This window comes from Ranitomeya imitator, chromosome 6 (genome assembly GCF_032444005.1).
Source record: "Ranitomeya imitator isolate aRanImi1 chromosome 6, aRanImi1.pri, whole genome shotgun sequence".
Taxonomy (NCBI): Eukaryota; Metazoa; Chordata; class Amphibia; order Anura; family Dendrobatidae; genus Ranitomeya; species Ranitomeya imitator.
Window position 1 is genome coordinate 294174580 of NC_091287.1, and position 72089 is coordinate 294246668.

At 44.6% G+C, this 72089-nt stretch overlaps 1 protein-coding gene and 1 long non-coding RNA gene across 3 annotated transcripts in view; both read right to left on the reverse strand.

The window, feature by feature from the left end:
- LOC138642485 (N-acetyllactosaminide beta-1,6-N-acetylglucosaminyl-transferase-like) overlaps positions 1 to 15347 on the reverse strand; it is a 145635-nt gene extending 130288 nt beyond the window's left edge. For both annotated transcript variants that reach the window (XR_011314048.1, XM_069730669.1), the window contains exon 1: positions 14246 to 15347. Coding sequence is in view for 1 of the 2 variants with exons in the window: in XM_069730669.1 (XP_069586770.1) it covers positions 14246 to 15161 (916 nt within the window). In the remaining variant the exon portion in view is untranslated. The remainder of the gene's footprint in view (positions 1 to 14245) is intronic.
- An 8621-nt stretch (positions 15348 to 23968) lies between these two features.
- LOC138641376 (uncharacterized) lies at positions 23969 to 27483 on the reverse strand. The gene is made up of 4 exons (XR_011313801.1): positions 26604 to 27483; positions 25207 to 25257; positions 24120 to 24227; positions 23969 to 24039 (listed from the first exon to the last, which is right to left on the reverse strand). It is a non-coding gene; the product is annotated as an uncharacterized lncRNA (long non-coding RNA).
- Between the last annotated feature and the right edge of the window lie 44606 nt (positions 27484 to 72089).

Genomic DNA, 72089 nt, shown 5'->3' on the forward strand with positions numbered 1-72089 from the left:
TATGTCGGCTAAAACACACAGACATATGAACCCATATGGCCCTTAGACTGTAATAAGAACGAGTTCTACCCACAAAAAGAAAAATAGAGCTCTCCTGATGTCTGAATAACCCTTTAGTGTATGGTATGGTGTTTTGGACAGTTATGGTCCCTCCAAAATCTTGTGCCTTGGGGTCGATATCTATTGCAGCCATTTAACATTTCAGCCACTAATCAGAGAATTTCTTTATCAGCTCATTTTAACCCCTTCGCGCTGCAGCCCATTTTCATTTTTGCGTTTCTGTATTTTGCTCCCCTTCATCCCAGAGCCATAACTTTTTTTATTTTTCTGTCAATACAGCCTTTTGAGGGCTTGTTTTTTGTGGGACAAGTTGTACTTTTGAAAGACAAAACTGGTTTTACCATATCATGTACTCAAAAATGGGAAACAAATCCAAGTGTGGTGAAATTGCAAAAAAGAGCAATTCCACAACGATTTTGGGGATTTTTCTTTACAATTTTCACCAAATGCTAAAACTGACTGGCCATTATGATTCTCCATGTCATTACGAGTTCATAGATACCAAACATGTCTAGGTTCTTTTTTATTTAAGTGGTGATAAAAATCCAAAGTTTGTTAAAAAAACCAAATTGTGCCATTTTCCAAGACTCATAGCGTCTCCATTTTTGGTGATCTCGGTTGGATGAGGGCTTACTTTTGCATGCTGAGCTGACGTTTTTATTTATACCATTTTGGTGCAGATACAATCTTTTGATCACCCGTTATTGCATTTTAATGCAAATGTGGTCACCAAAAAACATAATTCTGGCGTTTTCAGTCTTTTCTTGCTACGTTGTTTAGCAATCAGGTTAATCCTTTTTTTTATTGTTAGATTGGGCAATTCTCAACCCAGCAGCAATATGTGTATGCTTGGTTTTTATTTAAATAAATAGGGCAGCACACTGCAGCGCCAAAACATGCAAACTTGAAAAAACGAAATTTGAACTGCATTACTGCACTAGAAATATGAAAAATGAGAGCTTTTAGCGCACAAAAATGGCCAATTTTATGTGTACCTCGTAGCCACGTTAAGGCATCTCTCTTATACGAGGTCCTACGTTTGACCTACCTCACTGAGAATAAACGTCTCCATCTGAATGGGTACATGTAAAAACCTCTTCTTGGACTCAAATTCTCTCTCTATGTGGAGGGGTATTGGACCTACTATAATTAAAACACCTGAAGCTAGGAGGCGGGGAGTGCACGATCAGAAGGCTAGGGAATACATTTCAAAAACCTGACCTGCACATCCAAACATAGACTGAGTGTGAACAGGTGCTGAACCCAGAGTCGCCAACTCGTATATAGTTAAATAAATAGGGCAGCACACTGCAGCGCCAAAACATGCAAACTTGAAAAAACGAAATTTGAACTGCATTACTGCACTAGAAATATGAAAAATGAGAGCTTTTAGCGCACAAAAATGGCCAATTTTATGTGTACCTCGTAGCCACGTTAAGGCATCTCTCTTATACGAGGTCCTACGTTTGACCTACCTCACTGAGAATAAACGTCTCCATCTGAATGGGTACATGTAAAAACCTCTTCTTGGACTCAAATTCTCTCTCTATGTGGAGGGGTATTGGACCTACTATAATTAAAACACCTGAAGCTAGGAGGCGGGGAGTGCACGATCAGAAGGCTAGAGAATACATTTCAAAAACCTGACCTGCACATCCAAACATAGACTGAGTGTGAACAGGTGCTGAACCCAGAGTCGCCAACTCGTATATAGTTAAATAAATAGGGCAGCACACTGCAGCGCCAAAACATGCAAACTTGAAAAAACGAAATTTGAACTGCATTACTGCACTAGAAATATGAAAAATGAGAGCTTTTAGCGCACAAAAATGGCCAATTTTATGTGTACCTCGTAGCCACGTTAAGGCATCTCTCTTATACGAGGTCCTACGTTTGACCTCGAGAATTTGAGTCCAAGAAGAGGTTTTTACATGTACCCATTCAGATGGAGACGTTTATTCTCAGTGAGGTAGGTCAAACGTAGGACCTCGTATAAGAGAGATGCCTTAACATGGCTACGAGGTACACATAAAATTGGCCATTTTTGTGCGCTAAAAGCTCTCATTTTTCATATTTCTAGTGCAGTAATGCAGTTCAAATTTCGTTTTTTCAAGTTTGCATGTTTTGGCGCTGCAGTGTGCTGCCCTATTTATTTAACTATATACGAGTTGGCGACTCTGGGTTCAGCACCTGTTCACACTCAGTCTATGTTTGGATGTGCAGGTCAGGTTTTTGAAATGTATTCTCTAGCCTTCTGATCGTGCACTCCCCGCCTCCTAGCTTCAGGTGTTTTAATTATAGTAGGTCCAATACCCCTCCACAGAGAGAGAATTTGAGTCCAAGAAGAGGTTTTTACATGTACCCATTCAGATGGAGACGTTTATTCTCAGTGAGGTAGGTCAAACGTAGGACCTCGTATAAGAGAGATGCCTTAACGGGGCTACGAGGTACACATAAAATTGGCCATTTTTGTGCGCTAAAAGCTCTCATTTTTCATATTTCTAGTGCAGTAATGCAGTTCAAATTTCGTTTTTTCAAGTTTGCATGTTTTGGCGCTGCAGTGTGCTGCCCTATTTATTTAACTGTATACGAGTTGGCGACTCTGGGTTCAGCACCTGTTCACACTCAGTCTATGTTTGGATGTGCAGGTCAGGTTTTTGAAATGTATTCTCTAGCCTTCTGATCGTGCACTCCCCGCCTCCTAGCTTCAGGTGTTTTAATTATAGTAGGTCCAATACCCCTCCACATAGAGAGAGAATTTGAGTCCAAGAAGAGGTTTTTACATGTACCCATTCAGATGGAGACGTTTATTCTCAGTGAGGTAGGTCAAACGTAGGACCTCGTATAAGAGAGATGCCTTAACGTGGCTACGAGGTACACATAAAATTGGCCATTTTTGTGCGCTAAAAGCTCTCATTTTTCATATTTCTAGTGCAGTAATGCAGTTCAAATTTCGTTTTTTCAAGTTTGCATGTTTTGGCGCTGCAGTGTGCTGCCCTATTTATTTAACTATATACGAGTTGGCGACTCTGGGTTCAGCACCTGTTCACACTCAGTTTATGTTTGGATGTGCAGGTCAGGTTTTTGAAATGTATTCTCTAGCCTTCTGATCGTGCACTCCCCGCCTCCTAGCTTCAGGTGTTTTAATTATAGTAGGTCCAATACCCCTCCACATAGAGAGAGAATTTGAGTCCAAGAAGAGGTTTTTACATGTACCCATTCAGATGGAGACGTTTATTCTCAGTGAGGTAGGTCAAACGTAGGACCTCGTATAAGAGAGATGCCTTAACGTGGCTACGAGGTACACATAAAATTGGCCATTTTTGTGCGCTAAAAGCTCTCATTTTTCATATTTCTAGTGCAGTAATGCAGTTCAAATTTCGTTTTTTCAAGTTTGCATGTTTTGGCGCTGCAGTGTGCTGCCCTATTTATTTAACTATATACGAGTTGGCGACTCTGGGTTCAGCACCTGTTCACACTCAGTCTATGTTTGGATGTGCAGGTCAGGTTTTTGAAATGTATTCTCTAGCCTTCTGATCGTGCACTCCCCGCCTCCTAGCTTCAGGTGTTTTAATTATAGTAGGTCCAATACCCCTCCACATAGAGAGAGAATTTGAGTCCAAGAAGAGGTTTTTACATGTACCCATTCAGATGGAGACGTTTATTCTCAGTGAGGTAGGTCAAACGTAGGACCTCGTATAAGAGAGATGCCTTAACGTGGCTACGAGGTACACATAAAATTGGCCATTTTTGTGCGCTAAAAGCTCTCATTTTTCATATTTCTAGTGCAGTAATGCAGTTCAAATTTCGTTTTTTCAAGTTTGCATGTTTTGGCGCTGCAGTGTGCTGCCCTATTTATTTAACTATATACGAGTTGGCGACTCTGGGTTCAGCACCTGTTCACACTCAGTCTATGTTTGGATGTGCAGGTCAGGTTTTTGAAATGCTTGGTTTTTATTGTTTTATTTTGAATGGGGCAAAGGGGGGGGGGTGATTTAAACTTTTATTTATTTATTTTTTTTATACTTTTTAAATATTTTTAAAAACATTTCTTTTTTTTTTACTTTTGGCATGCTGCAATAGTCTCCATAAGATCGGCTCTGCTACATACAGGCAATGATGAGATCACCTGTATGTAGCAGAATACCTCACTTGCTATGAGCGCCGACCACCGGGTGGCGCTCACAACAAGCCGCAGTGACAACCATAGAGGTCTCCAGGAGATCTCTTGTTGTTATGTTAACCAACTGGTAACCCGCGATCACGATGGCTAGAAGCGTGCGTTAAATGCCACTGTCAGAGTTTGACAGCGGCATTTAACACTAGAAGTCCCAGAAATTGCAAGCTCCCCCCTGAAGTCCAGAATGAGGGTCAAATGACCCTTATTCAAAACTGACAACTCTGATGGCTCCAATTAGCATCCTTTCATTTGTAAATGTGGCCATTGCCTGAGGAATCTGCAGGGGGCAATTGTGTTGATCCACTTCAACAAAGGTCTTGTAAGGGAATGTAAACAAAAGAATGTAAGCTGCTCCTGAGTGTGTCTGCCCACCCCCCAGCTGCATTGTTGTGTTTGCTAACAAATTTGCATGCAGCCTTTTGTGCTGTGGGGGATAAATAGGTGACACAAGAAACAAAATGCAGAGAAGGCACAGCATTCAACAGGCATTGGAACTGATCCTGAGCAACACCAAGCCTTCTGACTCAGATGGAGAAGACATAGTCCTTCAACCAGATTCGGACTCTGAGCTGTCTTCTGGTTAGATTTTTCAAATTACCTATTTTTATTTCCTGACTATCTTTTTGCTAGGTTCACATTTGAGAGAATTTCAGTTCCCTGCGAATCCAGCAGGGAACTTAGAAATTTTCTCAGCCTCCACATGTTCCCCGCATGCGGGAGAGCGGGGAACACGGTCCCTAGCAACCCACTGTGTTTACTGCTTACCAGCTACATAGCGGGCTGCGGGGAGTGCGATTCGCTCCCCCGCATCCCCCCTCCCCAGGCAACGCATCTTGAGGAGTTCTCTGTGTGGGGGGGGGGGGGAAGTGGGGGTGCGAATCGCACTCCCCGCAGCCCGCTGTGTAGCTGGTAACCAGTAAACACAGCGGGTTGCTAGGGACTGCGTTCCCCGCTCTCCTGCATGCGGGGAACATGCGGAGGCTGAGAAAATTTATAAGTTCCCTGCTGGATTCGCAGGGAACTGAAATTCTCTCAAATGTGAACCTAGCCTTATTTAGAACCAAAACAAAATGTTAATTTGAAATGATTTATCTTGCAGATGAGCAGACTCCTCCTCTACCGAAAAAGAGAGCTCGGTTGGCGAGTGAGCCAACAGAGACCGCAAAAGATGGCACAGTGTGGCGTGAAGTACAAGTGGGGAAATGTCTCCATTTCACCCCAATGGAACCGTACCCTACAGATGGAGAGCCAAGTGCTAAGGCCAGACGAAGTGTCCGGAGTCGCCTTCAGAGCTTCCTGTTTTATCACTCTTGACATGCTTCGTAGCATTCAAGAATGGACTACTCAACATGCACGTCACATGGAGCAGGTGGATTGGTTCATGGGTCTCCCGGAACTAATGGCATTTATTTCAGTCATTATCTTGCAGGGGGTGACCAAAGTTCCATCACTACGTGACAGCTGGTCAGCAAGCCTGGCAAACCCAAGGATCATTGCAACTATGACCCGAAACTGCTTCCAAGACATCATGCAACACCTACACTTTGATGACATGTTCACACGCAGTGAGCGAGTGGAGACCGATAAGTTTGCTGCAATCTCCAATGTGTGGAGATCGTTTGTCGCCAACTGCATCGCATCTTACAACCCTGATCGACACATCACTATTGATGAACAGCTTTTCATGTCAAAGACTGGCTGCTGTTTTCTGCAATACATTGCAACAAAACCAGACAAGTTTGGCATCAAGTTTTGGGTGGCTTGCGACTTGAAATCAAAGAACATCTGTAATGTCCTCCCATATCTTGGCAAGGACCCCAGTCGTCCCAGCGGGGAGAGACTGTCCGAAACTGTAGTGATGAGGCTGATGGAACCATTCATGGACAAGGGCTGAACTGTAACCACGGACAATTTCTTTACATCATTGTCACTTCCACAACGACTGCTTAGCCGGAAAACCACTATCCTCGGCACAGTCAACAAGAGTCGCCGGGAAATTCCTCAATCCGCTAGACAGATGGACCGCACTGAATTCACCACTCAGGTGTTTTCAACCACTGGTGCCACACTGACAGTGTGTGCACCCAAATGAAAGAAGGCCGTATACATTCTCAGCAGCATGCACAATGTGGTTGAGACTGAGGATACCAACAAAAGGAAGCCAAACACGGTCACACAATATAACCACACAAAGTGCAGTGTGGATGTAATGGACCAAATGGTGCGGGAGTACAGCATACATGCAAGAACACAGAGATGGCCAGTCGCCGTGTTCTACAACATGATTGACATGGCAGCATTGAATGCTAATGTTCTTTATCAGGCATGCACTGGGGAGCAGGAGAGACGGGTGGACTTCCTGGTTGAGCTTGCAAAAGAGTTAGGTGGCTCTCATGTGACTGAAAAGAAGGCACGCAAGGAGAAACTCTTTCAGCAACAACCTTCCACACCCAGCCCTGGCAAAAGGGTGAAGTGTCAGGTCAACCATCGATGCACGAACAATTGTGCAACTGAGAGATGTGTTGACTGCTACAAATACACGTGTGGCAAATGTACCAGGCACATACCTAGGCAGTGCCAGGTATGTTCCGACAGTGCAGACAGACTGCTGAGTGAGTGCTGAAATGCTAGTCACACAAGAAGGACATGCCACTCACACACACACACACACACACAGCCCCCCACTGCAGCCTATTGTAAATATGTGTGGAATTGTTTTATTCCTTGTATTTTTTTAATTATTTTTATAACAAAAATAAAACACATGGAAACAAATAACAGTTGTTCTTTTGTATATTTTTCACACTGAAATTTCAGTCCTCTTGTGCGATTTTCGCACAATTTTTTTTCACTAGTATGCTTGAGGCCTTAGACACAAATGCTTCTGGTCATTACTCACCGCTGTACCTTGCTCTAAAATTTCTAATTCTCTATTTAAAATATATAAAAAATGATTCATTGTTTCAGTGCTTTTTGCTCAAATAAAACTAAACTAAATACAATATGTATAGTCTTTATATTATCAAATACAATAAAGTGAATAGAAATAAATAGAAACTAAATGGCTAAACTCAATGAAAAACAACAACCTCCTGTGGTGCGACAGTAATGGCCTTAATTACAGAACAAAAGACAGTGATTAGAGGATGTAAGGGTACCGTCACACAGTGGCATTTTGATCACTACGACGGCACGATCCGTGACGCTCCAGCATCGTAACAATATCGCTCCAGCGTCGTAGACTGCTGTCACACTTTGCAATGTACGACGCTGGAGCGATAATTTCATGACGTATGTGCGATGTAGAAGCCGTTGGTTACTATGCGCACATCGTATACAATATCGTGCACACCTTTGTTACACCATGCGATCATGCCGCCACAGCGGGACACTAGACGACGAAAGAAAGTTTCAAACGATCTGCTACGACGTACGATTCTCAGCGGGGTCCCTGATCGCAGGAGCGTGTCAGACACTGCGAGATCGTAACTATATCGCTGGAACGTCACGAATCGTGCCGTCGTAGCGATCAAAATGCCACTGTGTGACGGTACCCTTAGCTAAAATCCTTCAGGTCATTCCACCCTTCTCTGGGTTCCAAAGGTAGAAATGTTAAATGACCCCTCTCTGGGACTTCTAGTGTTAATGGCTTAACAGCCATGGGTGGATCGCGATTCCACCCACGGCTGTTCCAGGCACATGTCACCTGTTCAAAACAGCTGACATATGCCAGAAAAGATGTGGGCTCACCACCGGAGCCCACGTCAAAAGGAGAGAAGCGACATGCGCCGCACTAGTACGGCGCATGTTGCAAAGTGGTTAATAGTTATCAAATACCCCAATTGCTTCGCCAAAACACCAAGGGCCCAATTTATAAAGACTAACATATAAAACTTAACTGGTGTAATGAAGGCACCACAGGAGTAAGATGTGCCTAATTCATGAAGAAGCGCAAGCGCCAGCAATGTCAAGGACTGGAGTGCATTTCTGGAATTATTATGCCACCAAAGTGATCTACGTTTTGATACATTTTCTGTACAGACTTCATAATACACTGTCCCACCCAAGGTTTTGTCCACTTTGGTGATGCTAGGACTTTTATGGTCAGGGGGATTGATGTTTTACATCTTGGCATCAGGGGGGCAATAATAAGAAGATCCTGGCGCAAATGGAGACCAAATTGATTGTAACCTTGAACACTATGAACCCTAGGGGTCTTAATGAGATGTAGACATTTTCCCCCTTTTTTGTGATGAGATGTCTCATATTTCTTGTTATTGGTGTACATTTTCTGCTGGACTATCATATTTTGTTGGTCACGTGTTTTTGCTTATCTGTGTTTTTAATTGTCCTTTTTTGTTATGTCTTTTTTAGCATGTGTAAAATTTTGACACCTTGTATTCAATGGACCTTTATATTGCATTTGAAGTAACAGACCCTTCTTTACATCTAACCCTGAATGGACCTCACAATCAGACCACAGATAACTCACAAACATACTATGTGTCGTTTTCTGTGATTTTGAATATATTTTTGAATTATGATCTATGGCTTTTATGTGTGTGTACGACTTTAAATATTGGTGATTTGTGGCTGTGCGCATCCACGGGTGTGGCTCGTGGTATTCGGTGTACTGCTGGGCGTCCTCTTGCCTCCTTTGCTCTCCTATTTTTGAGCAATTGTTTGGAGTTGGGACCGGTCAAATTGGGGGTGGATCACCATTGGGTGATATCCCCCATTTTTTGCATTTAAGATGCAACTGAGGTTTTTGTTTATAACTTTGGTGGAGGTGCTCGTGACTGGTGAACAAAAATGGTGAAAGCTGTATCTGTACAGAGCTAGATGTTAATCAAAGTGTTAGTACATGTCTCCAGTCACCGTTCACTGTGTACTGAGTGGTGACTGTATCCGTTCTGGGCACTCACTGTATACTGAGTGGTGATGACTATCCTTTCCAGGTGCACTCTGTGTACTGAGTGGGGACTTTATCCATTCCAGGTGCTCACTGTGTACTGAGTGGTGACTGTATCCATTCTGGGTGCTCACTGTATACTGAGTGGTGACTATTTGTTCCAGGTGCTCACTGTGTAGTGAGCGGTGACTGTATCCATTCTGGGCGCTCACTGTATACTGAGTGGTGACTGTATCCATTCCGGCGCTCACTGTGTACTGAGTGGGGACTTTATACGTTCCGGCGCTCGCTGTGTACTGAGTGGGGATTTTATCCGTTCCGGCGCTTGCATGGAACTGAATGAGGACTTTATCCGTTCTGGGTGCTCACTGTGTACTGAGCGGTGACTGCATACATTCCGGGCGCTCACTGTGTACTGAGTGGTGACTATCAGTGATGAGCGAGTGTAATCGTTGCTCGGGTTTTCCTGAGCACGCTCGGGTGATCTCCGAGTATTTGTTAGTGTTCAGAGATTAAGTTTTCATCGCCGCAGCTGAATGATTTACAGCTACTAGATAGCTTGATTTCATGGGAGGATTCCCTAGCAACCAGGCAACCCCCACATGTACTCAGGCTGGGTAGTAGCTGTAAAACATTCAGCTGAGGCGATGAAAACTTAATCTCCGAACACTAACAAATACTTGGAGATCACCTAAGCGTGCTCGGGAAAACCCGAGCAACGAGTACACTCGCTCATCATTGGTGACTATCCTTTACGGTTGCTAACTGTGTACTGAGTGGTAGCTATCCTTTCCGGGTGCGCTCTGTGTACTAAGTGGTGACCGTATCAGTTCTGGGCGCTCACTGTGTACTGAAGTATTTAGGAAAACACAGCACTTCTGGAATTCTGGTGGTGCACAAGTAGGATAACCAAATCCATTAACTGCGATGTAGAAATACTTGGCACTCATATAGGTGTATTCAAGAACTTATTTATTGAGTGAAGAACTCAAGTGCGGACTCTCAATTAGCAATTGGGGACATGACAATTTCCCTTTAAATGTGTCTAAAATAAAATGTAAGAATAAAGAAATGACATCTAGTAAGGATTTAGGCTGACTTCACATGTCTATAATTTTTAACAGACAGTACAAGGATGGCATCCGTGTACTGTCCATTGCATCACACACTCGCTTATTGGCATGCTTGAGCAGGAATGGACAGAGAAGAGGACAAAATAAGCAGTCCAATAGCTAATCAGGAAGCACAATTCCACCTGCATTGGAGGTGAAAGGAGGCCCCTTTATCTCTTGGGCCCCTGTACGGCTGCGCAGGTTGCAACAATGATATGTCAGGAACACATACATGTCAATCAGGCTAGCGAATGGGACCTAAGATTACCATTGCTTCTTTTTCAGTGCTTTTGTTCAATAAAGCAAATGATTGACACCGTATATGAATTATGCTTTTACAGCCTGCTAGGAGCTCATGCACATGGCCATTACCCTTTTTCCAAGATCTCTCTAATCTGTCATTAGCTCACTTGTATGGCAGCCCAGAAGGATGAAGGGTTTGAGGGATGCCTCATAAGACTAAATCTACCCTATCATTTCATTCTTGCTTTAAATAGAACCTGTCACCTGTCATTTGGTGGTCTTATCTCATATCGGTCAGACTTGGTGTCAGGTTCGCTTTAACTCTCAATAACATAATTTTGGTGGCCCAACTTTTTTTTATCTGTAAATCTTTGATGGTTTTTTTTTCTAACAGAAATATTTTGCTTAGTCACCGTTGTTTGAAAGTTGAGTGTATAGACCCAGCTGTTCATACTGTAGTAAAACATGTTGTGTTACCTACCGTAAATGTTGAGCTCCAGCCTTTTGCAAAAACTTATGTAGCCACTACTTTCATAGAACAAAAAAATCTAGGAGCAGAAAACTTACGAGTGCAAAGATCTGGGCATTGAATCTTTTTGTACACTTCTTTCACTGTTTTTTCTTTAAAACATTTTTTAAAAATATTAGGCATCCTTTAAAGTGGAGTCATTTCCCTTGTCCTCTCCCTTTGCCCTCTCCATAGAACTTTATAAGCACCAACTGCCAACTCCTATTTCAGTAGTTGGAAAATCTGTCTTCACCGAAGACAGATTTTACCCTTAAATTGACAGTGAAATATCAGTTCAGGAGGTGAAAGAAGCAGATTTTGCTGATAAGATATATTACAAAGTTTCTTATTTTCACATGTACTATTGATTTATGAAATAAAATGAAATTGACAGTTACTCTTTAAAAGGAGTGTGCCAGTACAAAATGACAGTTCAAACCAAGCGCATTCGCTCAACTCACTCTTGGCATAACCAAGCAGTTTAGTCAACTCTCCCAGCTCCTTGTTTTCCAAATGGTGGTAGTAGTGGTACGACGAAGCAGCGGGGGAGTTGGCAGGTATTTCTTTTATTTTTTTCTCCTCTATTTAGACTTAAAATGGGTAGTTTTTTAGGTATTTTGACTGTATAGACTGCTGTTTTGGGCTCTAGTATTGATGAGAGAGACATGTGCGAGTTTCTGGCATCACACAAGTGTGACCCCGGCCTAAGGCTATTTAGTGGACCATGAAGTGATGTTGCAGCCTATAGTCAATGCTCCATGAATCTGAGCAATTCTATAATATTCAAAACAGCTATTGTTTTAGTGAAGTGGATGTGACAGAGACCCATGAATGGACTGTTCAGAGTCCAAGACTTTAAAGTTATATATTTACTATCACTGTGATAAGGAAGTTAATGAAGCAAAACTGGAGAGATGAAAAGAGCAAATAAGGTCTGGTAACAAAGTGGTGTAAAATATTATAGGGACGCTCACCTGATAGGGTCGTGAAAGTCACAACTCCTATAGAAGCATGTAAGGGCTGCTGCAGGACCACCAATGGGATGCAGTGCAATAGATCAGGAATACGGTGGTCCAGAATCCGCGCTGCCCGAGGTACAATCCACACAAAGATGAAGCATGAATGCGATTTATGGTGCCAATGCGTTTCAGCTTTTCAAACCTCTTCATCATCATGGTTTGGTCCTAATCAGGAGGTTTGTAAACCTTGAAACGCGCTGACACAATAAACCACATTCATGCTTCATCTTTGTGTGTGATTATACCTCGGGCAGCCCAGATTCTGGACCATCTTATTCCTCATTTATTGCATAGGGAAACTAAAGTCAGAGTGAATAAAAACGGGTATAGGAGGCAAATGATCTCCTACTATCACAACTCATGAAGTCATATCTATAGACATAACAGTGTTATGGCCCCCTTAGACAGGCCAGTCCAGGCCATTAAACGACCACCTACCAGCTGTACACAAGCTGATTGGCCATAAATTACTGTCCTGTTTAAACAAGTAGACGAACATTGTATATGCAAATAAAGAATGTTAAAGGGGTTTTCATATTATACAATGTCAAGTAAAAGCAAGAAACTTTGCAATTTACTTGTTATTAAAATCCTCTGCTGTCAAGACCAGAGGTGTCTTAAATTTACCAGTTTACTGTTTGTTGCCTTGGTTACCGACCACCCCTGTAGTCTAGCAAGCAAATACTACAGCTTTTGAAAGCTCTCTGCTATCCAGCTTGTATATACTGCGCTAAAGTTAATTAGATTGCTTGATGCTGCCAGCTTCAATGCCATAATGCTTCTCCAATGCTGCAGAGGCAAAGCGGCTTCTGCTTATAGTATCAGGGTATGTCCACATGGTCAGTAATCGGCAGCGCTTCGGATGCAGCACATGTCCGCTGCGTCCAAAGCGCTGCCGGCTTTTTGAACGCAGGTGAATCCGCATGTGTTCCTTGAACCGGAATCACTACGCCCAATACATTGTTCGGGTGATAGTTATCTTACAGAGACTCGTGTCTCTGCAAGATAAATAGACATGCTGCAGTCTGGAAAGACGCACCGCATGTCCGTCTCCGCAGGGAAGCTGCGGGTGCCATTGCACCCATAGTGTACATGGGATTTCTTGAAATCCCATCCACTATGCTGTAACATTTGGCCACTGCAGTTTGGCCACTGCAGATGTACGCAGCGTCCAACCCGCAGCGTTTACTCACGGTAGGAACATACCCTCAAAGAGCACATAGTTTCAGAGAGTGAATCTTCCTTACTACTGGTCTAAACTGCCAATCAATGAACAGGAAGCAAGGAATCAGGTGAGCGGCGCGTTCTAGACCTTTGTTCTTGAGATAACCCCTTTAATACGATAATTCCTTGTGCATAGGATTTAATGTTATCGGCAGCACATTACCTGTTTGCATGGGATGATATGCTGCTGATAACAATGATTTTTAAGGCGGAATACAAACGTATAATATAAATTTTGCTCTTTTGACAGGTAAATGTCTGTTTAAAGAGCCTGTCGAAAATGTCTGTTTAGTTCCTATGAATATCAATGCTCGTTCAATTATTATTGGCTTGTCTAAATGTGCCATAAGTATCTAGTTATATACTGGTGTACACTGTTCAACAGGAACATTTTGTATAAGAATGCTTTTGGATTTACTCCTGTAGTCCAAAACAAAGCAATGGCATCTAATCAAGTTTCCATATGATAGTACATACCTGGGATTCTACAAAGCAATGGCATCTAATCGAGTTTCCATATGATAGTACATACCTGGGATTCTACAAAGCAATGGCATCTAATCGAGTTTCCATATGATAGTACATACCTGGGATTCTACAAAGCAATGGCATCTAATCGAGTTTCCATATGATAGTACATACCTGGGATTCTACAAAGCAATGGCATCTAATCAAGTTTCCATATGATAGTACATACCTGGGATTCTACAAAGCAATGGCATCTAATCGAGATTCCATATGATAGTACATACCTGGGATTCTACAAAGCAATGGCATCTAATCAAGTTTCCATATGATAGTACATACCTGGGATTCTACAAAGCAATGGCATCTAATCAAGTTTCCATATGATAGTACATACCTGGGATTCTACAAAGCAATGGCATCTAATCGAGATTCCATATGATAGTACATACCTGGGATTCTACAAAGCAATGGCATCTAATCGAGTTTCCATATGATAAATTTCCATATGATAGTACATACCTGGGATTCTATTCAGCGTCACCCAGTAATGCTCATCTGGGCTGTAAGTGTCCTTAGACCATTTCAGTAGATCCAAGGCTCTCTGATCTTCTAGAATAAATTTTGTAAATTCCCTTGTCAGGGCGACATATGCAGACCCAAAGTATATGGTGATATTGTGAGGAGGAGGAGGCTTTACGATGTTGGTCCTCAGCACATGTGAATGTACTATATCCTCACGATGAACATATTTGGTCCGGGGGACGGCATGATCTGGGGGCAGGACCCCGGGAGTGATATTTTTCCCATTAAATTTTTTTAAATGTCGCACAATCTCCTTGTTTGTCTTCAATGGGAAATCCTGGCCACAGGTATTGATCACATACTTCCACTGCACCTCTGATTTCAGCAGATCTCTCATGCAGTTCAGATCCGCCTGTAGTCTGGATATTCCAGCATAAACCACAGGCTCCATTTTCGAGGCGAGAAAAGCATTAGGAAAGCAATTTATAAAATCATCTACTGCCTGCAGGTAATCGGCACTGGACTTCTCATCCACATGGATGCAGTATATATTTTGGGGCATATAGATAGCCCTAAACAATCTCTCGAATGTATCGAATTCCTTGTGCACAGTCATCATGTACGCTAGAGGGAAATCTGCCTCCTCAGCTGACAGGGGAGCCGTCATGTAATGATTTTGCTTTCTATATTCTTGACAGTTAGACCTTTCATAGGATTTAGGCACTGTAGGTTCGAATTCAGATTTGCGTCCATTGAAGAGAGCATCACAGGCTTCCAGTAATAGGATTCTTTCTTCAGTTGCGTTGAACCAGTGGAAAACTTTCCAATTTATGAGGCTATTGTTATAATATAACAGCAGAAGAGTCACACTGAGTATAGGAACAGGAAACATGTATCGCATCCAAGGAGTCATTATTAAACAGGAAAATAAATCTTATACCTTCACGTAAATGTGCCTTTCATCTACACAGCGGATTGCAGAATGGGGCATTGTCTCCTCTTCGTGGAGGCCTCCTTTGTGGCCACACATTGGTCATCTCTGGCCAGTGTCTAGCAGCACCGGTCGGTGTTCTCTCCCTTGCTTCCTATGATTTTGTGCAGTCTGCATGAGGCTGTGATGACCTTCTGTTCACTTTAAACATTTGCATATGAAACATTGGGCGCGCTCATTGGTTGAGCCTCTGGCACCCAGCAGCATGTCACTGACTGCTTTAATCTGTCCTTTCCCTTTTTCCTCGCATGTGTTTCACCAGCAAACCCCTCTGCTGGATCTGTTCTGTATTTACAAATTTCAGATTAACAACTAATTACATTTACAGACACATTTTAGCAATTGTTCTCCGCTGCACAGGAAATTAGTTCTGCCGGTAGAAAAATCTTTTTCTTTCTTTGGTGAAAATTAATATTATATATGTCTTTACATTTTCTCTTTTCAGGGCTCGCTCACACCAATGGAAATATCGGACTATTTATCTGATTTTTTGTCGGATAGCTCTCGGACTAAAGTTATTCAATGGGGCAGTGCTGACACCGATTATTCTCACTGACGGAAGCGGTCTATGAAAATAATCACAGCATCGGAAGGGTGAGAGAAAAATATCAGTATGGCACCCGATTTTTACATATACATTATAGTTCTGCAAAATAGGAAAATGTAAATGTATATGATTAACCCCTTTACACCTCAAGGTAATTTGCACGTTAATGACCAGACCAATTTTTACAATTCTGAACAGTGTCACTTTATAAGGTTATAGCTCTGGAACGCTTCAACGGATCTTGGTGATTCTGAGAATGTTTCTTTGTGACTTCATGATAGTGGTAAAATATATTTGATATGACACAAAAATTTGGCAAAAATTTTGAAAATTGTGCAATTTTCAAACTTTGAATTCTTATGCCCTCCACCCCTTTCCAACATCGGGCATAATAGTATGCCGATGTCAGTCTCCCTCCCTTTGATGTGGGCTCCGGTGGTGAGCCCGCATCTTTCCCAGGACATGTAATCTGTTTTGAACGGCTGACATGTGCCCACAATAGCTACATCCACCCGCGGTTATTAACTAGTTTAAATGGTGCTTCGGCAATTGCGCCGGAAATACGCACACTGGTGACCCGCGTCACGTGATCGCAGGTCACTGGTGAGTCAGCATGACAACCCGAGGTCTCCTGGAGATCTCTATGGTTGTCACTGCCAGATTGCTGTGAGCGCCACCCAGTGGTTGGCGCTTATAGTAAGTCAGCAATTCTACTACATAGAGGCGATCTGACCATCACCTCTATGTAGCAGAGCCGATCGAGTAGTGTCAGCTTCTAGTCTCCTATGCAGACTATTGAAGCATGCCAAAAGTAAAAAAAAATTGTGTTCAAAAATATAAATTAAACTAAAAATATATAAAAGTTCAAATCACGGGGTTTCAAAATAAAACAGTAAAAATAAAATCAAACCTACACATATTTGGTATCGCCGTGTTCAGAATCGCCTGAGCTATCAATAAAACAAAGAATTAACCTGATCACTAAGCGGCGTAATGAGAAAAAATGTCAAAACCCCAGAATTCCGTTTTTTTTGGTCGCCGCTACACTGCATTAAAATGCAATAATGGGCAATCAAAAGAACGTATCTGCACCAAAATGGTATCATTAAAAATGTCAGCTCGGCAAGCAAAAAATAAGCCCTCACCCGACCCGAGACCACAAAAAATGGAGACGGGTATCGGAAAATGGTGGATTTATTTCTCTTTTTAGCAAAGTTTGGAATTTTTTTCCCCACTTAGGTAAAAAATAATCTAGACAAGAATAATGTCTATGAACTCGTGATAACCTGGAGAATCATAATGGCAGGTCAGTTTTAGCATTTAATGAACTGAGCAAAAAAGCCAAACAAAAATCAAGTGTGGGATTGCACCTTTTTTGCAATTTCACAGCACTTGGAATTTTTTTCCTGTTTCCTGGTACATAACATGGTAAAACCAATGGTGTTGTTCAAAAGTACAACTCGTCTCGCAAAAAGTAAGCCCTCACATGGCCATATTGACAGAAAAATAGAATAGTTATGGCTCTGCAAAGGAGGGAAGCGAAAAACGAAAACGCAAAACCAAAAAAAGCTTTGGTCATGAAGGGGTTAAATCAGAGAGTCATATCACATTAAATAGTTATTAAACAACATTTCCCACATGTCTATTTTACATCAGCACAATTTTTGAATCAAAGTTTTTTTCATTAGGAAGTTATAACAGTTAAAAGTTGACCAGCGTTTTCTCATTTTTCCAGCAAAATTTGCAAAACCTTTTTTTAGGGACCACATCACGTTTGAAGTGACTTTGAGAGGCCTATATGATAGAAGATACGCACAGTGACACCATTCTAAAAACTACACCCCTCAAGGTGCTCAAAACCACATTCAAGAAGTTTATTAACCCTTCATGTGATTAACAGGAATTTTTGGAATGTGGGAAAAAAATGAGCTTTTCACTTTTTCCCACAAAAATTTTACTTTATTCCTAAATTTATTTTATTTTTGCAAGGTTAACAGGAAGAATTGGACCCCAAAATGTGTTGTGCAATTTCTTCGGAGCATACCGATACCCCATATATGGGGGGGAAAACCGCTGTTTGGTCACACTGCAGAGCTCAGAAACGAAGGAGCACCATTTGACTTTTTAAAATGCAAAATTTTCTGGAACAATTAGTGAACACCATGTCATGTTTGGAGAGCCCCTGGTGTGCCCAAACAGTGAAAATTCTGCACAAGTGACACCATTTTAGAAACTAGACCTCTCAGGGAACTTACCTAGATGTGCGGTTAGAACATTGAACCCCCAGATGCTTCACAGAAGTTTATAAGGTTGAGCCATGAAAATAAAAACATAGTTTTTCCCACAAAAATGTTTTTTTAGTGCCAAATTTTTCATTTCTCATAAGGATAATGGAGCGCCTGCTAGGACCTTGAGGTACTTGGGCCGGTTCCTGTGGTGATTAGAGAGGTAGTCACAGTGGCGGTGACCTGGTCCGTTGCCCTGTGCATCCAAGTTGAAGGGAAAGTCTTTAAAGGGGATGTTTGGTGAGAAATAAAGAATGTTTGTGACGCCACCTGTGGTATTCGGTCAGGGATGACCAACGCTGCTTAGAAGAGGGGTCCGCTGGGGGCTGATGGAATTGCAGCAGAGTTGGAATGGCTTCCCACAGGTGAAGCTTAGTCCCCAGGGCTCTTGGTGTTTTTTGATAAAGGATGATGGGTGTTAGGGTGCAGAAAGGAATTGCAAGACACAGGTTTTGCAGTCTCTTTACTGTTTACTGATACATTCACTGTCCAAGACACAGGTTATCTTGGGATCTGGGCAGCCTGGAAGCGATTTGGAGTCCCCTTATCCAGGTGGGGTTGGAAGCCTTCCTTACTGCGCTGAAGTGTGAGTCCCTTGCTGCCCGAGGCTTCTCACAAGGTCTTCTCTCTCTCTGTCCTAAAAGTAGGACAGTAACAGCATGGCAGGCAATGTGAGCCTTTTTACAGTGTCCCTACTTGCAGCGACTCTGTGCTCTATATGCTGCTGTGCTTTCGGGTGTAGTTGTGGACATGAAACTTGAAATCTCCTGCTCTCCTTTTTTTTGCTGTGGGGCACACAGTCCCACACAGCCTCGGACTCCCGGTGTCTGGCTCCTGCGCTTCAGCATGGAGGGAGCTCAGTCGCAGCTCCCCTCTAGCTCCTTACGTCTCTGTTGCTCCTTCTCCCCTGACAATCTTTACAGACTACTGACTGACTGACTAACTCCTCCCCCAGCCAGAATATATATAGGGAAGCTCCGCTGAAACTGGGTCTATCGCTCCCCCTTCTGGCCTGGGGTCAGAAACTGTTGAATTTACATGTTACCTGTTAAAGGGATCCTCCTCACTTCCAGGCATGGCATCACCCTCCCCTGGAGGCAGGCAATACCACTGTGGTATCCGGCCTCCTGGGGTGCCACAATAACAGGAGAAATTGCACCATACAATTTGTTGTGCAACTTAGACTGGGAGGGGTTAGAACACATAAAAAGGGGAAGGACTTCCTAGGGGGAGTTAGTTAGGTGCAGGCAGTTAGTCTCAGAGTGTTAGTAGGGATCAAGGTCAGGTTTAAGTACAAGCTGTGATGGGCCCTAACAGTTTTTAGTCTCCAACCAGCATGAGGTCACATCTGAAGTTCCCAGGGTGGTCTGGGGCCAATAGCCAGGAATGTGCATAGGAATCCATGTCACGTTCTCTCCTAAGTGGAATAGGTCAGTCGGAGAAGAGCAAGAGGAAAAGATGGTGGGCCTCAGAGAAGCTATATTGCGGAGAGGAAGTTCCTGGTGCCAACAGAAGATGTTGAGGAAGAGGTAGTTCAGGCAGGATGGAAGCCAGAACTTGTAGGGAACTGTGCGTTGGGAGCAACAACTGAAAGGGATTATTTCCCATTCTGTATGCCACAACCAAATGTATCCATACTATACACTAAAACTGAATCAGTAAAATCAAACCAACAGTTTACTGATGTGTGTGTTACTAATCCCGGTCCCAAGGACACATATGTAACAGAGCCTTCCAGCTGACATGTAAGTGCAGAACGAGCACAACAACACAACAAACATGGGAAAAATATCTGTTTGAACAGGGGTTTCAGGGTGAATAGAAGTCAGTACCGGCCCTGGGCCCCCATCAGATTCACACAGTCATGTGTTACTATCCAAGAGAAACAGACCTATTTTACTCTCAGGTGTCATCCTAGTTGCATCAGGTTTTTTTTCTCTTCCCTTATTTTTCCATTCCATTTTCTAGACTGTCTGAACTTTTTTTTTACCAATTGACTCTTAACAATGGGTTAAGAATAGATAAAACTAGGATGCAATACTGAAATTAAAAGTATGTCTTCCTAGTTTCATCCGTGTTACAGATCACTATATATTTTAATGACTGAGTCTGATCCACAAACAGATGAGAACATGACTTGCTTTAAGTCCAATGGACTGTAGACACAAACCCTTTTTTAAGGTCTTGAGCAGATAAACGTATAAATTAGATGTGTGCTGTCCAATTTTTCATTGGATAGAACACCAACGGACTCATGTTCATTTTGAGGATCTGAGGTTGTGGGTTGTAATAATCACTTAGGCAGGTTAGCATTGCAACTAATTTTTATTCCTTACATACATGCTCTTACAGCAACTCCTTTTAGATTGCCAAAATGTAATGCCCCCAGTCCACAAAATCCCATCCCAGGGCCAATAGTTCTACTACCCCTGTACCAAGCAATACCCATTATCTCCCAACTTTTAGTTGACCCACAGATTTTGTATTTGCCACCGGTATTGTCTGCAGCCACAGCCCATGCTCCTCCCGATGACAGATACCACTACTGTAGCGTGTATATCCAGCTCCAGCCGGCAACAACATACAGTACAGTCCCTCCAAGTACACAAGATGGTGCAAATGACAGAGTCTCACCCTTCTGCTGGCTTGTCAAGGATCAGGACCTCTGTGACTTTGAGGCATCCATGGCTAACTACCCCAACCAGTGGTGACCCACGTTTAGTGGGCACCCACAGAGAGGAGATAGCAGCAAGCTTAGGAGGCTGACCGAGCACAGTGAGGTATGTGGCCAGGTGACCTGATTGTCCCAACCTGGGTTCTCCAAACGTCTTTGTGGGTTCAGTGATGGGCAATGGAAAAGATCTGTATTCCACCAGATGGAGCCATAGAGTCGCTCCGAAGAGGCAGACAGACCCCTTTTACACAGCTCTCATTCTGGGTATTTTCCCACAGGATTGGCGAAAGATATGGGGAGGTAATTAAACATTGCTCGATTGTTCAATTAATCTGCATATTTGTCCTAAGGTGTGTAGGCTAGTAAACCGCAGGGGGCTGATACAATACATAATCAGCAGACTTACCACATATTTACATACCAGAGTCAACGTACAGGCTCATATGAAACAATTTCTCATGTCCCTGGACTTACTAAACGAACAATACGTCTGGCATGATTAAGAATAATTCACCCCTAATCAGTGGCCAAAATGACGCTTTGTTGTCACATTCTTCAATTGGGCTTTTCAGATGATTGATTTTTCTCTCGGACCGACTGTCCGTAAGAAAAACATTGCAGCATTCACTATTCTCCTCCACGACTTGGATGAGACTTGTGTTATGACCTGGTGGTTAGGAGCACCCGGAATGACCTGATAGTTAAACCTCATACAGGATGAGCTCTGGGATGTGGGAGCTCTGCTGACCGCAAGCCCTAATCCTATCACACACACTAAAAATAGCCGTGGAGCGCTCCTGACGCTCCCTAGGCGCCTCGTCACAGCCTAAGATCTAGCTAGCCCTAGAGATAGAAAATAAAGCCTACCTTGCTTCAGAGAAATTCCCCAAAGGTAAAGGAAGCCCCCCATATATATTGACTGTGAGTAAAGATGGAAGTCACAAACGCAGAGATGAAACAGGTTTCAGCAAAGGGAGGCCAGACTTACTAAATAGACAGAGGATAGGAAAGGTAACTTTGTGATCAGCACAAAAACCTACAAAAGACCACGCAGAGTGTGCAAAAAAGACCTCCGCACCGACTCACGGTGCGGAGGGGCCACTCTGCATCCCAGAGCTTCCAGCTAGCAAGGCAAAATCATGATAACCAGCTGGACAAGAAAACAATGAACAAATAATGACTATCAGGAACTTAGCTTCTGCAGGAGAAGGCAGGTCACCAGAGAGATCCAGGAGCGAACTGAACCAATGCAAAAACATTGACAGCTGGCATGGAGTAACGATCAGAGAGGAGTTAAATAGAGCAGCCACCCAAAGGATAACCCACGTCACCTGTGTAAGGAACCTCAGAAGCAGCAGCTTCACTCATAGCCACCAGAGGGAGCCCATAGACAGAACTCGCCAAAGTACCATTCACGACCACAGGAGGGAGTTTGACAACAGAATTCACAACAGTACCCCCCCCTTGAGGAGGGGTCACCGAACCCTCACCAGAGCCCCCAGACCGATCAGGATGAGCCAAATGAAAGGCACGAGCAAGATCGGCAGCATGAACATCAGAGGCAAAAACCCAGGAATTATCTTCCTGACCAGAACCCTTCCACTTGACCAGGTACTGGAGTTTCCGTCTCGAAACACGAGAATCCAAAATCTTCTCCACCACATACTCCAACTCCCCCTCGACCAACACCGGGGCAGGAGGATCAACGGAGGGAACCATAGACGCCACGTATCTCCGCAACAACGACCTATGGAACACATTATGGATGGCAAAAGAAGCTGGAAGGTCCAAACGAAATGACACAGGATTAAGAACTTCAGAAATCTTATATGGCCCAATGAAACGAGGCTTAAACTTGGGAGAGGAAACCTTCATAGGAACATGACGAGATGACAACCAAACCAAATCCCCAACACGAAGTCGGGGACCAACACAACGCCGGCGGTTAGCGAAACGTTGAGCCTTCTCCTGGGACAATGTCAAATTGTCCACCACATGAGTCCTAATCTGCTGCAACCTGTCCACCACCGCATCCACACCATGACAGTCCGAAGGCTCAACCTGCCCTGAAGAGAAACGAGGATGGAAACCAGAATTACAGAAAAAAGGAGAAACTAAAGTAGCCGAGCTGGCCCGATTATTAAGGGCGAACTCAGCCAAAGGCAAGGACACCCAATCATCCTGATCAGCAGAAACAAAGCATCTCAGATATGTCTACAAAGTCTGATTAGTTTGTTCGGTTTGGCCATTAGTCTGAGGATAGAAAGCCGAAGAAAAAGACAAATCAATGCCCATCTTAGCGCAAAAGGACCGCCAAAACCTCAAAACATAAAGTCAAAGTAATCACTGAACTCGTATATTATCAAATTGCAAAAAGTTTATTAAATTTGAATTCGTGAAAAAGAGGTACTTGGCGAATTGACGTTTCGGCCAACCCTTGGCCTTGTTCACAAAATCGCTGTAACAAGCAAAGGACAGGACAATATTATAAACAGACAAATATCTACAAATATACATATTTACATTACATAAAAGGTCATGGTCAGACATACTCAAGAAGAAAAGACTATCTACTGCATCCTGAAGATAACATAGCGGAGAGAAGTTCAAAGGACAAGGTCATGTTGAATGCTAGAAATGGACATGGAAAGAAGACATACCCCGTTATAACTCTGTTGTTAGTACAGAAAGGACCCTATTTGACCGGTGAGTCAGGTAAAGGAATAAAGTTGCATAACCTGGAAAAAGTAATACAGCGTGAGGTTGTAATTTTGAGACTGAATATCTACACGCACCTGTACATATACACACCCCCCCATCTATATATACCCCATATAAGTGATCTAGACCGTACTCCTAGGATTATATAACCACGCCCTTCGGGGTGGATTGTAGGGTAGAGGGTAATCCAGATCTACTGGAATGGAAGCACCACATCCATGACGTCAGATGAATCGACTGGTGATCCCCATATATGTGTCCCATTATGTGAGCATATGTCTCTATTGTCACAAAAGTGAAAGCATGCCATAGACGTACTAACCATACTGAAATCATAAAGAACGCTTGCCAGTGCACTGTAGCCGCAATTCCGGCTGGAAAGACACCTATAGCTGAAATACATGTTGACATATATGTGAGGATCAGGGGGGGAATATATAGACTAGCCAGACTGTAAAAATATATACATAGTCAATGGAATACCTGCCCTGTGTGTAATGTCAGAGATACAGCTTGGGCTGTGTTCTTCCTGCGTTAACTGGAAAGCCCCAGAGGGAATGAGACCATATAATGCTGTGGGCAAAAAAGTAATATGGCTAAGACTCATAGGGGAAATGGACAATGCATACATATTCACTAGATCATAAGGGTACCTGTATCGCTTATGCATTCAGAGGCATAGATGTATTCAGGGGTATAGTAGCGGAAGTGGACTCCCTGTATGGTGTGGTATATTAAAGGCAGAGCTGGGGATGATATCCCTGTAAAAGGAGGAAGGTACAGGCTAAGCGATAGCTATCGTGGGTGGTGATACACTTATCTTTATGTTGTGCCGGAGTCTCACGTCTCTGTATCCCTTGACAGCAGAGGGCAAGCGTTGGTGGCGTAGTGGAGGAAGCCGACACAATCCTGTGTCACGGCGGTGGATCAGCTTAATGTGGGCCATGGCGTCTGGTGTATAAGAAGATCCCCGGCCGGTCATGTGACCGGAAGTGCAGGGGAACGCTGGCGCCTGCGCACAAGTGTATCCCTGGTACTAGTGTGCCAAAGTCCCCGCGCCTGCGCACTAGGAGTCGCCCTGAGCGCCAATGTGATGACACTTAAGTCTGGCGCTTGCGTCCTAACTAGCATATTGATACGTTGTTAGCGCCTGCGCTCTGTGTTCGGGCTCCAAAGGAGCCTTATAATATGTAATCATGCCCGGGTCATACCAGAAGGGGGAGGGGGGAAAAAGGGGGAAAGGCCTGGCTGTCTGCAGGCATGCTGTATGTGTACAATGATACAGGCACTGAACCTAGATGTAGACTGTCTATGGGGTGACATACAAGACAGATCACAGTAAATAAAACAAATCACACCATATCACAAGAACATATTAAATGGTAGGAGTCCAAACTAAATATAAAATAAAGAAAGAAGATGAAAAGAAAAGGAATACTGAAATGAAACTAAGGCAAATGAACAGAAAACGGATAAATAATAAAAAGAATGAAATGAATGTAAAAAAACCGAATGAAAAAAATGAATAAAAAATAGGAATAAAGAAAATGAAAAAATGTATGAATGAACAAAAATGAATGAAACAAAAGAATGACAAAATAATGAATAAAATATAATAATATAAATGAAAAAATGAAAAATAAAATGTAAAAAATAAAAAATAAAAAATAAACCGGAACAAAAGGGGGAAAGGCTAAAAAATGAAACTTATAAAAAAGACTAGTGGGGTATGCGTCTTACCAAGTCGAGCGCGTATCTCACAGAGGTTGTTAGTGCAAGTGGTCACTGGTTCTATATAGGAAATAAAATTAAGTTAGCCAGTCTATCTCGCGGTTCAAGCCACGCGGATGCAGTGTATCAAGCGTATATATCCAGAAGGTCTCTCGCTGTTTCAAAAGTTTCACATGATCACCTCCTCTCCTGGGGCGGGAGACCTTTTCTATAATCTGGAACCTTAGTTGTGCTACATTGTGGTTGGCTTCTTTAAAGTGTAGGGGGAGAGGAAGCCATAGCTTCCCACAACGAATTGTGGACTTATGGTTAGATATCCGATCTCTAACCGCTTGAGTTGTCTCCCCTACATATAATAGCCCACACGGGCATTTTATAATGTAGACAACGAAATTTGTTTCACAAGTGTAGTAGTCCTTGATTTTGTAGGACTTGCCTGTTCGTGGGTGCACTATTTCGCTTCCCTTAATCACGTTCGAGCAGCTCATACAGCCCAAACATGGAAAGGTCCCTGTTCGTTTGTGCCCTGAGAGTGTTCTAGTAGCTAATGTTTTCTGCGTGCCTAAATCGCTTTGACGACCCTATCTCACCCGTGGTCACCCGTGTGTAGGGTGTGAGTATTTTCTCCAAAAATTTTGAGAGGGGGTTGAGTACCGAGTCAGTCGAGGCTACAATGGGACGACCGGGGGGATTCTGGACATTTTTGTGTATTTTAGGGAGAATATACAATACTGGAGTAACTGGATGATGGTTAATGAGGAAGGTTTTAGTTTTGCTGTCCATGGTTCCTAAACTCATGTATTTGTCTATCACAGTATTGATTTTCCGCTGTATGGAATATGTGGGGTCCCCTTGAAGTTTTCTGTAGGTACCGGTATCAGATAATTGTCTCCTCACCTCGGTAACGTAATGATGTTTGTTCATGATAACGATGGCTCCCCCCTTATCTGCTGGTTTGATTACGATGTTCCTATTCTCACTCAACGTGTCTAATGCTTGTTTCTCTGGAGGGTTGAGGTTATGGCGGACTGGGAGGAGACCAAGGCGCTGTTCATGTATAGTCCCCTTAATGTCTCTATCAAGGAGATTGATGAAAGTTTCTACCGCGTGGTTGGACTTGGGCGGGACAAAAGTACTCGGGTTTCTCAGACCTAGTGATCCTAGGGTGATTTTAGCCTCTTCTCTCTGACTAGATGTTGTGCCTAATCTATTGACTGCTGAAATGGGAGGTTCTTCAAAGTGTACCTTTAACCTAATGTTCCTATAAAAGCGTTGGAGATCTCTTTCTAGTTGGAACGAGTCCCATTTGGGAGTAGGGCAAAAAGATAGGCCCATTTTCAAGACTTTAAGCTCTAGAGGAGAAAGGGTGTAGTCAGAGATGTTTACTACAGAGTTTGGACTCCTACCTGTGATCGCAATGTCATGTGGCGGTCCACGTTTCTTCTTCCTTCCCCTCCTTGTGGGCGCGTGGCTTGTCCTAAAAACGCGGTCCTGTTGCTCCACCAGTCTCGCTGCCGGATCCTGCAGACGAGCCCCCGGCCGGCGAGGAGCCCCCTGAGGGGTAATTCCCTCCTGGTGTGCGTCGATATCTTGGTCTTGTTCGGCGGGGGGCTGAATCCTCCCATCGGTACACTTTGTTAGATAAATAGTCCTCAGTGTCCCTTTGGAATTTAGTCCGTTTCCTTTCTTCAAGGGACCGTTGGTAAGTAGCAAGGCTTGAATCTATTTTACTTTTGAGCGTAGAAAGTTCAGTAGTATTCAGAGTAGCTGTCAATTGAGTCTCGATACTCTCTATTTTTTCTTCGGTATTTTTTATAGCTTCTTGCAGGTGTTCAATAGTCAATAGTATTATGTCAAAAGAGCACTTGTTCAGAATTTTTTGAAATGTTGCACAGTACTTCGCATTGTCCGAGAATAGTGTTGGACGTAAGTTGCAGCGTAAACCTCGAGGTATTCTGGCCTGTCGATGGTACTCTCCCAAAGTTGCACAATGCAGATCGTAGCTGATGAGCTTCTTCCTCTCCTTCTCCCAATCTCTCAATTTTACATCCTTGCTTGGTAGATGAAGAAAGTCAGTTCTAGTCTTTATCTTGGACAAGATGGTGGAGCCTGTGGTTTCATCATAGACGTATGTCTCGGCTGACATGGATTCGATTGGTGCTTATAACTTACGAAGCTAATAACTGTAGAAAGAATTGAAAGCTAGCACTCAATCAACTAAAGTTCATGGTGCCAGTGAACGGGATACTCGATCCCACAAGTCATAAAGTCAAAGTAATCACTGCACTCGTATATTATCAAATTGCAAAAAGTTTATTAAATTTGAATTCGTGAAAAAGAGGTACTTGGCGAATTGACGTTTCGGCCAACCCTTGGCCTTGTTCACAAAATCGCTGTAACAAGCAAAGGACAGGACAATATTATAAACAGACAAATATCTACAAATATACATATTTACATTACATAAAAGAATACATGTCAAAAGAGTTTAGCTGCCATGGTCAGACATACTCAAGAAGAAAAGACTATCTACTGCATCCTGAAGATAACATAGCGGAGAGAAGTTCAAAGGACAAGGTCATGTTGAATGCTAGAAATGGACATGGAAAGAAGACATACCCCGTTATAACTCTGTTGTTTGTACAGAAAGGATCCTATTTGACCGGTGAGTCAGGTAAAGGAATAAAGTTGCATAACCTGGAAAAAGTAATACAGCGTGAGGTTGTAATTTTGAGACTGAATATCTACACGCACCCGTACATATACACACCCCCCATCTATATATACCCCATATAAGTGATCTAGACCGTACTCCTAGGATTATATAACCACGTGCTTCGGGGTGGATTGTAGGGTAGAGGGTAATCCAGATCTACTGGAATGGAAGCACCACATCCATGACGTCAGATGAATCGACTGGTGATCCCCATATATGTGTCCTATTATGTGAGCATATGTGTTGTGAATTCTGTGGCTGAATTCACTCCTGTGGACACAAGTGGTACTGCAGCTTCTGAGCTTCCTCCCTCAGGTGTTCTGGTGAGCTCGTTAACTGCTTCATTACTTAACTCCGCCTGATGCTGCTATCCTTGCTCCTTGTCAATGTTTCAGTGTTGGATCTGAGCTTCTCCTGATTGTTCCTGTGACCTGCTGCTCTGTATAGCTAAGTGCTTTTTGCTTTTTTGTTGCTTTTTTTCTGTCCAGCTTGTCTTTTGTTTTGCTGGAAGCTCTGAGACGCAAAGGGTGTACCGCCGTGCCGTTAGTTCGGCACGGTGGGTTTTTTTTGCCCCCTTTGCGTGGTTTTGCTTTAGGGTTTTTTGTAGACTGCAAAGTTCGCTTTACTGTCCTCGCTCTGTCCTAGAATATCGGGCCCCACTTTGCTGAATCTATTTCATCCCTACGTTTTGTCTTTTCATCTTACTCACAGTCATTATATGTGGGGGGCTGCCTTTTCCTTTGGGGAATTTCTCTGGGGCAAGTCAGGCCTATTTTTCTATCTTCAGGCTAGCTAGTTTCTTAGGCTGTGCCGAGTTGCCTAGGTAGTTGTTAGGCGCAATCCACAGCCGCTTTTAGTTGTGTTTAGGATAGGATCAGGTGTGCAGTCTACAGAGTTTCCACGTCTCAGAGCTCGTTCTTGTATTTTTGGGTATTTGTCAGATCACTGTGTGCGCTCTGATCGCTAAGCACACTGTGTTTCTGGATTGCCTTCATAACACCTGTCATTAGCAAACATAACAGTACAAGGAGCCTAACTAATGATTCTCAATAGAGGGAAAGAAAAAGTTCTGACATCATTTTTTTTTTTTTTTTTTTTCTGCTCTGTGTTCACTTTTTTTTTCTTTCCCCTAGACATTTGGGTGATTCTGGACACAGGTGTGGACATGGATATTCAGGGTCTGTGCTCTTCAATAGATAATCTCGTTATAAATGTACAAAAAATTCAAGATACTATTGATCAGAAATCTATGTTAGAACCAAGAATTCCTATTCCTGATTTGTTTTTTGGAGATAGAACTAAGTTTCTAAGTTTCAAAAATAATTGTAAGCTATTTCTGGCCTTGAAACCTCATTCTTCTGGTAATCCTATTCAACAGGTTTTGATTATTATTTCTTTTTTGCGCGGCGACCCTCAAGACTGGGCATTTTCTCTTGCGCCAGGAGACCCTGCATTGAGTAGTGTCGATGCGTTTTTCCTGGCGCTCGGATTGCTGTACGATGAGCCTAATTCAGTGGATCAGGTTGAGAAAAATTTGCTGGCTTTGTGCCAGGGTCAGGATGATATAGAAGTATATTGTCAGAAATTTAGGAAATGGTCAGTACTCACTCAGTGGAATGAATCTGCGCTGGCAGCTTTGTTCAGAAAGGGTCTCTCTGAGGCTCTTAAGGATGTCATGGTGGGATTTCCTATGCCTGCTGGTTTGAATGAGTCTTTGTCTTTGGCCATTCAGATCGGTCGACGCTTGCGCGAGCGTAAATCTGTGCACCATTTGGCGGTACTGCCTGAGGTTAAACCTGAGCCTATGCAGTGCGATAGGACTATGACTAGAGTTGAACGGCAGGAATACAGACGTCTGAATGGTCTGTGTTTCTACTGTGGTGATTCCACTCATGCTATTTCTGATTGTCCTAAGCGCACTAGGCGGTCCGCTAGGTCTGCCGTCATTGGTACTGTACAGTCCAAATTCCTTCTGTCCATTACCTTGATATGCTCTTTGTCGTCGTTTTCTGTCATGGCGTTTGTGGATTCGGGCGCTGCCCTGAATCTGATGGATTTGGATTATGCTAAACGTTGTGGGTTTTTCTTGGAGCCTTTGCGGTGTCCTATTCCATTGAGAGGAATTGATGCTACACCTTTGGCCAAGAATAAACCTCAATACTGGGCCCAGCTGACCATGTGCATGGCTCCTGCACATCAGGAAGTTATTCGCTTTCTGGTGTTGCATAATCTGCATGATGTGGTCGTGTTGGGGTTGCCATGGCTACAAACCCATAATCCAGTATTGGATTGGAATTCCATGTCGGTATCCAGCTGGGGTTGTCAGGGGGTACATGGTGATGTTCCATTTTTGTCGATTTCGTCATCCACCCCTTCTGAGGTCCCAGAGTTCTTGTCTGATTATCAGGATGTATTTGAAGAGCCCAAGTCCGATGCTCTACCTCCGCATAGGGATTGTGATTGTGCTATCAATTTGATTCCTGGTAGTAAATTCCCTAAAGGTCGATTATTTAATTTATCCGTGCCCGAACACGCCGCTATGCGCAGTTATGTGAAGGAATCCCTGGAGAAGGGACATATTCACCCATCGTCATCACCACTGGGAGCAGGGTTCTTCTTTGTAGCCAAGAAGGATGGTTCGCTGAGACCGTGTATTGATTACCGCCTTCTTAATAAAATCACTGTTAAATTTCAGTATCCCTTGCCATTGTTATCTGACTTGTTTGCTCGGATTAAGGGGGCTAGTTGGTTCACTAAGATAGATCTTCGTGGTGCGTATAATCTGGTGAGAATCAGGCAAGGAGATGAATGGAAAACTGCATTCAATACGCCCGAGGGTCATTTTGAGTATCTAGTGATGCCGTTCGGACTTGCCAATGCTCCATCTGTGTTTCAGTCTTTTATGCATGACATCTTCCGTGAGTATCTGGATAAATTCCTGATTGTTTACTTGGATGACATTTTGATCTTCTCAGATGATTGGGAGTCTCATGTGAAGCAGGTCAGAATGGTTTTTCAGGTCCTGCGTGCTAACTCTTTGTTTGTGAAGGGATCAAAGTGTCTCTTCGGTGTGCAGAAAGTTTCATTTTTGGGGTTCATCTTTACCCCTTCTACTATCGAGATGGATCCAGTTAAGGTCCAAGCCATCCAGGATTGGATTCAGCCGACATCTCTGAAAAGTCTGCAAAAGTTCCTGGGCTTTGCTAATTTTTATCGTCGCTTCATCTGTAATTTTTCTAGCATTGCCAAACCATTGACCGATTTGACCAAGAAGGGTGCTGATTTGGTTAATTGGTCTTCTGCTGCTGTGGAAGCTTTTCAGGAGTTGAAGCGTCGTTTTTGTTCTGCCCCTGTGTTGTGTCAGCCAGATGTTTCTCTTCCGTTCCAGGTCGAGGTTGATGCTTCTGAGATTGGAGCAGGGGCGGTTTTGTCACAGAGAGGTTCTGATTGCTCAGTGATGAAACCATGTGCTTTCTTTTCCAGGAAGTTTTTGCCCGCTGAGCGTAATTATGATGTGGGCAATCGAGAGTTGCTGGCCATGAAGTGGGCATTCGAGGAGTGGCGTCATTGGCTTGAAGGAGCTAAGCATCGCGTGGTGGTATTGACTGATCATAAGAACTTGACTTATCTCGAGTCTGCCAAGCGCTTGAATCCTAGACAGGCCCGTTGGTCGTTATTTTTTGCCCGCTTCGACTTTGTGATTTCGTACCTTCCGGGCTCTAAAAATGTGAAGGCGGATGCTCTGTCTAGGAGTTTTGTGCCCGACTCTCCGGGTTTATCTGAGCCAGCGGGTATCCTCAAGGAAGGAGTCATTGTGTCTGCCATCTCCCCTGATTTGCGACGGGTGCTGCAAAAATTTCAGGCGAATAAACCTGATCGTTGTCCAGCAGAGAAACTGTTCGTCCCTGATAGGTGGACTAATAAACTTATCTCTGAACTTCATTGTTCGGTGTTGGCTGGTCATCCTGGAATCTTTGGTACCAGAGAGTTAGTGGCTAGATCCTTCTGGTGGCCATCTCTGTCACGGGATGTACGTACTTTTGTGCAGTCCTGTGGGATTTGTGCTAGGGCTAAGCCCTGCTGTTCTCGTGCCAGTGGGTTGCTTTTGCCCTTGCCGGTCCCAAAGAGGCCTTGGACACATATTTCGATGGATTTCATTTCTGACCTTCCCGTTTCTCAAAAGATGTCAGTCATTTGGGTGGTCTGTGATCGCTTTTCTAAAATGGTCCATCTGGTGCCCTTGGCTAAATTGCCTTCCTCCTCTGATTTGGTACCTTTGTTCTTTCAGCATGTGGTTCGGTTGCATGGCATTCCTGAGAATATTGTTTCTGACAGAGGTTCCCAGTTTGTTTCAAGGTTTTGGCGAGCCTTTTGTGGTAGGATGGGCATTGACCTATCCTTTTCCTCGGCTTTCCATCCTCAGACTAATGGCCAGACCGAACGAACCAATCAGACCTTGGAAACATATCTGAGATGTTTTGTTTCTGCAGACCAGGATGATTGGGTGTCCTTTTTGCCGTTGGCTGAGTTCGCCCTTAATAATCGGGCCAGCTCGGCTACCTTGGTTTCTCCATTTTTTTGCAATTCTGGGTTCCATCCTCGTTTCTCTTCAGGACAGGTTGAGTCTTCGGACTGTCCTGGTGTGGATTCTGTGGTGGATAGGTTGCAGCAGATCTGGACTCAGGTAGTGGACAATTTGATCTTGTCCCAGGAGAAAGCTCAACTTTTCGCTAATCGCAGACGCCGTGTGGGTCCCCGACTTCGTGTTGGGGATCTGGTTTGGTTATCTTCTCGTCATATTCCTATGAAGGTTTCCTCTCCTAAATTTAAACCTCGTTTTATTGGTCCGTATAGGATTTCTGAGGTTCTCAATCCTGTGTCTTTTCGTTTGACCCTCCCAGACTCCTTTTCCATACATAATGTATTCCATAGGTCGTTGTTGCGGAGATACGTGGCACCTATGGTTCCATCTGTTGAGCCTCCTGCCCCGGTTTTGGTGGAGGGGGAATTGGAGTATATTGTGGAGAAGATTTTGGATTCTCGTGTTTCTAGACGGAAACTCCAGTATCTGGTTAAATGGAAGGGTTATGCTCAGGAAGATAATTCCTGGGTTTTTGCCTCTGATGTTCATGCTTCCGATCTTGTTCGTGCCTTTCATGCGGCTCATCCTGGTCGGCCTGGGGGCTCTGGTGAGGGTTCGGTGACCCCTCCTCAAGGGGGGGTACTGTTGTGAATTCTGTGGCTGAATTCACTCCTGTGGTCACAAGTGGTACTGCAGCTTCTGAGCTTCCTCCCTCAGGTGTTCTGGTGAGCTCGTTAACTGCTTCATTACTTAACTCCGCCTGATGCTGCTATCCTTGCTCCTTGTCAATGTTTCAGTGTTGGATCTGAGCTTCTCCTGATTGTTCCTGTGACCTGCTGCTCTGTATAGCTAAGTGCTTTTTGCTTTTTTGTTGCCTTTTTTCTGTCCAGCTTGTCTTTTGTTTTGCTGGAAGCTCTGAGACGCAAAGGGTGTACCGCCGTGCCGTTAGTTCGGCACGGTGGGTTTTTTTTGCCCCCTTTGCGTGGTTTTGCTTTAGGGTTTTTTGTAGACTGCAAAGTTCGCTTTACTGTCCTCGCTCTGTCCTAGAATATCGGGCCCCACTTTGCTGAATCTATCTCATCCCTACGTATTGTCTTTTCATCTTACTCACAGTCATTATATGTGGGGGGCTGCCTTTTCCTTTGGGGAATTTCTCTGGGGCAAGTCAGGCCTATTTTTCTATCTTCAGGCTAGCTAGTTTCTTAGGCTGTGCCGAGTTGCCTAGGTAGTTGTTAGGCGCAATCCACAGCCGCTTTTAGTTGTGTTTAGGATAGGATCAGGTGTGCAGTCTACAGAGTTTCCACGTCTCAGAGCTCGTTCTTGTATTTTTGGGTATTTGTCAGATCACTGTGTGCGCTCTGATCGCTAAGCACACTGTGTTTCTGGATTGCCTTCATAACACCTGTCATTAGCAAACATAACACATACTGTATGTCTCTATTGTCACAAAAGTGAAAGCATGCCATAGACGTACTAACCATACTGAAATCATAAAGAACGCTTGCCAGTGCACTGTAGCCGCAATTCCGGCTGGAAAGACACCTATAGCTGAAATACATGTTGACATATATGTGAGGATCAGGGGGGAATATATAGACTAAAAAAAACCAAAAAAAACAGGATTCATAAAAAATAACCTTTATTAATATATACTACTAAAACACTCTAATCATTAAAACACAATAACAGAAATGTGCCTATATGGTCCTAGAGCGACACTATGCTTTGTCCTACCTGGCAGCGGGGGTTGGCACCCTAAATTACGCTTGGCGCCCCCACTCCACGGCGGCTCGCCCTCAGAATCCCTAGAGATCCCTACGATACAGGAAACCTGGAGCAACCTAATAAATGCCTAACGGACAAACCCTACCTGACAGTGGAGGTTGGCACCCTACTTTGAAACGGTTGGCGCCCCCACTCAGCGTCGACTTACCCTAGGATCCCTCAAAAAATCCCTACAATGGAGATAAAGATCAGAAAAATGTCCCAATACACCCTGATAACCACAAAAATAAATAAAAAATGTGAAACAAAAACATAAAGAAAATAACCTAACCAGATAATGTAGTGTAATAGAGAGATCAGTATATCACAGATTGGGCTTCAGTCTACAAAATCGGATATGCCCAGCTAGCAAAAGGTATATCAGGATGCAGTAAATAAATCTCACATCATCAAAAAAATAAAAAAGATGATAACATATCCAATAGGGGGACACATTTATATCATAAAGTCAATCAGTATATGATTATGTTAGCGAGACACAATCGTCTCTAGCCGAACAGGCAATATACAAATGTTTAAAGAATTTGCCCAAAAAGCCCCCTCATATGGACAAAAAAAGGCTATTATATCAATCTCCGATAATGCAAGTACCCACGGCAATAATAAAGTGCGAAGTGCCAAATTTGAAAAAGGGGCAAAGGACCGATAATTATAACAGTGTTATCGTCACAAGAAGCCCCGTAATGACTCAGACTTATCCCTTAATAATAAAGGGTGCAGAAACAATAGTCACAGCAGCATAGTAATTCAATGATTGGCACAGTAAGATTAAATATACTCATCTGTGAGCTGCGGCACGAGAACCCGAAATCCGGGTGATGCCATAGGAGATGATGATACAGAGATGACAAAAGCAGCACTCGATCAAAATCTTATCCCCAAAACAATGCCCGACGCGTTTCCCCCCCCATTGTTGCAAGGGGGTTCATCAGGGGTCAGCAGCACGAGTAATCCAAGCTTGGATTTCGGGTTCTCGTGCCGCAGCTCACAGATGAGTATCTTTAATCTTACTGTGCCAATCATTGAATTACTATGCTGCTGTGACTATTGTTTCTGCACCCTTTATTATTAAGGGATAAGTCTGAGTCATTACGGGGCTTCTTGTGACGATAACACTGTTATAATTATCGGTCCTTTGCCCCTTTTTCAAATTTGGCACTTCGCACTTTATTATTGCCGTGGGTACTTGCATTATCGGAGATTGATATAATAGCCTTTTTTTGTCCATATGAGGGGGCTTTTTGGGCAAATTCTTTAAACATTTGTATATTGCCTGTTCGGCTAGAGACGATTGTGTCTCGCTAACATAATCATATACTGTTTGACTTTATGATATAAATGTGTCCCCCTATTGGATATGTTATCATCTTTTTTATTTTTTTGATGATGTGAGATTTATTTACTGCATCCTGATATACCTTTTGCTAGCTGGGCATATCCGATTTTGTAGACTGAAGCCCAATCTGTGATATACTGATCTCTCTATTACACTACATTATCTGGTTAGGTTATTTTCTTTATGTTTTTGTTTCACATTTTTTATTTATTTTTGTGGTTATCAGGGTGTATTGGGACATTTTTCTGATCTTTATCTCCATTGTAGGGATTTTTTGAGGGATCCTAGGGTAAGTCGACGCTGAGTGGGGGCGCCAACCGTTTCAAAGTAGGGTGCCAACCTCCACTGTCAGGTAGGGTTTGTCCGTTAGGCATTTATTAGGTTGCTCCAGGTTTCCTGTATCGTAGGGATCTCTAGGGATTCTGAGGGCGAGCCGCCGTGGAGTGGGGGCGCCAAGCGTAATTTAGGGTACCAACCCCCGCTGCCAGGTAGGACAAAGCATAGTGTCGCTCTAGGACCATATAGGCACATTTCTGTTATTGTGTTTTAATGATTAGAGTGTTTTAGTAGTATATATTAATAAAGGTTATTTTTTATGAATCCTGTTTTTTTTGGTTTTTTTGAGCTTGAAAGGGTTCTAGAATATATTTTTGTTGGTTTTTTCTCTGGGAATATATAGACTAGCCAGACTGTAAAAATATATACATAGTCAATGGAATACCTGCCCTGTGTGTAATGTCAGAGATACAGCTTGGGCTGTGTTCTTCCTGCGTTAACTGGAAAGCCCCAGAGGGAATGAGACCATATAATGCTGTGGGCAAAAAAGTAATATGGCTAAGACTCATAGGGGAAATGGACAATGCATACATATTCACTGGATCATAAGGGTACCTGTATCGCTTATGCATTCAGAGGCATAGATGTATTCAGGGGTATAGTAGCGGAAGTGGACTCCCTGTATGGTGTGGTATATTAAAGGCAGAGCTGGGGATGATATCCCTGTAAAAGGAGGAAGGTACAGGCTAAGCGATAGCTATCGTGGGTGGTGATACACTTATCTTTATGTTGTGCCGGAGTCTCACGTCTCTGTATCCCTTGACAGCAGGGGGCAAGCGTTGGTGGCGTAGTGGAGGAAGCCGACACAATCCTGTGTCACGGCGGTGGATCAGCTTAATGTGGGCCATGGCGTCTGGTGTATAAGAAGATCCCCGGCCGGTCATGTGACCGGAAGTGCAGGGGAACGCTGGCGCCTGCGCACAAGTGTATCCCTGGTACTAGTGTGCCAAAGTCCCCGCGCCTGCGCACTAGGAGTCGCCCTGAGCGCCAATGTGATGACACTTAAGTCTGGCGCTTGCGTCCTAACTAGCATATTGATACGTTGTTAGCGCCTGCGCTCTGTGTTCGGGCTCCAAAGGAGCCTTATAATATGTAATCATGCCCGGGTCATACCAGAAGGGGGAGGGGGGAAAAAGGGGGAAAGGCCTGGCTGTCTGCAGGCATGCTGTATGTGTACAATGATACAGGCACTGAACCTAGATGTAGACTGTCTATGGGGTGACATACAAGACAGATCACAGTAAATAAAACAAATCACACCATATCACAAGAACATATTAAATGGTAGGAGTCCAAACTAAATATAAAATAAAGAAAGAAAATGAAAAGAAAAGGAATACTGAAATGAAACTAAGGCAAATGAACAGAAAACGGATAAATAATAAAAAGAATGAAATGAATGTAAAAAAACCGAATGAAAAAAATGAATAAAAAATGGGAATAAAGAAAATGAAAAAATGTATGAATGACCAAAAATGAATGAAACAAAAGAATGACAAAATAATGAAAAAAATATAATAATATAAATGAAAAAATGAAAAATAAAATGTAAAAAATAAAAAATAAAAAATAAACCGGAACAAAAGGGGGAAAGGCTAAAAAATGAAACTCATGAAAAAGACTAGTGGGGTATGCGTCTTAACAAGTTGAGCGCGTATCTCACAGAGGTTGTTAGTGCAAGTGGTCACTGGTTCTATATAGGAAATAAAATTAAGTTAGCCAGTCTATCTCGCGGTTCAAGCCACGCGGATGCAGTGTATCAAGCGTATATATCCAGAAGGTCTCTCGCTGTTTCAAACGTTTCACATGATCACCTCCTCTCCTGGGGCGGGAGACCTTTTCTATAATCTGGAACCTTAGTTGTGCTACATTGTGGTTGGCTTCTTTAAAGTGTAGGGGGAGAGGAAGCCATAGCTTCCCACAACGAATTGTGGACTTATGGTTAGATATCCGATCTCTAACCGCTTGAGTTGTCTCCCCTACATATAATAGCCCACACGGGCATTTTATAATGTAGACAACGAAATTTGTTTCACAAGTGTAGTAGTCCTTGATTTTGTATGACTTGCCTGTTCGTGGGTGCACTATTTCGCTTCCCTTAATCACGTTCGAGCAGCTCATACAGCCCAAACATGGAAAGGTCCCTGTTCGTTTGTGCCCTGAGAGTGTTCTAGTAGCTAATGTTTTCTGCGTGCCTAAATCCGCTTTGACGACCCTATCTCTTATGTTCTTGGGCCTTTTGGTACACATCAGTGGGGGTTCCTTGAATATGGGAATAGTTGGGTATGCCCTGTTCAAAAGTGGCCAATGTGCCCGAATTAAGTTATGTATTCTCCGCATTGTCGGATGATGACTATGAACAAATAGGAGTCTAGGGTTCTTTTGGGGTTTTATTGCTCCGATCTCTGTTTCATCAAGAACCTTGATGGACTCAGTATTAAGGAGGTCAGCGGGATAGTTACGGGCCCTAAATTTTTCCGACATTTCTTGTACCCTGGTTGCTTTCACTTCTGGGTCAGAAACAATCCTAGAGACTCTCTTGAACTGGGATCTTGGAAGGCTGTCTTTGGTAGACTTAGGGTGACAGCTGTTGTAGAGCAGAAGGCTGTTACAATCAGTTGGTTTAGAATATATGTCTGTGCTCAAAATACCCACGGAGTCTTTGAGGACTTTAGTGTCCAGGAAGGTGACTTCACTGTGGTGGTGTACAAGTGTGAAGGTGAGTTCTGGTCTGGTGGTATTGATGTCATTATAGAATTCCTGAAGACTGGTGTGGTTCCCCTGCCATATGCAAAATATATCATGGATATATCTATACCAAATTCGTGCATGCTGTTGAAAAATGGGGTTGGCATATACATGCTCTCTCTCGAAATGATCCATGTACAGATTAGCGTATGCCGAGGCCACATTGGACCCCATGGCAGTGCCACATGTCTGCACAAAGAAGTCATCCTCGAAGAGGAAGAAGTTTTCTCTAAGCACCAGATTCAAGAGATCTATACATAGGTCATGTGTATTGTTGTCAATTCCTGCTTCTTGTAACGTAAGTGAAACAGCTGCAATCCCCCTGTCGTGAACGATGGAGGTATACAGACTGTTGACGTCTAATGTGCATAGTAGACTGTCAGGAGGAACGCTTGAAATGTTTCGGATTTTAGTTAAAAAGTCACTGGTATCCAATATGAATGACTTGGTCACCCGTGTGTAGGGTGTGAGTATTTTCTCCAAAAATTTTGAGAGGGGGTTGAGTACCGAGTCAGTCGAGGCTACAATGGGACGACCGGGGGGATTCTGGACATTTTTGTGTATTTTAGGGAGAATATACAATACTGGAGTAACTGGATGATGGTTAATGAGGAAGGTTTTAGTTTTGCTGTCTATGGTTCCTAAACTCATGTATTTGTCTATCACAGTATTGATTTTCCGCTGTATGGAATATGTGGGGTCCCCTTGAAGTTTTCTGTAGGTACCGGTATCAGATAATTGTCTCCTCACCTCGGTAACGTAATGATGTTTGTTCATGATAACGATGGCTCCCCCCTTATCTGCTGGTTTGATTACGATGTTCCTATTCTCACTCAACGTGTCTAATGCTTGTTTCTCTAGAGGGTTGAGGTTATGGCGGACTGGGAGGAGACCAAGGCGCTGTTCATGTATAGTCCCCTTAATGTCTCTATCAAGGAGATTGATGAAAGTTTCTACCGTGTGGTTGGACTTGGGCGGGACAAAAGTACTCGGGTTTCTCAGACCTAGTGATCCTAGGGTGATTTTAGCCTCTTCTCTCTGACTAGATGTTGTGCCTAATCTATTGACTGCTGAAATGGGAGGTTCTTCAAAGTGTACCTTTAACCTAATGTTCCTATAAAAGCGTTGGAGATCTCTTTCTAGTTGGAACGAGTCCCATTTGGGAGTAGGGCAAAAAGATAGGCCCATGTTCAAGACTTTAAGCTCTAGAGGAGAAAGAGTGTAGTCAGAGATGTTTACTACAGAGTTTGGACTCCTACCTGTGATCGCAATGTCATGTGGCGGTCCACGTTTCTTCTTCCTTCCCCTCCTTGTGGGCGCGCGGCTTGTCCTAAAAAACGCGGTCCTGTTGCTCCACCAGTCTCGCTGCCGGATCCTGCAGACGAGCCCCCGGCCGGCGAGGAGCCCCCTGAGGGGTAATTCCCTCCTGGTGTGCGTCGATATCTTGGTCTTGTTCGGCGGGGGGCTGAATCCTCCCATCGGTACACTTTGTTAGATAAATAGTCCTCAGTGTCCCTTTGGAATTTAGTCCGTTTCCTTTCTTCAAGGGACCGTTGGTAAGTAGCAAGGCTTGAATCTATTTTACTTTTGAGCGTAGAAAGTTCAGTAGTATTCAGAGTAGCTGTCAATTGAGTCTCGATACTCTCTATTTTTTCTTCGGTATTTTTTATAGCTTCTTGCAGGTGTTCAATAGTCAATAGTATTATGTCAAAAGAGCACTTGTTCAGAATTTTTTGAAATGTTGCACAGTACTTCGCATTGTCCGAGAATAGTGTTGGACGTAAGTTGCAGCGTAAACCTCGAGGTATTCTGGCCTGTCGATGGTACTCTCCCAAAGTTGCACAATGCAGATCGTAGCTGATGAGCTTCTTCCTCTCCTTCTCCCAATCTCTCAATTTTACATCCTTGCTTGGTAGATGAAGAAAGTCAGTTCTAGTCTTTATCTTGGACAAGATGGTGGAGCCTGTGGTTTCATCATAGACGTATTTCTCGGCTGACATGGATTCATAGTAACATAGTAACATAGTAACATAGTTAGTAAGGCCGAAAAAAGACATTAGTCCATCCAGTTCAGCCTATATTCCATCATAATAAATACCCAGATCTACGTCCTTCTACAGAACCTAATAATTGTATGATACAATATTGTTCTGCTCCAGGAAGACATCCAGGCCTCTCTTGAACCCCTCGACTGAGTTCGCCATCACCACCTCCTCAGGCAAGCAATTCCAGATTCTCACTGCCCTAACAGTAAAGAATCCTCTTCTATGTTGGTGGAAAAACCTTCTCTCCTCCAGACGCAAAGAATGCCCCCTTGTGCCCGTCACCTTCCTTGGTATAAACAGATCCCCAGCGAGATATTTGTATTGTCCCCTTATATACTTATACATGGTTATTAGATCGCCCCTCAGTCGTCTTTTTTCTAGACTAAATAATCCTAATTTCGCTAATCTATCTGGGTATTGTAGTTCTCCCATCCCCTTTATTAATTTTGTTGCCCTCCTTTGTACTCTCTCTAGTTCCATTATATCCTTCCTGAGCACCGGTGCCCAAAACTGGACACAGTACTCCATGTGCGGTCTAACTAGGGATTTGTACAGAGGCAGTATAATGCTCTCATCATGTGTATCCAGACCTCTTTTAATGCACCCCATGATCCTGTTTGCCTTGGCAGCTGCTGCCTGGCACTGGCTGCTCCAGGTAAGTTTATCATTAACTAGGATCCCCAAGTCCTTCTCCCTGTCAGATTTACCCAGTGGTTTCCCGTTCAGTGTGTAATGGTGATATTGATTCCCTCTTCCCATGTGTATAACCTTACATTTATCATTGTTAAACCTCATCTGCCACCTTTCAGCCCAAGTTTCCAACTTATCCAGATCCATCTGTAGCAGAATACTATCTTCTCTTGTATTAACTGCTTTACATAGTTTTGTATCATCTGCAAATATCGATATTTTACTGTGTAAACCTTCTACCAGATCATTAATGAATATGTTGAAGAGAACAGGTCCCAATACTGACCCCTGCGGTACCCCACTGGTCACAGCGACCCAGTTAGAGACTATACCATTTATCACCACCCTCTGCTTTCTATCACTAAGCCAGTTACTGATTCGATTGGTGCTTATAACTTACGAAGCTAATAACTGTAGAAAGAATTGAAAGCTAGCACTCAATCAACTAAAGTTCATGGTGCCAGTGAACGGGATACTCGATCCCACAAGTCATAAAGTCAAAGTAATCACTGCACTCGTATATTATCAAATTGCAAAAAGTTTATTAAATTTGAATTCGTGAAAAAGAGGTACTTGGCGAATTGACGTTTTGGCCAACCCTTGGCCTTGTTCACAAAATCGCTGTAACAAGCAAAGGACAGGACAATATTATAAACAGACAAATATCTACAAATATACATATTTACATTACATAAAAGAATACATGTCAAAAGAGTTTAGCTGCCATGGTCAGACATACTCAAGAAGAAAAGACTATCTACTGCATCCTGAAGATAACATAGCGGAGAGAAGTTCAAAGGACAAGGTCATGTTGAATGCTAGAAATGGACATGGAAAGAAGACATACCCCATTATAACTCTGTTGTTTGTACAGAAAGGACCCTATTTGACCGGTGAGTCAGGTAAAGGAATAAAGTTGCATAACCTGGAAAAAGTAATACAGCGTGAGGTTGTAATTTTGAGACTGAATATCTACACGCACCCGTACATATACACACCCCCCCCATCTATATATACCCCATATAAGTGATCTAGACCGTACTCCTAGGATTATATAACCACGCCCTTCGGGGTGGATTGTAGGGTAGAGGGTAATCCAGATCTACTGGAATGGAAGCACCACATCCATGACGTCAGATGAATCGACTGGTGATCCCCATATATGTGTCCCATTATGTGAGCATATGTCTCTATTGTCACAAAAGTGAAAGCATGCCATAGACGTACTAACCATACTGAAATCATAAAGAACGCTTGCCAGTGCACTGTAGCCGCAATTCCGGCTGGAAAGACACCTATAGCTGAAATACATGTTGACATATATGTCAGGATCAGGGGGGAAATATATAGACTAGCCAGACTGTAAAAATATATACATAGTCAATGGAATACCTGCCCTGTGTGTAATGTCAGAGATACAGCTTGGGCTGTGTTCTTCCTGCATTAACTGGAAAGCCCCAGAGGGAATGAGACCATATAAGGCTGTGGGCAAAAAAGTAATATGGCTAAGACTCATAGGGGAAATGGACAATGCATACATATTCACTGGATCATAAGGGTACCTGTATCGCTTATGCATTCAGAGGCATAGATGTATTCAGGGGTATAGTAGCGGAAGTGGACTCCCTGTATGGTGTGGTATATTAAAGGCAGAGCTGGGGAAAGCAACCAGGGTACAAGAAATGTCGGAAAAATTTAGGGCCCGTAACTATCCCGCTGACCTCCTTAATACTGAGTCCATCAAGGTTCTTGATGAAACAGAGATCGGAGCAATAAAACCCCAAAAGAACCCTAGACTCCCATTTGTTCATAGTCATCATCCGACAATGCGGAGAATACATAACTTAATTCGGGCACATTGGCCACTTTTGAACAGGGCATACCCAACTATTCCCATATTCAAGGAACCCCCACTGATGTGTACCAGAAGGCCCAGGAGCATAAGAGATAGGGTCGTCAAAGCGGATTTAGGCACGCAGAAAACATTAGCTACTAGAACACTCTCAGGGCACAAACGAACAGGGACCTTTCCATGTTTGGGCTGTATGAGCTGCTCGAACGTGATTAAGGGAAGCGAAATAGTGCACCCACGAACAGGCAAGTCATACAAAATCAAGGACTACTACACTTGTGAAACAAATTTCGTTGTCTACATTATAAAATGCCCGTGTGGGCTATTATATGTAGGGGAGACAACTCAAGCGGTTAGAGATCGGATATCTAACCATAAGTCCACAATTCGTTGTGGGAAGCTATGGCTTCCTCTCCCCCTACACTTTAAAGAAGCCAACCACAATGTAGCACAACTAAGGTTCCAGATTATAGAAAAGGTCTCCCGCCCCAGGAGAGGAGGTGATCATGTGAAACTTTTGAAACAGCGAGAGACCTTCTGGATATATACGCTTGATACACTGCATCCGCGTGGCTTGAACCGTGAGATAGACTGGCTAACTTAATTTTATTTCCTATATAGAACCAGTGACCACTTGCACTAACAACCTCTGTGAGATACGCGCTCGACTTGGTAAGACGCATACCCCACTAGTCTTTTTTATAAGTTTCATTTTTTAGCCTTTCCCCCTTTTGTTCCGGTTTATTTTTTATTTTTTATTTTTTACATTTTATTTTTCATTTTTTCATTTATATTATTATATTTTATTCATTATTTTGTCATTCTTTTGTTTCATTCATTTTTGTTCATTCATACATTTTTTCATTTTCTTTATTCCTATTTTTTATTCATTTTTTTCATTCGGTTTTTTTACATTCATTTCATTCTTTTTATTATTTATCCGTTTTCTGTTCATTTGCCTTAGTTTCATTTCAGTATTCCTTTTCTTTTCATTTTCTTTCTTTATTTTATATTTAGTTTGGACTCCTACCATTTAATATGTTCTTGTGATATGGTGTGATTTGTTTTATTTACTGTGATCTGTCTTGTATGTCACCCCATAGACAGTCTACATCTAGGTTCAGTGCCTGTATCATTGTACACATACAGCATGCCTGCAGACAGCCAGGCCTTTCCCCCTTTTTCCCCCCTCCCCCTTCTGGTATGACCCGGGCATGATTACATATTATAAGGCTCCTTTGGAGCCCGAACACAGATCGCAGGCGCTAACAACGTATCAATATGCTAGTTAGGACGCAAGCGCCAGACTTAGGTGTCATCACATTGGCGCTCAGGGCGACTCCTAGTGCGCAGGCGCGGGGACTTTGGCACACTAGTACCAGGGATACACTTGTGCGCAGGCGCCAGCGTTCCCCTGCACTTCCGGTCACATGACCGGCCGGGGATCTTCTTATACTCCAGACGCCATGGCCCACATTAAGCTGATCCACCGCCGTGACACAGGATTGTGTCGGCTTCCTCCACTACGCCACCAACGCTTGCCCCCTGCTGTCAAGGGATACAGAGACGTGAGACTCCGGCACAACATAAAGATAAGTGTATCACCACCCACGATAGCTATCGCTTAGCCTGTACCTTCCTCCTTTTACAGGGATATCATCCCCAGCTCTGCCTTTAATATGCCACACCATACAGGGAGTCCACTTCCGCTACTATACCCCTGAATACATCTATGCCTCTGAATGCATAAGCGATACAGGTACCCTTATGATCCAGTTAATATGTATGCATTGTCCATTTCCCCTATGAGTCTTAGCCATATTACTTTTTTGCCCACAGCATTATATGGTCTCATTCCCTCTGGGGCTTTCCAGTTAACGCAGGAAGAACACAGCCCAAGCTGTATCTCTGACATTACACACAGGGCAGGTATTCCATTGACTATGTATATATTTTTACAGTCTGGCTAGTCTATATATTTCCCCCCTGATCCTCACATATATGTCAACATGTATTTCAGCTATAGGTGTCTTTCCAGCCGGAATTGCGGCTACAGTGCACTGGCAAGCGTTCTTTATGATTTCAGTATGGTTAGTACGTCTATGGCATGCTTTCACTTTTGTGACAATAGAGACATATGCTCACATAATGGGACACATATATGGGGATCACCAGTCGATTCATCTGACGTCATGGATGTGGTGCTTCCATTCCAGTAGATCTGGATTACCCTCTACCCTACAATCCACCCCGAAGGGCGTGGTTATATAATCCTAGGAGTACGGTCTAGATCACTTATATGGGGTATATATAGATGGGGGGGTGTGTATATGTACGGGTGCGTGTAGATATTCAGTCTCAAAATTACAACCTCACGCTGTATTACTTTTTCCAGGTTATGCAACTTTATTCCTTTACCTGACTCACCGGTCAAATAGGGTCCTTTCTGTACAAACAACAGAGTTATAACGGGGTATGTCTTCTTTCCATGTCCATTTCTAGCATTCAACATGACCTTGTCCTTTGAACTTCTCTCCGCTATGTTATCTTCAGGATGCAGTAGATAGTCTTTTCTTCTTGAGTATGTCTGACCATGGCAGCTAAACTCTTTTGACATGTATTCTTGTATATTTGTAGATATTTGTCTGTTTATAATATTGTCCTGTCCTTTGCTTGTTACAGCGATTTTGTGAACAAGGCCAAGGGTTGGCCGAAACGTCAATTCGCCAAGTACCTCTTTTTCACGAATTCAAATTTAATAAACTTTTTGCAATTTGATAATATACGAGTGCAGTGATTACTTTGACTTTATGACTTGTGGGATCGAGTATCCCGTTCACTGGCACCGTGAACTTTAGTTGATTGAGTGCTAGCTTTCAATTCTTTCTACAGTTAAAACCTCAAAACAAACTGGGAACCTCTGTCCGAGACGATGTTCTCTGGAATGCCATGCAAACGAACCACATGCTGGAAAAACAATGGCACCAAATCAGAGGAGGAAGGCAATTTAGATATGGGTACCAAATGGACCATCTTAGAGAAGCGATCACAAACCACCCAAATGACCGACATCTTTTGAGAAACAGGGAGATCAGAAATAAAATCCATGGAAATATGCGTCCAGGGCCTCTTCGGGATCGGCAAGGGCAAAAGCAACCCACAGGCACGAGAACAGCAGGGCTTAGCCCGAGCACAAGTCCCACAGGACTGCACAAAAGAACGCACATCCCGTGACAAAGAAGGCCACCAAAAGGATCTAGCCACCAAATCTCTGGTACCAAAGATTCCAGGATGATCAGCCAACACCGAACAATGAACCTCAGAGATAACTCTACTAGTCCATCTATCAGGGACAAACAGTTTCTCCGTAGGACAACGGTCAGGTCTATCAGCCTGAAACTTCTGCAGCACCCACCGCAAATCAGGGGAGATGGCAGACAAAATTACCCCCTCTTTAAGAATACCCGCCGGCTCCGGAACACCCGGAGAGTCAGGCACAAAACTCCTTGACAGGGCGTCAGCCTTCACATTCTTAGATCCCGGAAGGTATGAAACCACAAAATCAAAACGGGAGAAAAAGAGCGACCATCGAGCCTGTCTAGGATTCAACCATTTGGCAGACTCGAGATAAGTCAAATTCTTGTGATCCGTCAAGACCACCACGCGATGTTTAGCTCCTTCAAGCCAATGTCGCCACTCCTCGAATGCCCACTTCATGGCCAACAACTCCCGATTGCCCACATCATAATTGCGCTCAGCAGGCGAGAATTTTCTAGAAAAGAAGGCACAGGGTTTCATCACCGAGCCATCAGAACTTCTTTGCGACAAAACAGCCCCTGCTCCAATTTCAGAAGCATCAACCTCAACCTGAAAAGGGAGCGAAACATCTGGCTGGCACAACACAGGGGCAGAAGCAAAACGACGCTTCAATTCCTGAAAAGCCTCTACAGCCGCAGAGGACCAATTGACCACATCAGCACCTTTCTTGGTCAAATCAGTCAATGGTTTAGCAATACTGGAAAAATTAACGATGAAGCGACGATAAAAATTAGCAAAGCCCAGGAATTTCTGCAAGCTCTTCACAGATGTCGGCTGAGTCCAATCGTGAATGGCCTGAACTTTAACAGGGTCCATCTCGATAGTAGAAGGGGAAAAAATGAAACCCAAAAATGAAACCTTCTGAACTCCAAAGAGACACTTTGACCCCTTCACAAACAAGGAATTCGCACGAAGGACCTGGAACACCATTCTGACCTGCTTCACATGAGACTCCCAATCATCCGAAAAGACCAAAATGTCATCCAAGTATACAATCATGAATCTATCCAGGTACTCTCGGAAAATGTCATGCATAAAGGACTGAAACACGGATGGAGCATTAGAAAGCCCGAATGGCATAACCAGGTACTCAAAATGGCCCTCGGGCTTATTAAATGCCGTTTTCCATTCATCACCCTGTTTAATTCGCACAAGATTATACGCACCACGAAGATCTATCTTGGTGAACCAACTAGCCCCCTTAATCTGAGCAAACAAATCAGACAGCAGCGGCAAAGGATACTGAAATTTGACCGTGATCTTATTAAGAAGGCGGTAATCAATACAAGGTCTCAAAGAACCATCCTTCTTGGCCACAAAAAAGAACCCTGCTCCCAATGGTGACGACGACGGACGAATATGACCCTTCTCCAAGGATTCCTTTATATAACTCCGCATAGCGGCGTGCTCTGGTACAGATAAATTAAACAGACGACCCTTAGGAAACTTACTACCAGGAATCAAATTAATAGCACAGTCGCAATCCCTATGAGGAGGTAGGGCACCAGATTTGGGCTCTTCAAATACATCCCGGTAATCTGATAAAAACTCAGGGACTTCAGAAGGAGTGGAGGGCGAAATTGACAGCAATGGAACATCACCATGTACCCCCTGGCAACCCCAGCTGGACACAGACATAGATTTCCAATCCAACATTGGATTATGGACCTGTAGCCATGGCAACCCCAAAACGACCACATCCTGCAGATTATGCAACACCAAAAAGCGAATATCCTCCTGATGTGCAGGAGCCATGCACATGGTCAATTGAGTCCAGTACTGAGGTTTATTCTTGGCCAAAGGCGTAGCATCAATTCCTCTCAATGGAATAGGACACTGCAAGGGCTCCAAGAAAAAACCACAGCGCCTGGCAAACTCCAAGTCCATCAAATTCAGGGCAGCGCCTGAATCCACAAATGCCATTACAGAATAGGACGACAGAGAGCAAATCAGAGTAACGGACAAAAGAAATTTAGACTGTACCGTACCAATGGTGGCAGACCTAGCGAACCGCTTAGTGCGCTTAGGGCAGTCGGAGATAGCATGAGTGGATTCACCACAGTAAAAACACAGCCCACTCCGACGTCTGTGTTCTTGCCGTTCAGCTCTGGTCAAAGTCCTATCACACTGCATAGGCTCAGGCCTATGCTCAGAGAATACCGCCAGATGGTGCACGGCTTTGCGCTCATGCATGCGCCGATCGATCTGAATGGCCAAAGACATAGACTCATTCAGACCAGCAGGCGTGGGAAATCCCACCATGACATCCTTAAGGGCTTCAGAAAGACCCTTTCTGAAAATTGCCGCCAGGGCACATTCATTCCACTGAGTAAGCACAGACCACTACCTAAACTTCTGACAGTACACCTCCGCTTCATCCTGACCCTGACACAAAGCCAGCAAGATTTTCTCTGCCTGATCCACTGAATTAGGTTCATCATAAAGCAATCCAAGCGCCAGAAAAAACACATCAACATCACGCAATGCAGGATCTCCTGGCGCAAGGGAAAATGCCCAGTCTTGAGGGTCACCACGCAACAAAGAAATAATGATTTTTACCTGTTGAACGGGGTCCCCAGAGGAGCGGGGTTTCAAAGCTAGAAACAGTTTACAATTATTTTTGAAATTCAAGAACCTAGATCTATCCCCAGAAAATAAGTCAGGAATTGGAATTCTAGGCTCTAACATAGGATTCTGAACCACAAAATCTTGAATGTTTTGCACCCTTGCAGTGAGATGATCCACACAAGAGGACAGACCTTGAATGTCCATATCTACACCTGTGTCCTGAACCACCCAAAGGTCTAGGGGAAAAGAAAGACAAAACACAGTGCAAAGAAAAAAAAATGGTCTCAGAAGTTCTCTTATCCCTCTATTGAGATGCATTAATACTTTTGGCCAGCTGTACTGTTATGACCTGGTGGTTAGGAGCACCCGGAATGACCTGATTGTTAAACCTCATACAGGACGAGCTCTGGGATGTGGGAGCTCTGCTGACAAGCCCTAATCCTATCACACACACTAAAAATAGCCGTGGAGCATTCCTGACGCTCCCTAGGCACCTCGTCACAGCCTAAGATCTAGCTAGCCCTAGAGATAGAAAATAAAGCCTACCTTGCCTCAGAGAAATTCCCCAAAGGTAAAGGAAGCCCCCCACATATATTGACTGTGAGTAAAGATGGAAGTCACAAACGCAGAGATGAAACAGGTTTCAGCAAAGGGAGGCCAGACTTACTAAATAGACAGAGGATAGGAAAGGTAACTTTGCGATCAGCACAAAAACCTATAAAAGACCACGCAGAGTGTGCAAAAAAGACCTCCGCACCGACTCACGGTGCGGAGGGGCCACTCTGCATCCCAGAGCTTCCAGCTAGCAAGGCTAAATCATGATAACCAGCTGGACAAGAAAACAGTGAACAAATAATGACTATCAGGAACTTAGCTTCTGCAGGAGAAGGCAGGTCACCAGAGAGATCCAGGAGCGAACTGAACCAATGCAAAAACATTGACAGCTGGCATGGAGTAACGATCAGAGAGGAGTTAAATAGAGCAGCCAACCAAAGGATAACCCACGTCACCTGTGTAAGGAACCTCAGAAGCAGCAGCTTCATTCATAGCCACCAGAGGGAGCCCATAGACAGAACTCGATGAAGTACCATTCACGACCACAGGAGGGAGTTTGACAACAGAATTCACAACAGACTTGCCAATTCAATTCTATTGGCACACAAAAAAATTGGATCCCATATCCCATCCATGTAGCATCAGAATTTCACAGATATATTTTTATTATTAATCCATGAAACTCTATTTGCTCCTGTACATTTTTTAATGTATATGTATATAATATAAAAAGATTGTACCCAGATAGCATACAGATGTCTCATAGACTTAAAAGCGGTCACAAAGTTGGCGAACGGATGAAAACCGCCTCAGTTTTCTGTCTGAAACTCGGACAATTTTCCATACGCTCATCTCTCCCAGACAGAAAAGGAAATTAGAAGCAATGTCAGAAAATAGTGTTCAAAACGGCGTGAAAAAGAGAATTTACACAAGCCTAGAGTAAAGCTATATCTGTTCTAGGATAAAGAAAGGAGAAAAAACCTAATTAAAGACCAGATGGATCGAGCGCCAACAATAAAAGAAGTAGGTCAACACTGGCACAAACAGGCTCTTGCCCAGTACAGTACATGGTGAGCGAAGTCCAATCTGCCTTCCAGATATGTCGCTAGTAGTTATTTATTTTATGCTTTGCTTATATTGCGCCATCATATTCCACATTACTTTTACTGACATTTTCATCTCTGTCCCCACTGAGGCTCACAAGTGTGGGAGGAAAGCGGAGACCCTGGAGGAAACCCACACAAACACGGGGAGAACATAGAAATGCTTTGTACAGTAGATGTTGTACTTAGTGTTACTTGAACCCAGGACACCAGCGCTGCAAAGCAGCAGTGCTAACCACCGTGCTGCTCACAGATCGTTCAGCATAGGAAGAGTAAAATACATGAGGTGGGCTTACATCTGCAGAAGTGCAGCCTAATTATGGTGGCTACAGTAGGCAAATCGTGAGATGACAGTGTTTTTACTATCCAAGGACACATTCACACCTTCAGTATTTGGTCAGTATTTTCCATCAGTATTTGTAAGTGAAAACCAGGAGTGGGTGATAAATACAGAAGTGTGGTGACATGTTTCTATTATAATTTCCTCTGATTGTTCCTCTCCTGATTTTGGCTTATACATATTGAGTATATGAATGTGGTCTAAGAATAATAATGTCCCCTTTGCCTATAATTACTCATATGTAATTAGGTCCCCCAAGTGTCCTCTTAAAAATAATAATGCCTCCATAATGTCCTCTTAAAAGTAAATATGCCTCTTAAAATGTAATAATGCCCACCTTAGTGCTTTTTGAAAAAGTAATAATGGCCCCTTAGTACCTTCCTAAAACTAAGAATTCTCTCATAGCTCCCATTTAAAAAGTGAAAATACCATCTTAGGCTGGTTTCAAACGTCAGTGGCTCCGGTATGTGAGGTGACAGTTTCCTCACGTACCGGAGCCACTGACACACGTAGACACATTAAAATCAATGCATCTGTGCAGATGTCATTGATTTTTTGCGGACCGTGTCTCCGTGTGCTGCACCTTGTACTGTATGAGCGGTCACGTGTGGCCGCTCATTTACAGTAATGAATATGCGGCTCCACACCTATGGGACTGTAATCGGCGGCCGCACGTGACCGCTCATACAGTACAAGGTGCGGCCAGGACAGGAAGCAGCGCCAGCCAGCGAGGGAGCTGGGTGAGTATTTTCATCACAGCGGGGGGCACACAGGGGGTGGGGGGGGGACCTGGATCTTGATTTTACACACAATTATTCATATCTTCTCTACAGCAAACGCTGCTGCAGTGAAGATATGAATGGGGCTTCAGCAACAGATGCTGGTGCGTGTGGTACCCAGCACGGTGCGTGTGGTACCCAGTGGGCACACGGGCGGCACACGTGTGCCGCACGTGTGCCACACTGATGTGCCACAGAAACGCACCGGCACACGGACACGGATAATTCCGGTACCGATTTTTCCGGTACTGGAATTATCTGGACGTGTGAGACTGGCCATAGTGATCTCCTTTAAAAATTATTAAACCCTTTAAAAAGCAAATACATTGAGTGCCCAACAATAGTATTAAATATGCCATTTTTGAGCCCCATAAAAAAAATAAACGTACCTACACTGAATTACCTGATGTGCGCGGTATCCAAATGCTCTTCTGTAGTTTCCCACCAAGCACAGGTGATATGATACAGCGATGTCATTGCACCACCTATTGCAGGGATATTGATGTCTTCCCATCTTCAAGATCCTATCCCAATATGTAGAAGATGTAATAATAATAATATTAGCAAATACCTTAAATAAATGTAGTTTAGTTCTTCTAATTTGCTATGTCACTCTATGTGCAGTGTATTGCAGTGGCTCAGATATCCATAATTATGACCACTAACAACTAACAGTCACTATATAAGTGGCCGTAACCATGGATATATAAGCAACTGCAATGCCCTGCACATGGGGTAAGTGACATAGTGAATCAGAAGAACTATACTACATTTCTAATTGGAGGTGTTTGCTAATATTATTATTATTACACCTAATACGTATTGGGCTGGGTTCTTGGAGATTTGAATATCTCTTTAATGTGGCCTCAGCATTCTGTATTAGGTCAGAGAATGTTAGTACAGGGAACCATTACCTCCTTGTTGTGCCATTAGCTTTCTGTGGATGCTGATACAATGTGCAAATGGTGCTCACCTGGTGATCTGGGGCAGCCCACCTTACCCTGTTAGCTTCTCTCCTGTTTTTAAACCACCAATATCAAGAAGAAACAGATTTCACCAACGTCAAAATGTTATTTCAGTCTTCAGACTGACAAAAAAGAACATTAAGTAAAATCTGTTTCTTCTAGCGGGACCAGGTGGTCTTTTTCTAATCTACCATGTTATTCATATTTTTATGGTAATATTATTACAAGGTAGACGCTAATATTTGGCTATTTGTTAGTGGGTACAATAGTGGCACCACTGCCAGAACCTAAAGTGGTGTGATTGTAGATAAAGTCAGGGTAAAGTGGTCTCAGACAGACAAGTGCAGTGGGGGAAGGGCAGGGGAATCTCATTTTAGCATGAAACCTATCCTAAGTACCAGATAAAGTCTGACATCAGGATTCCAAGCGCAGCGTATTGATAAACACTGTAAAACTGTCTGTGGCCCTGGAATGCCGCTCCGTGCATTTCTCCGGGATAAAGGATATTTTGTTAATATTCATGTCACCACTTGTTTAATAAAAGCATAATATTTAATAGACATAAAAGAACAAAGAACTGACAAATGACTGTATTTGTTCAGTTCTTCCTTTGTATATCCTTCAATACATTTTAAACAAAAGATATTTTGGCCCCCCGAGGGTCTCTGCTGCGCCATCAGGAAATGTATCCAGCCAGTTAAAATGACCAGCTTTTATTTTTGTGCTTGATTCATTTTTTTACATGACTAATACGAGTTTTATCACTAGTTACTACTTCCATTATTGTGTGTGCTGTCTTTTGTGTGTTCAGACTCCCACCAATCACACGTTTATCACGTAACGTTTTGTCAATGAATGCTCACAATTGTTTCATTCATGTGGGGGACATGGAACTTCTGTTTTTTTTTTTACTTTTGTGGTCAGCGGCGTACACAGAGAAAAGAGGGTCCCGTGTCTGAATAGTATTTGTCCCCTCTTTGTGCTTGCTGCTTTGGAGCCTTCAGCTGCCTCCTTACCTCTTGGGCCTCTTTGTGGCTTCATAGGTTGTGTAAGAGGGTGAACTGTAGTCCCACTGAGAGGGCACTAGGACCCTGTGGTTTTTGCCTATTGCAGAAGAGAACAGACCGTGCAAAACTCCCAGAGACGATGTGTGCTGCTGGGTGGGGTCTAGTGTCTCGGGTGTAAAGTGAAACTTGGAAGTGAGAGCTGAGAGAGAAAAAGGCGGGAAGCAAAGGCAGAAGCTGCTGTGATATCTTAAAGAGAGACTGTGTGGATTTACTGCAAGTGTTTTTGGAGGAAAAGAAGCTTTTGAGAGACTTTTTGTTGCTAACGTTCCCCTGGAGAAGAATTAACCTTTTGTTTAACTCTGTGAGAGACTTGTGTGGCTAACGTTTCCTGGAGAGGAGTTAACCCTTTATTTAACAAAAGACGGAGACTTTGCTAAGAACCCAGTACGTATTTGGAAGTCTGTGGATTCCCTGTGCATTGAGTGGAGAAACAAGTCTGGACAGACTGCTGATACAGAGACGGACGGATTGTCGTGGAACCATTCCTAGGAGCTACAGAAGCAGAGACTACATCGTGAGACCACTAACTAAGTCCCCGGCGTTTGGGCTCGGCATCGGCCGACAAGACAAGAGGAGCTTGCTGTAACTTATTGGCGCTGAAAATATGAACTGGCTGCAGCCTGTGCGGATTCCTGCCTGAGAGGAAATCCATCTCAGGATACGGTACCATAGTTATAGATACCCGGGTATCTCTGCTCAGAGTGTTAAATTGTTACTTTAGAGGTGTATCTTATATTAGAGTTGTGTAAGTTATACTCAATGTGCCATTCCAGGGGCTCCCTTAATAACACTACATTCAATTTACACTTGTTCCTGTTTTTAGTTGCCTGTTAGGTAAATTTCTTACTAGTCTGTTGTAGTACACAGTTCTCAGGAGACCTTGGAGTGGCACAGTGATTTCAGCTGCTGCTGAGCTAGTGTATCTTTGGGGTGCATCTGTCTTAATATTCTCCATATTACCTTGATTATTTTGCCTTTGAGTAAATACCGTTGGAGATTTCTGCCTTGGTCTTGGTTTGTGACTCACTGGATCTTATTCGGACCTCTGGTCATTACAGGTTGCACCAGTGTCCGCCTCTGGTTGTGGGGTCCAAATTACAAGTTCATAGGTTTCTGAGATAACACTATATAGATTCATGAGGAAGGTCTAAAGAATACAATAGAGAACAGAGGAATCATCAGCGCTGCTAACATGCATTCCCCATTTGAAGCTCCTTTACTCACAACTCCATGTTCTGATGTTCCGTGGGTCTTTGGGTGGTTTAGACACAGTGGGCTCCCCTATATTCCAACTTTCGACTATACCATTAATCAATACTCCTGCTCTGCCAGTGGATTTTTTAATGTTTATGTTTGAAAAATTACATGAATTTTCCTGGCTATCATTTTTACTAAACAACTGTACTATATCATTGAGGACTGACCATCTTGTGGCCTATAAAGGGGCATGAGTCTGGACTAGTACAATAATCAAGTAGATATGCTGAGCACAATTGCATAACTATTTGATAGTGCGCTGAGAGTTGGAAGCATGCGCTTTTATTCATTTTTCTCACATCACATTCCCTAGCACTTAAAGGGACACTGTCACCTGAATTTGGAGGGAACAATCTTCAGCCATGGAGGCGGGGTTTTGGGGTTTTTGATTCACCCTTTCCTTACCCGCTGGCTGCATGCTGGCTGCAATATTGGATTGAAGTTCATTCTCTGTCCTCCATAGTACACGCCTGCACAAGGCAAGATTGCTTTGCGCAGGCGTGTACTATAGAGGACAGAGAATGAACTTCAATCCAATATTGCAGCCAGCATGCAGCCAGCGGGTAAGGAAAGGGTGAATCAAACACCTGAAAACTCCGCCCATATGACCCAAAACCAGTCCCGCCAAATTCAGGTGACAGGTTCCCTTTAATCTCCAGGGTGTGTGGGAGCAATTCTTTGGTTACTTTGAGGTCATTTGGACCTCTGGAATCTTGGCCCCAACAACCTAGAATGACTTGTGCAACCTTGCAGGTGTCTCTAAGGCCGGCTTCACACTCAGCGTATGAAAATACGGTCCGTTTTATACGGCCGTAATACGCTGAAAAGTCCCCAAAATAGTGGTCCGTAGCTCCTCCGTAGGCAGGGTGTTTCAGCGTTTTTTGCGCATGGCATCCTCCGTATGTAATCCGTATGGCATCCGTACTGCGTGTTTTTATTGCAGGCTTGCAAAACCGACATACGGATATACAAGGGATCCATGTGTTAAAAAGAAAAAAAAACATATATACTGTCTATGTATATATATATATATATATATTTCAGTAGACACATATATGTATATATATTAATATTTCATCCAGCGCGATATAGCAGAAAGCCGGTAATTCAATTACCGGCTTTTGCTTTCTCCTTCCTAAACCCGACATGATATGAGACATGGTTTACATATAGTAAACCATCTCATATCCCCATTTTTTTTGCATATTCCACACTACTAATGTCAGTAGTGTGTATATGCAAAATTTGGCCGTTCTAGCTAGTAAATTAAAGGGTTAAATGGCGGCAAAAATTGGCCGCCGCGATCTCCATCTGCGCACTCGCGGCATCCCGTGGCAATTTTCCTGAAGCCCCGTGCAGCAGAGCACTCCATCTGCGCACGCGCAGCCTCAGGAAGATGGCCGCCCCCCACCGATGACAAGGGTAATAGCGCAGATCGCGCGTTTTTTCTTCACCTGCGCGCAGTGGATTGGGCACTTGGACATGCGCACACCACTACGCCACCAACGGAAAGCTGGGGAAGAAACAGCGATGTCACCACGCCCACCCGACCTGACCAGCCTGATTGACAGGCGAAAACGGCGACTTTGGTAATGTATTTCGCAGCATAGGTGGGGAATCAGGGTACACTACATACACTATTGTAACGCACAGCGCAGGCCCTATTTAACAGTATTTTTATCTCAATCTGAAAAAACGGGGTGACAGGTTCCCTTTAAGGGCACCATGTCAGAATGTGCTGCAGATGACCGTAGAAGAAGTCTGTAGAGACAAGCTGTGGCTGTGAGTCACCAAGAAGTCAGGTTCTTAGAGCTAAGGTGCATTTACATTAGTCAGCTGTAGCATTTATACAACTGCTGAGTTGCTATATGAAGCCGATCAGCAGCCGCTTTATAAGCTTTTTAGACATGACATAACCTCACTTTCATGTGCATAGAACAATCATTGATATGATCGTCTTGTGCACATAGAAAAGCATTGTTGTCAGCAACGCATGGCATGGCCTATGCCTTCGTGTACATGTAACAAGGTGGCATGGGGTGGTAGCTGCGGGCGAGTCTACTTAAAGCAACAGTCCACACAGTCCACAAACACCCCAGCCCCTTGCACATGAAACACAGACAGGACAGACGCAGCCCCAGGCGAGTTTCCTCTTCTCCACGGTCACTGCAGTCTAGGTGATCAGGATCCAGGAATACAGTTATAATCCAACAAGGAAACTATTTATTTTTAGGATAAACGAGGTAGAAAAGTTAGTTGCAGTAAATATGGGAAAACTTCCTGCTCTATCCCTATTAATCTTCACCACCGTATCAGCGGCAACAATGGCTGCAGTGATAGCGAAAGTCCACAGTGACAGTTCCCAGTCCAACTTCTGAGTGCTGGTAGTCCTTAGCAGGGCACCACACAGTCCTGTGCCCACTTGACTGCCCGTAGGTCCGGGGCAGCACTCTCTGTTCCCTCCAGGGGTCCAGCCATCTCCCAACAGGGGAGCACATCCTGTCACGGGCACAATTGCCCTGGCTCTGATCAGGAAGCAGGAGCTTCCTTCTCCCTTGAGGTACACCATCTGGGTACCACTTAAAGTGCATGGGACACCCTTGTAACAATAGCAGGAACACGGGATGCTGTGACCAGCAGGAGGCAGAAGAAGAGTTAAAGGGTTTATTACAAGGGATACTCTTTGCAGGGAGAGGAAGGGTTAAGTGGGGATTAAAACTGGGTATAGTGTCAGGGTGAGAACAAACGGTTATAAAACTAGTGTAAGGAGATAGACCGAACCTCGGGTACCTGCATACCGGGTCCGGAACAAGAAAGGCTGCATCCACTGTTCCCGGGGGGAAGCCTGAGTGGGGCGGACCTTCCCCTGCTGCATGAGGGAAGCTTGAGAGAGACGGGGCTTCCTGGTGACAGGGGGAGGGGGGGCAGAGAGAGCCAAAACAGGGTGCACAGCAGCAGGGAGATAAAAGGAGAAAGTGCGCAAAGTGGAGGAGTCCGGTCTCCGTGTCCATGAGTATTACACACGTGCCCCATAAGAGTGACTGGGGACAGTACAGACCTTCACACCCTGACTGGGCCATTAAACACCAACCGAGCCACGCTGGGCTCGTACAAGACCGTGATCCTTATTACCATCAGCTACTTTGGGCCCGTTTGACTGAGACTGTCAGGAGAGTAGTACAGGAGACATGTTGGGCTTAGACAGTACCGTGGCCTGTAAACTTGGAGGTATCTACAGTATATGGACTAGGGGCAGTGGAAGGTACCGGAGATCGACCACTATCCCCACAAGTCGGGGTATTGTTGTTTGCTGAACCTCAATGGCCACTCTAAGCTGAATGTTCCTGCCTTCGTCAGATCACAGATGCTAAGCAGCTTAAGGCTGGACAAGTAACAGCATAGGAGACTGGCTGGGAATCCCTGGTAATTGTTAAATCATGAATAAATTCATTATTGCAATTTTTGGGTGCCAGAGTTTCATGCTAATTAGAGAGAATGCCGCCCCTGGGAGAAAAGTTATGGCGAGAAGAGGGAGCCACTCACAGAGCCCGACAGAGTCACAATGTCGAACGTCGAGAAGAGATGAAGAAGGGGTTGACCGTCTGCGTTGAGATGTCTGCGCTGTCCAGGCGAGTCTGGTGGAACTCCATCCTGGGTCTGAAGGTTCCATCTGAAAGTCTCGACCTAAAGGAGAGGAAGGGGTGTCTGCTCGAGGGGCCCACCAGGGTAAATTGTTATCTTGCCCACCACAAGCTCCCGACGGAAGAGAGAAGGTGACCAAGGACACCCGCTTCTACAGTACCTGATTGTGGGAAGAATGAGCCACTTATTGTGTCCTCTGGAGTGGGGAGTTTGCTGCCTGTCAGCTCAAGGGACCCTGATCCAGTGGAACAGTTGCAAGATGCCCCTGAGGTACATCCGTAGTGGACTGTGAAGAGGAAGTTGGTTCTAAGACACTACCTCCGGCAACTCTGGAGTATGAAGAGGGAGAGTTTCAGATGTTTCAGATGTTGACCAAGAAGAGATTGCTGATCCATGGGACCTGGATGGACCCCTGTTCCCTGCCACTCTACCTGAAGTTCAGAGTGACTTTAACAAGCTGTACTGGCAGAATGTGATGCAGAAGAGGCTGGACCGGATGCAGAAATTGTGGGCATCTGTCGGCCCACAGAAGACTGTATTGGAGTAAGACGAAGCCTCGCCAGTGGAATGGCAAGTTAAAAGAGAGGTGGAGTGTAAGGCGAAAGATCGGACCTCGGGTACCTGCATGCCGGGTCCGGAACTAGAAAGGCTACATCCTCTGTTTCCGAGGGGAACCTGAGTGGGGCGGACTTGCCCCTGCTGCATGAGGGAGAGAGACGGGGCTTCCTGGTGACAGGAGGGGGGAGTTTGCTGACACTGGGGGTCACCTTTGTTGTCTGTTCCTCAAGATTACCATCTGTTGGCAAACGTATGCATGGAAATAAATGTTCAGGTCCAACCTGTGTGGGAATAAGTACGTGTGGATGTCCATTAGAAACATCAAGTGGAAGTGCGCATCGGGGACCTGGAGTTCAAGGGTGATTGGGCTATATCGGGTGTCGGCCGTTCTCAGCCATAGAATCTTTCGGTTGGAGTTACCCTCCAGTAATGCAGGTTCAGAACGTATTCCATTGGTCGTCACTCTGGAGATTTGTGACGCCTCCGGAGCCTACATTATTTAAAAAACCATTGGGCTGTGTTTGCCTTAAATCTGAGGATCAGGTGATGGTGCAACTGAATCCTAGTCGGTTGAGTTGTCCTCACTATACGTAATTTCTGGTGAGGTCGGGGTTGAGGGTCTAGATGCCTCGCATTGAAAGCCGGGTACTGTCAGGATTCAGGTTTGGATTCGTGGGCAGCTCTGGTTCCGCTATGACTTAAATGTAGCTTTATTCCTTTCAGGCCAGAAAGGGTTAATGTCTCTTTCCTTGTTGGCAGCTGCTGTGCTTGCTGGTCAGCTAATGTGGGTGGTTACCACTCCCACCATTCTTTAAATAGTCAACTGACGCATCAGCTGACTGTTGGTAATAGAGTTTTCTATGTAGACCAGCCCTGCAGTTGTAGCTCTCTGAAATCAGCTCTGAATCTGGTTCTTCTGTGGATTTTGGGGTCCTGTTTCTGTATCCTCTGAGGTTTGGAGCTTGACAGCAGAGTCTGGAGCTAAGTTTTGTGTATTTACCTTGTCTGTCTCATGCTTGTCACTATCCCCTGTGTTTGTACCATCTGCAGTCTAGAGCCCTTGCCGGCCAGTGCACTAGCCAGGGCAGTGTGAGGTGACAGTTAGGGACGAGGTACGTGATGGCAGCGGGGGGGAAGGATCCATTTAGGCGATTAGACAGGCTCAGGTTGGAGCTCAGGAGCTGTCCCATCCCTCGTTCCCTATCGTTAATATTTCCTATGGGCCTTCCTCTCCCCTTTTCCATCTCGTTGTGTGTGTGTGTTGTGCCGTCTGCTGGACCGACCCCTGTTGGGTTGTGACACCGAAATTAGACATGCTGAATGCTTATCTCCCCTGACAATCATCAGTCAGAGGCCCCCATACACGTTGGACTGTAAATGGAACCTGTTGGTATCAGCTGGTTTGGCCAAATTTAGTTTAATGCATAAGGTGTTTTAATTGCTATCTGAAGGTTATGAGCTCTGTCAGAGTGTGTGCACATGACTCCTTTTAGACTTCTGCAAATTCGTGGAGTTTTTGTGACGGAAGATGCTTAGTACACATTATCGTCATTTTATCCTTAAGTAACTGGTTTTCTTTTTGCTTCTTTTTGGTCGTCTTTTCCGACATCTTTTAGTCATAATTTTTTGTATATTTTTTTAGAAATGTACCATTCACTTCTTTTAGCTGCTTCATGTCTTAGGAAAGTTGAAGTGGTTTAAAAAAACCCTCAAAAGAGTGAATATATGAATAGAGAGTAATCTTTACAGTGTAGTGCACAAGTTCATTCTTTTTAGCATATGTTTAGCACTTTTTCAGGCATGTTACAGAGGATCTGCCAGAAAGAAATGCTGTGTGCACATACCCTTAGTTAACAGGTGGAGGCGTGCCCACTTAAAGTGCCTAGGGCAGCATGAATGCCAAATACGGCCCTGCAGGCATTGATGGGCGCTATCAGCCAAACTGCTATATAGATCATCAGCTGTGGTGTGTTAGACTATTAGGCCGGGATCACACATACGCGAGATACGGCCAAGTCTCGCAGGTGAAATCCCTCCTCTGGCGCCGGCACTCCGGAGCGGAGCATGCAGCCACACAGCAACACATGGAGCCGCACTCTACGCTCCCAAGTGCCGGCGCCAGAGGAGGGATTTCACCTGCGAGACTCGGCCGTATCTCGCGTATGTGTGATCCCGGCCTTAGGCAATGCTTCCATATTTGTATACAGACCTCCTGCCTTTCCGCCAGCAAAGATCATGCCTGTTGAATTTATATGCCCAATTCTTTTGCTTTCTCAGTAAATAAGTTACCAACAGATGTATCTGGTGCACTTGTAAGCTTTGCTGAACCAAACGTGTATGTGTATGGGAAGGGGTGCCTGGCAGTCGATCGTACGTCCCTCAACTATCTAAGGTATATGGGCACCTTTACTTTCTTCAAAATGTAATTTAAATTTGATTCAGTCTGATTAGAAATCATTTCCACCGCTATCAGCATTAATTTTCATAAATCAGGTCTGTTTATATTCTTCTAATCTTACTTTGTGAAGAAGCAGATGATATCAAGTTGCAGTTTTCCTTTCTGAAGCCTGCAGGTGCTGCACTTACAACCAAAAGCACTGACTCAAGCATAAAATACTCTTGATTTCCGTTAAAACAGCTAATAGTTATCATGATCGGCATCAGTATCAGTAACGAATTATTGGGTAATGTTGCAGTAAACATTGACGGAAAACTATCACATCCTTTAACCCCTTTTCCACGAAGCCTATTTTCACCTTCCTGACCGGGCCAATTTTTCCAATTCAAACCACTGTCACTTCATGAAGTCATAACTCTGGAACGCTTTAATGGATTCCACTGATTCTGAGAATGCTCATGACATATTGTACTTTATGATAGTGGTAAAAATTTTTTTGATATGACTTGCGTTTATTTAATTTTTATGCCCTTAAATCAGAGAGTGATATCACACAAAATAGTTAATAAATAACATTTCCCACATGTCTACTTTACATCAGCACAATTTTGGAAACGTAATTTTTTTTTTTTTTTTTTTGGTTAGGAAGTTATAAGGGTTAAAAGTTGATCAGCGATTTCTCATTTTTAAAACAAATTTTGCAAAGCCATTTTTTTTTAGGGACCACATCACATTTGAAGTGACTTTGAGGGGCCTATATGACAGAAAATACATCATTCTTAAAACTGCACCCCTCAAGGTACTCAAAACCACATTCAATAAGTTAATTAACCCTTCAGGTGCTTCACAGACATTTTTGGAATGTGGAAGAAAAAAATAAACATTTTCTTTTCGTTCACAAAAAATTTCCTTTAGACCTAATATTTTTTTACTTTCGCAAGGGTAACTGAGTCACCCGCCGGGGCCGTGGGGTACTTGGTATGGGTCAGGTACTTAGAGGGGATGTCACGTTCGCTGCGACCCAGTCCGTGGCCATGGGCGCCCAACTAAAGGAAAAGTCTTTTAGGGGTTTTTATGAATAAAGTTCGTGACGCCACCTGTGGTATTCGGTCAGTAGGGACCGACACTGCTTAAAGGGGTCCTCTGGGGTGATGGTATGGCAGCTAGATGGTATAACTTCCCACAGGTGAAGTAGGTCCCCAGGGCTCCCAGTGTATGGTGAAGATGGTGGGTGGTGCGATGAAGAACAAGGACACAGGTTTGCAATGTCTTTATCTGGTTTACTGTAGGCTTCAGGCAACCGCAGTCCAGGGCACCAGACAACAGGTACAGGCAGGGTCCGGCCGGCTTGGAAGCGAATCCAGAGTTTCCCTTACCAGGTGGAGATCAAAACCTTCCTCCAAGAGCGGTGGTGTTGTAGTCCCTTACTGCCTAAAGCTTCCAAACGGGTCCTCACAGTTCCTCTCTGTCCCTCATAAAGGTTAGGACACAACCCGAATGACAGGTGAACTGGGCCTTTTCACATATGCCCCCTATTTGAGGAAGCCAGTCAGGCGAAACGGTGCTGTCGGGGTCGTTGTAGAACTTTATCTATCGGATAGCTGACTATGTAAGTTTACTTTGCTTATACATCACAGGTCCGCTTTGAAATATGCAGTGTGCGCTGGACAGTGGCGCTTTTTATATGATAGGGTATGGAGCCCCATAGGATTTAGCACTATGCAATCTTATACTATATATTTTTCATTTCTAGAAACGCTGCAGCAGGCACTTTTGCACTTTATTGTTAGTAAAGCCATTTGAGGATTATAGGAGTAATGTTATATTATGAACTACTAATTGAGAAATTTAGTGACCAATATTGACAGAATATTCCTCAGTGGTTGCACATGGCTACTGCTACTATATTATCTGGTATTTATTGTTCCCAAATATATGTATTGTGAGCCTTACTCTGCTTTTTTCTATTGCTGTATGTTTTAATTGTGATTTACTGATTAAAATTTGTTTTTAATATATAGCATATGCCCTCTTTTTGTTCCCCGTTGACAGTTTGGGGAATATTGGTGGATTAATCTGTATCATGACCTGGGTCCTATAGCGATCACTTTGTCTCCTGGGTATCAGTGCAGACAGGTGATGTACAATCCAGCTGTCCTGCCGGTTTCAGCTATGCCACTATATAGTTCAGCACGGCCACAGTCTTCAAGCTACTGGAATCTGCACTAGCCAGGGAGGTAGCCACTTCTCAGCTCTGCTCCACTGGTGTTATTCTCCTGTGCTGTCTCCCTCCTGCACTCTTCTTACAATGTGTTCATTCTTTCTAGTTCTCTTAATCCTGGAGCTGCAGCACCTCAGGCTGCACGGCTCCAAACCCGTCTCTCTGCCTCAGACTGCTCCAGTCTGCTATCAGGCACTCACTGCTCACTAACTCCCCCTCCAGCCAGAATATATATGGATAATAGAATTGCAGCTTTCATAGTACTCACATGGCGCCCACCAAAAATTGAAACTAATGAATGCTGACTATGGCACATAGTGTACCATGAGTGTATGAAAAGGACCACAATAATAGGGACAACTGTATAGCAGAAATCCTTGACCCTGGTATTGTCGACGGAGTAGTCCTTTAAAGTAAAACTCCTCCACCCATCTATCCCCACCCGTGGCCTCCCCCACTACCATTCCAGCCCCACAATAAAAACACAACCACCATAATTCTTTTGGAATGATATAGGCCACAGTAGCCTTTTTATTAAACATATAACAATAAATACATTGTAAATAATAACATTTTAAAGGCTAGAAGGAGTCCTTGGAGCCCCAAGAATCTGGTGATTGACAACCCATACCGCGAACATACATAACACCAACTTTACTCCCAGCCGATCAAAACCCTGGCTCGGGAGCACCAAAAACCCAAACGAGGGTTCACTGTTCACGGTAAAAAATCCCAGGAGATCTGGCCACCCCTGCCGGAACTCCCCAACCACCATTCACCAGATTCAAAAGATACCAACACTAAAACAGAGGAGCCATATGCCAAGATGGATCCCCCAAACCCAATTTTTACCAACTCCCAGGACTCCCCCCCAGCCGCCACAACGAAAGGCCCTTTGAAACCTCAAAGGCCCGAGACCCCACCACTCCGAAAAAATATGGCCCGTTCAATGCCCTCCTGAATAGCAAGGGCCCAAAAGTCCATTCCAACCGCGTTCAAATGTACCCCATCCGCCAACCAAAAAACCCCCTCCCCTTTTTCAAGTTCGAAATGCCGCACTGCCACGCCACCGTTCCTAGCCACGAACCCGGATACCGCCCGATTGACCTTTATCCGAGCTTTGTTCAACTTGTCCAACGACCTCATGTTCCTCCACCTTTTCCGCGGCACAATTTCTGACCAAACAATGGTCAAGCCGGGGTACATGACCCACAAACGAAGGCAATCCTGCTTAATGTCCTTTATCAAATCCCGAAAGGGTCGGGCCCCCAAATCATTCCCCCCGACGTGCAAAACTAAAATGTCAGGAACCCTGTCGAGCCTGACGCCATCATTAATTTCCTTTAACACTCTATGCCAAACCAACCCCCTAACACCCAACCAACGAATTACCGCCACCTCGCGATCAAAGCCCAATTGCCGCCCTTCGTTCCGCACGTCAGCACGCTGCGCTCCCCAATAGACATACGAATGGCCGAAGATCCATATCAACAAAGGCGAGGAACCTGAAAAAACACAAAACAGAACTCAAATCAACATCCAAAAACCACCGGCCAATCCGCCCCACCTATACAAGCGCACCTTGATTCACGGGCGCACATAACTTCGATATCTATCAGAACGCCACCTGCCAATGCGCTGAATTGCCGGAACCCCAAGTCCCCCTAACGCTGCTTCCGTTGCTGCCCCAATCCTGAAAGAGTGAGGAGCAAAACCGCCCCCATCCAAACCCAGCAACCCGATCGCCTTCCTAAAAACCACCGTAAACTGATACCGAGACAGCAATGAACCATCAACATGACATAATAACGACCGCTCGCGACTGGGCCGCAAATCCCAAAATTTTGACAAACAGGTAACCGGGCACATAACCGACCCCGGCACCGCACCTAACACGATCCTACTACCCCTACCTTCCTGATCAGACTTAGACCGCCGCAACCACAGCTCAACCCTTCCTACCGATATAAACACATCGTGAGCCAACAAACCTCCCACAACGTTCTTACTAGGTGAAACCAACTCGCCAACACGCAATGCCCCAAAAAAGGCCAAAGAAAAGGCCAGCCGAAATAAACACACTTCAAACCCCGATACGCAGACTGAAGGCAAAACCCCACCCAATCTTTCCAACAAGCAGAAAGACACGGGCCGTCTGGCATCCAAACGCCGCGGCCTCCGCCGAAAACCCTTTACAGCCTGCTTTACCAGAAAAAACTTAGTTAAATCCGATTGTCCTCGTAACTTAAAACCGAATGCCAAAGCTGACATGACACGTGAAACCTTAGCAGGAGACCAACCCGCTGCAGCTCCGCGACTCATCCAAGACAACAACACTCCCACTTGCTCCTGCTCACTCGGCCCACACCCAACAACCCCCAACAATTCCACCCACTCCAGCCAAGAAGCCTGGTAAGCCTCCCACGTTCTGGGAGCCAACGACGATTTGATCAGTGCCTCCGCGTCTCGGACACCACAAGCCAAAGTTCTGCAGGGCATTCCAACCCAACGACCTCCGCATCCGGCGCCAGCGACCGAAAACGACCGAACTGTGAACGAGAGAGAGAATCTGCTATGGAATTGTGGGCACCAGGAACATGTGACGCAGTGACATGCGCGTTCAATTTCAAACACCCCAAAACCAGCTGTCTCAACACCCGCACAACAGGGGGCGACGAAGCCGACAGATTGTTTATCGCACAAACCACCCCCATGTTATCACAGTAAAAACGAACACGCCTGTTCTGAAAAACCTGCTGCCACAAATGCACCGCCACCAAAATAGGAAAAATTTCCAGAAGTGCGATATTCCGAACTAAGCCAGAAGAAATCCACGATGGCGGCCACGATGCAGCGCACCATTGCCCCTGAAAATACGCACCGAAGCCTGACCCCCCGGCAGCGTCCGTAAACAAATCCAACGACTTATCAACCACTCCCTCCTGTAACAATGACCGGCCATTATAGTTCTGCAAAAAACTACTCCACACTGTCAAATCCTCCTTATGCTCAGCTGACAACCACACAAAATGATGAGGAGCACGAACTCCTGCTGTAGCCATGGCCAACCGCCTCTGCCCATAGGCATAACTCGACAAGCGAAATTAAGCTTACCAAGGAGCGATTGTAAATCCCTTAACGACAACTTCCGCAAACGACAAGCCCGCAACACCTCCTCGCGCAAACTCACAATTTTTTCCATGGGCAACCTGAACTCCCACTGCACGGTATCAATTACGATACCAAGGAAGGATAAACATGTGCTCGGGCCCTCCGTTTTACCCGGAGCCAACGGAACTCCAAAGCGACCCGCCACCAACTCAATAGCTCTCAAAATCATCCTACAACGGTCAGACCCGGCCGGGCCGACACACAAGAAGTCATCCAAATAATGAATGACAGACTCGCAATCCGACACATCACGCACCACCCACTCCAAAAATGAGCTAAACGCCTCAAACAACGCGCAAGACAGTGAACACCCCATGGGCAAACACCTATCAACAAAGAAACGATCCTCCCAATAACAACCCAGCAACCGAACGCTGTCTGGGTGAACCGGCAACAAACGGAAGGTGGACTCAATATCTGTCTTAGCTAGCAGAGCCCATTTACCGGATTTTTGAACCCATTCCACCGCCATGTCAAACGACGCATAAACCACCGAGCAAAGCCCAGGATCAATCCCGTCATTAACCGACATACCTCTGGGATAAGACAGATGCTGAATCAAACAAAATTTTCCTTCCTCTTTCTTAGGCACCACCCCCAACGGGGAAACCACCAAATCCGCAAAAGGCGGCAACTCAAACGGGCCCGCCATGCGACCCAACGCGACCTCCTTCCTCAACTTTTCAGAAACCACCTCGGCGTGTAACAAAGCCGACCACAAATTCTTCCTCACACGGAACCTCGAAGGAAGGAGCCGGGATTACGAAACCTGACTGAAAACCTGACAACAATAACTCCGCCTTCTCCTTATCTGGGTATCTATCTAGATAAGGGACCATCCTTTCCCACCTCACCGGTGTCTCCCCTATGGGAATTACCGCTTCCTGACTTTCCTTTCCCCTTTTTAAAGCATTTTGCGGCCCCATGTGTAGAGCCGCTGCAGTGGGAACACAAGTGTTTAAACTTGAAGTTACCTCCGAATCTACACTGACCTTCGTTAAACTGCCAACAGACCCCCAACTTCTGACCCCCTCCCTGACTGCCGGAACTAGAGGACCCTGCCGAACTGGACTGAAAACCCTGGCCGGAACCGCCGGCCCCCCCCGTGAAAGGGATTGCCGAACTTGTATTGCGCCATCACGCGCAACCATAGCCCGATATCCTTTTGATCCCAGCGAATTGCTGGCCGAACCGCTTTCCTCTGTCTAAACTGCTCATCATACCTGAGCCACGCCTGACCACCGTAAACCCTATGAGCCTCGCTAATCGAATCCAGATAACAGAACAGACCCGAGCAATTCTCGGGCGCCTTTTCACCAATCACACTAGCCAGAATCGCAAAGGCCTGCAACCAGTTACCAAAAGTCTGAGGAATCAAGCGCCACCGCCGCTTTTCCTCATCTTCAATCTTGCTCTCCTCCTTTTTCTTCTTATCCAGATTAAATTTTTCCAACGGAAGTAACAAAAAAATCTCGACGTACTCATCCTTCGCAATCTTTTCTCTAACTTCCTTTTTTAGATGCGCCCCCAGAGGGCCCTCAAAACAAACATAAACTTCGCCATGGGCCCTATCATCTAAGTGCACCCTACACTCCTTCTCCTTCTCCGTCTGCACTGAAACCGATACTGGTGCCGGCGTCGCCATCGGCGACCCAACAGCCCCGAAAACCCCCACCTGTGGGCTCAACCAAGCCCCCAAATGTCTCTGCGCAGACATCCCCTGCTCCAATCTAGATAACAAACCCTGCACGCTACCCAAAAGCTCCTGCACCCCCGCTGCACCCGCGTCACCCGCCACCCTGTCCACACCACTAGCCCCCTGACTTCCTACTAAAGCGGGCGACGCCAAGCTAGGTGTACGAAGACAAGACATAGATGAATACTCACCGGGCTGCAAGGGATCTGTGGTCCCCCCAGCCGAAGTGCTGGCATCCAGACGTCCACGGCTCGCCGTATCCACAAAAGATCCACCCGAATCCCGATGATGAGGAAGGCCCAGGAGGTCCACCTGCATATCCAGTCCAGATACAGGCCCGGCGTGCAAGGGGTCCAGGTGCTGGCTTCCCGGGGAGAACGGTGCCTGCGTGGATGAGCTGGCAGCGCACCGACTCAGATCCGGCCCAGGGCCGACCGCTGCTATCATGCCGCCATCCTGACGACCTGCCACAGGAACGGGCCCTGCCGCTGACGATCGAGCCGGCCCGGACACATCCAGCCTCGGGCCGCCCGCGCCACCGTCACTCGCCACCCCCGCCGGACTTGAAGACTCAGCCGAGGCAGGCCGCGCGGCAGGAGCCTCACCGCTGCGGCCTTCCGCTCCAACAGGCCCCAGGCGCTGCCCGGCGCGCCGAGGCCCCGCCGCACTGCGGGGAGAAGGCCTACTCGCCGCCGCTGAGCCCCGACCAGCAGATGGATTCCTCCCAGGCCGGGGCCGCGTCGCCGCTGATCTTACCGGCACCCGGCCTGGAGGGTCCCGAGAGGGGCTCCGGCGCCTTCGGGGGGCTCGAGGTCCGGAATCCGGGGAAAGGCGCTCGGGGGGCCGCATCCTCCGAGAACGTCGCCCCAGCGGCGCCGCTGCGCCGGATCCAACATCAGCGCCGGACGGACCCGCACCGTCAGCCATGATGCGGGCCACCTGCGCCTGAAGCCACCCAGGAGGAAGGGACGCTGCCGCCGTCCTGAGGCCTTCTAGAATCGCGTCCACGCCAGCCATCCTGAGGTATGACTGCTCGGGTCCACAAAAGAGCGGGAAGTGACCGTTACTTCCCAAAATCCCACAAACCCCCGGGCCTGAAACTCCCTCCCCCCTCATTAACCTATTTCCTACCCCTCTCCCCCCCATTGTCATGCAGGCCTCCGCCTACGCCGTGGGGGGAGGGGTACGGCTTGCTCCGGCCTTTTCTAATGCACCACAAAGAAACCACAGTCAATAAGTCCCATACATAAACCTTTATTAAATATCTATAAATATAAAGCACATGATAACATAACAGGGGAACAAGTACATAAGGAAAAAATGGGGCTTAGTGAGACCAACTGTATCACAGTACCAAAATACACATAGGGCTACAAGGTACCCCCCCACTGCATCGACGCACCAAAGAATGGTAATCTATTGCACCCAATATGAGTGAGAGTATGGGCCTTAAAATGTCTATATAAAATAGAGAGGTCAGCAACAGGATATACAGGGAGTACAGGCTACACCCCCTGAGGAAGGAGCTGTGTTGCGCTCTGAAACGCGCGTCTGGGTGGGCCCAGGATCCCCCACTGCGGGCACTCATCAGGTATACACTGTGACATTTGTGTTAGCCGATATGTGTGTTAATTGATTTATGGCCGGTCAGGGACAATGGGTGGGAACTTTCTTGCATTGGCAGTGTACTCCCTGTATAACCTGTTGCTGACCTCTCTATTTTATATAGACATTTTAAGGCCCATACTCTCACTCATATTGGGTGCAATAGATTACCATTCTTTTGGTGCGTCGATGCAGTGGGGGGTACCTTGTAGCCCTTTGTGTATTTTGGTACTGTGATACAGTTGGTCTCACTAAGCCCCATTTTTTCCTTATGTACTTGTTCCCCTGTTATGTTATCATGTGTTTTATATTTATAGATATTTAATAAAGGTTTATGTATGGGACTTATTGACTGTGGTTTCTTTGTGGTGCATCAGAATATATATGGGCAGCTCCCCTTAATCCAGGTTCAGAGCTCCACCTTCTGGCCTGGAGTATGAACGTGTTGTATGTAGTGTTTACCTGGTGAAAGATATCCTTTATGACCTCCAAGCGTGACACCACTCTCCCCGTGGGGAAAGCAATACCACTGTGATGGCCAGGACCCCAGAGCGTCACATCACAGGAGAACATGGACATTAGATTTTGTTGTGCAATTTCACTTGAGCATGCGGATACCCCATATGTGGGGGAAATCTACTGTTTTTCTATACGGCAGGGCTCGGAAGGGAAGGAGCGCCATTTCACTTTTTGAATGTAAAATATGCTCGAATAATTAGTGGATGCCATGTCGCGTTTGCAGAGCCCCTGGTGTGCCTAAACAGTAGATACCCCCACAAGTGACACCATTTTGGAAACTTGACCCCTTAAGGAACTTATCTAGATGTGTATTGAGCACCTTGAACGCACCGGTGCTTCACAGAAGTTTATAACGTAGAGCTGTGGAAATAAAAAATCAAATTTTTCCAAAATCTGTTAGCTCCATATTTTGCATTTTCATAAGGGTAACAGGTGAAATTGCTCCATACAATTTGTTGTGCAATTTGTCCTGAGTACATCAATACCCCATATGTGAGGGAACACTACTACTGTATGGGCGCACGGCAGGACTTGGAAGGGAAGGAGAGCCATTTGACTTTTTTAATGTAAAATTTACTGGAATAATTTGCGAATGCCATGTCGCGTTTGGAGAGCCCCTGATGTGCCTAAGTAGTGAAAAACCCCCCCTCAAGTGACCACATTTTGGAAATTATAACCCTTTGGAAATTTATTTACAGATATAGTGACGATTTTGACTCCAAGGGTGTTTTCCAGAAACAAGCAGCTGTGGATGTTGCTGAGTGAGAACTGCAAACTGCTGTTGTAGTGACCAGTACATTATGTCCAGCTCATGCTTCTGGAGACACCCCCCTGTAAATTAGGTGGGCTCTCAAAACTACAGAAATGCCAAACATGTGGCACTAAATGTTGTTTAGGCACTCTGGGGCTCAGAAGGAAGGGGGGCATTTGGATTTGGGGGCGCAGAATTTGCTGAATTTCTTTTGGGGATCTTGAAGCCATTTAGCTTTTCCAGAGCCTTAAGGTACCGTCACACTAGACGATATCGCTAGCGATCCGTG